This window comes from Loxodonta africana, chromosome 9 (genome assembly GCF_030014295.1).
Source record: "Loxodonta africana isolate mLoxAfr1 chromosome 9, mLoxAfr1.hap2, whole genome shotgun sequence".
NCBI lineage: Eukaryota > Metazoa > Chordata > Mammalia > Proboscidea > Elephantidae > Loxodonta > Loxodonta africana.
Genome location: NC_087350.1, coordinates 17242391 through 17314479, shown reverse-complemented (window position 1 = coordinate 17314479; position 72089 = coordinate 17242391). Strand labels below are relative to the sequence as shown.

Genomic DNA, 72089 nt, shown 5'->3' with positions numbered 1-72089 from the left:
TTGGCACAAAGAGCCAGTAAGCATATGAAAAAGTGCTCAACCTCATTAGTAATCACGGGAATAAAATTAAAATCACAATTAGACTAGATGCCATTTCGCATATGTTGGAAAATCTTAAACAAAAATCAGAAAAAGTGAAGTTTTGACAAGTATGACACATAATGGAAATACTCATTCAATATTAGTAGGAGGCCAACCAATTTAGAAAGAAGTTTGATATTACCTCATAAAGTTGATCACGCATGTACTCTATGACGCAGTAGTTCCAACACAACCTAATACAAAAAATATATATATATATATACCCCAGTAAAACTCTTGCATTTGTACACCAAGAGACATATAAGAATGTTCATAATACAAAAAACAGAAACAATTCAAATGCCCGTGGATATGTGGAATCAGTAGATAAATTACAATATATTCTGCCAATATGATACTTTAGAGCACCAAAAATGAGTGAACTACAGTGATACAAATTCTCAAAAATACAGGGCTCGTTATGAAAACAATAACTGGATCCATTTAATACAAAATTAAAGTATGTGCATGTAAAATTACACAACATTCAGTTGCAAAACTATAATGACAAGCAACTGAATAATTAACAGAAAATTAAGGATAGTGGTTACTTTTTATGGAAAAAGTGAATGGCATTGAAGAAAGGCATTGGGATTTTCTAAGGTATTGGAAATATTCTATTTCATAACCTGAATGCTGGGCACATATGCTCATTTTGTTAATCTTCCCAAGCTGTACACATATGATATAAATCCACTTTTGCTTTTATTATCTATTTCAGATGGGAGTATTATAAACAATTTTGTATGAATGCATTTGTAAATAAGTGGGATGGAAACATTTTTGAGAAAAACATCAAAGTTGACACATGAAGAATTAGAAAACGTGAATGAACTCTATAGCATTTAAGTTATTGAGCTGACAATTAATAATAATTCTACAAGGAAAAACATGAGGCCCAGATGATATTACAGATGGAGACCACTCCTTAACTCATATGATGAGGCTACTATAATCTTGATATTGAATATCTCACTCTTGTACACAGAGACTAATATTGTAAATAAAATACTAGGAAAGTGAATCCAGCAATGTATAAAAACCATGATCAAGCTGGGTTAGTCAAAGAATTCAAGTTTATTTCATGTTAGAAAATCTATTGCTGAAATTGTCTGTGTGTAAGGGAATTTTAAAAAATTGAGGTACCTGATAAGGCCTGAAAAGGCTGGCTTGAGATTTGGGTATGAGTCCTTGGTTACTAGTTCCATTTTCACCCTAACAACAGCTGTCTTCCATGCTGTTTCTAAGAGAGGAATGTCCAGTAATGATGAGGTAACTATCCTTGGCTCCCCTCCCCCTTGTCACATACCCTTGTAATTACCATACTATAAACAAACTATGGAAACCCTAGTGGCATAGTGGCTAAGTCCTACAGCTGCTAACCAAAAGGTCGGCAGTTTGAATCCACCAGGTGCTCCTTGGAAGCTTTATGGGACAGTTCTACCCCATCTTATAGAGTCACTAGGAGTCCGAAATGACTCTCAGCTACGGATTTGGAACCAATCTAAGAAAGACACATATATCCTTTTAAGCCATAAGGAAGTCCTGCCTTATGAGTTCTCACCACAGGACGTTGTGCCTTATGAGTTCCTGCCACAGGAAGTCCCGCCTTATAATGATCTGTTACCAATTAAGTAATGTCTTTTGATGATCTAAGTTTGTAAATAGCAATCAAGTAATGTGCTTCATGTTCTTTGTCCTTCCCCCTTATAAAACGTCACTGCTGAGTCACCATATTGGATTACTGGGGTCCATTGCATCTAATTCAGTCTGTCTCTGGATTGAGCTGTCCCTTTACTTTCAATAACTCTCTCAATTTTACTTTAATCAGAGTACAAGTGATTACTCTTAGACATCTTCATGCTAACAAAGCAAAAAGAAAAATTATACAACGGTCTCAAAAGGCCTATAAAATTATTTGACAAAGTTCAATAATCATTCATGATAATTTTTTTTTAAAACGAGGAATAAAAACAACTTCCTTAACCTGATAAAGAGAATCGACAGATAACCTACAGCAAGCATCATTATTGTGTGATGAAACACTGAAATCATTCCTTTTAAGATCAGGAAAAAGACAAGCATACTACTGTCACATCATTCAGGGGACCAACGAAGAATTGACGCATTCAAATTGTGGTGTTCGGGAAGAATGCTGAATATACCACGGACTGCTAGAAGACCAAACAAAGCAGTCATGGAGAAAGCACAGCCAGAATGCTCATTAGAAACGAGGATTGTGAGACGTTGTCTTGCTTACTTTGGACAAGAGGGACCAATCTCTGAAGAAGGACATCATGCTTGGTAAAGTGGAGGGTCAGTGAAAAAGAGAGAGATCCTCAATGAGGGTGGCTGCAACAATGAGCTCAAACATAGCAATGATTGTGAGGATGATGCAAGGTCAGGCATTTTGTTCTGTTCTACATAAGGTCACTATGAGTTGGAGCTGACTCGACAGCACCTAACAACAACCACCACTGTCACTAAACTCTTTCCTAATATTATATAGAAGAGAAGCAGCCCAAATACATCCAAGACAATCCCATAGAAGGATAAAGTGTGCTTTTGAGGGTGGGAGGTGGGACTCACCCTATCAGATATAAAGACTTACTGTAAAACTATAGTAACAAAGACCATGTGAATTGCTATTGCAGTGGGCAAATAGGCATTACAACAGAGGAGAGCCTGCCAAAGATCTATGCATAAATTTATATAAACTCAATATATGCCAGAGGTGACATGACAGAACAGTGGGGAAACAGTCTGTAAAATAAGTGGTATGAGCAACTGGTATCTATACGGAAAAAAATTAGAACAGATCACTGCTCCGGGACTCACACAAAGGTCAGATCTAGACGGACAAAGTATTTAAATATGAAAAGCAAAACTTAAAATCTTTTAGAAGTCAATATGGAACAGGCTGCTCAGCCATATCTTGAACAGAACCTGTGCCATTTTTCCCTTCCCTAGCCTGTCTCTGTCTTCAAGTATGATTTTGCTGTTAGCTCCTCTAAAAGTTAAATGTTGACCAATGTTTCCCCTAGGACCGTGGAAAAACAAGTGATATTGATCTAAGCCTGTCAAACAGGAAGATGCTCCTCCAGATGGCGCCAGTCACCTCCTGAGCTGATGAGATAATGGCAGGAAAAGATCAACATGTTTGATATGTGATCACCTAAACCACACAGAAAGAGAATGGACATTCCACAAATTCCTAAAACCCATGTCCCCTTTTCCCTATAAGACCCCAGCTAAACTCCAGTTTCTCGAGATAGACAGCTTTAGGAGAAGATCATTCCCCTCTGTCTCCATATACTGCTACCTACCTCACTCCTGTGTCAAGAATTGGCCGTTTGCATAAGGTGGCTCTAACTCGAAGGAATTGTGGTAACAGATACAGGAGAATAACTTACTATGTGCTACACATACTCTGTGTACTACGTACTATGTGTGTGTGTTTGTTATATATAAGTATAGTATGTAAGCTTCTATGCAGTGTATGAGTGTTTACTCTTGTAGAATGTCAAAATAGTTTCTTCTCAACTCCCCACATGTTCTTTACACTGTTCCGTCATGTTTCCCTCCTCATCCCGACAGGGTCCTGGCTGTCCTGCCTGAGTTACTGGGCTGTGCACAGGGATATTCTGGATGCTTCTGCTCCCTCCCATCATCACCCCACTTTGCTGGAGTTGTTCCTTCTCCTTCTCCCCCTTTCTGCCTCTGTATGTCTCATTCATGATGCAAAGTCGAGAGGAAATCGTAGCTCGTTTAAGAGACCTTCTGAAAGCCCTGAAAAGTGAATGTCCCCTCATTCATTATTCCCCACAACTGAAACACCAGAAGTTAGTGGCTTTAAAGAATGGAAATTTGTTTTCTCACAGCCCTGCAGGTTTAATGCCTGAATTCAGGATGTGACTCCAGGGGAGATCCTTCCCTGTGGATAGCCCCTTGGCACATCTTGGCACCTGTCTTCTCCCTGTGCATATTTGTATCCTGCCCTTTTTATAACATTAGTGATTAGGTTTAGGACTTACCCTACTTTGGGTTATGTTAATGACTCATTAACATAAGAAAACCCTATGGTTTGGTCAATCTATAACAAAAGAAAACTCATGTCAACATCCTGAATAATCAGAAACTTTCATCTGCAAGTCAAATTCATTAAAAATCAGAGAAACCTCAGGAAAAACCCAAGGACTGCTATAAATATAAAAAAGCCTTTACCAAGAAATTAATCCCATTAAACATCAAATAATTAATATTAGGCTGAAATCATAAACAGTTTGAATGAATGAATGTTTTCAACAAATATAGTTATGGATTGAATTGTGTCCCCCCAATATACATGTTATAAATCCCAAACTCTATGCCTGTAGTTGGAACCCTGGTGGTGTAGAAGTAAAGAACCACAGCTGCTAACCAAAAGGTTGGCAGTCTGTATCCATCAGCTGCTCCTTGGAAACCCTATCGGGCAGTTCTACTTTCTCCTATAGGGTTGCTATGAGTTGGAATCGACTCCAGGGTCATGGTTTGGTATGCCTGTAGTTATAATATCATCTCAGAATAGGCTGTCTTTGTTATGTTAATGAGGCAGAATTAGTGTAGTAAGTATCTTGAGTCAATCTTTTTTCGATATAGAAGAAGAGATTAAATGCGAGCTAGCAAAAATAACCAAAGTTGGTGGCTTTAAAGCAGAGATGGGGGAAGATAGATGCCAAGCCACATGGAGATCTCCAAGGAACCAGAAAATAAGCTAAAGAGCTAAGAACCTTCCTCAAGATCTTACAGAAAAAGCCTTCTCCTAGAGTTGGCACCCTCAATTTTGACTTCTAGCCTTCTAAACTGTGAGAAAATGAATTTCTCCTTGTTAAAGCCATCCGTTTGTGGAATTTCTGTCATAGCAGCACTAGATAACTAAGACAAACACTGAACATTTATTTTGTAGTACATTATTTTTTCTGGGAGGAAACGCATCTGTTTCAGAATTCTGGATAAAATCTTGATCTAGAACTGATGTACCACAATTCATGTTTGGTATATGATACTGAAGGTTTTATAAAAAATGTGTAACAAAATATTTACCTATGAAAAGTGTAGGTTTAAACATGGAGATACTTCGGGCCACAGTAGCAAACATATTTCTGAACAGTCTCTGAGAAATGTGGTGCTTCTGTACCTGGGGAGGCTATATAACAGATGTTTGATGTTTTTCTTTATCTTAACATGACATCGTAGTAGGAAATACTGATCTTTAGTTTAACAAATATCATGAAATAAACTTTCATTTGCTTAACTAAATTATTGTCTATTTATATCATTAAAATTATTGATGCATTAAAAGAAATGTTTGAAGTTTAAAATATTGTACCACATAGCCTTTCTTAGACTGTTTACCAGCCTGCATAAATGGCCATGATAATTGTTACTGAATTGAGTTGTCAGTGAAAAGCTATACAATATTTTTGTGACTTTTCAACTTTCAGAGCAAGCCATGAGTATAATAAATATTTTCAAAAAATGTCAAAAGTTACAAACACAGATATGTAAAGTACCAGCCTGTTTTAATTTAAGAAAGCAGCAGTGATAAAAGGTACTCACTATATTGTACATAGGAAAATGTTATATACCATAAAGAAAATATTCTTATATTCTATATGTTGGATATGTCTCAGTGAGGCTCCTATATAGGCTGGGGTATAAGAATCCTAAGTTTTAGGAAATTAACTTTGTGCAATTATATATATTATATATATATAATAATAGAGTGTCATATAGTGTATTCTGCTCTTTTCTTCCTAATTTTAGCAAGAGTGGTTAAGAACATAGGCTTGGAGCCAGGTTACTTGACCTCAAATACTAGATCAGCTGGTGACCCTGAGTAATATGGATAATATTACTTTCTCCATGGTTATTATGAGGATAAAAAATGTACATACATACTTACATATGCATATGGCAGTGGTGAAGAGGATATTACCACTTGTCTGTCAGTTTGAGATACTGTGGTAGCTGGCATGTTGCTGTGATACTGGAGGCTATGCCACTGGCATTTCACATACAAGCAGGGTCACACATGGGGGACAGGTTTCAGCAGAACCTCCAGACTAAGATAGATTAGGAAGAAGGACCTGGTGGTTTACTTCTGAAATAACTATCTATCCAAGATGCTCATCGAATTCCACATAAGGTAGATCTTAAAAGAAAGTCACCAAGACATATTATAATCCAGTTTGCCAAAGATAAAGAGAGAATTATAAGAGCAGCGAGGGATAATTGAAAAGTCACCTACAAAGGATAGCCAATAAGAATAAGCTGAGACTACTCGGCAGAAACCATGAAGGCAAGAAGGCAATGGGATGACATATTTAAAAAATTGAAGGAAAAAAATTGTGAGCCAAGAATCATATATCCAACAAAACTGTCTCTTAAAAATGAAGGTGAAATTAAGACATTTCCAGATAAACACAACTTGAGGGAATTCATAAAAGCCAAACCAAAACTACAAGAAATATTAAAGGGAGTTCTTTGGTTACAAAATCAATCTCAGGTATCAACCCAAGACTAGAACACTGGGCAGATCAACCAGAAGTCAATGCATACAGGGAAATCCAACAAAAGAAAGCTAGATAAAAAAAAAAAAAAAATGCCCAACACAGGGTAATGACAATGTTATTATATATAAGAAGACAGGAGGCGGGGCCAAGATGGCGGACTAGGTAGACGCTACCTCGGATCCCTCTTGCAACAAAGACTCGGAAAAAAAAGTGAATCGATCACATACATAACAATCTACGAACCCTGAACAACAAACACAGATTTAGAGACGGAAAATGAATAAACACGGGGAAGCAGCGACTGTTTTCAGATCCTGGAGGCAGCATCCCAGTCAGCGGATTTTCTGGAAAAACCCCAGTGATGGCTCGGAGACAGCAGTCGATATCAAACCACATAAAGAAGCAGACCATGACAGCTTCTACAACCCCCCAAACAAAAGAATCAAAATCTTTCCCAAATGAAGATACAATCCTGGAATTATCAGATACAGAATATAAAAAACTAACTTCCAGAATGCTTCAAGACATCAGAAACGAAATAAGGCAAACTGCAGAAAAAGCCAAGGAACACACTGATAAAACTGTTGAAGAACTCAAAAAGATTATTCAAGAACATAGTGGAAAAATTAATAGGTTGCAAGAATCCATAGAGAGACAGCATTCAGAAATCCAAAAGATTAACAATAAAATTACAGAATTAGACAACGCAATAGGAAGTCAGAGGAGCAGACTCGAGCAATTAGAATGCAGACTGGGAAATCTGGAGGACCAGGGAATTAACACCAACATAGCTGAAAAAAAATCAGATAAAAGAATTAAAAAAAAATGAAGAAACCCTAAGAATCATGTGGGACTCTATCAAGAAGGATAACTAGCATGTGATTGGAGTCCCAGAACAGGGAGGGATAACAGAAAACACAGAGAAAATAGTTGAAGATCTGCTGACAGAAAACTTCCCTGACATCATGAAAGACAAAAGGATATCTATCCAAGATGCTCATCGAACCCCATTTAAGATTTATCCAAAAAGAAAAACACCAAGACATATTATCATCAAACTTGCCAAAACCAAAGATAAAGAGAAAATTTTAAAAGCAGCCAGGGAGAAAAGAAAGGTCTCCTTCAAGGGAGAATCAATAACAATAAGTTCAGACTACTCAGCAGAAACCATGCAGGCAAGAAGGCAATGCGATGACATATACAGAGCACTGAAGGAGAAAAACTGCCAGCCAAGGACCATATATCCAGCAAAACTCTCTCTGAAATATGAAGGCGAAATTAAGATATTTACAGATAAACACAAGCTGAGAGAATTTGCAAAAACCAAACCAAAGCTACAAGAAACACTAAAGGAAATTGTTTGGTCAGAAAACCAATAATATCCGACACCAGCACAACACAAGGTCACAAAACAGAACATCCTGATATCAACTCAAATACGGAAATCACAAAAACAAATTAAGATTAATTAAAAAAAAATGCTCATAACAGGGAATCATTGAAGTCAATACGTAAAAGATCACAATAATCAAAAAGAGGGACTAAATATAGGTGGCATAGAACTGCCATATGGAGAGTGATACAAGGTGATATAGGACAATACAAGTTAGGTTTTTACTTAGAAAAATAGGGGTAAATATTAAGGTAACCACAAAGAGGTATAACAACTCCATAACCCAAGATAAAAGCCAAGAAAAATGTAACGACTCAACAAACATAAAGTCAAACACTATGAAAATGAGGATCTCACAATTTACTAAAAAAAAGTCTCAGCACAAAAAAGTAGGTGAAAAAATGAAATTGTCAACGACACATAAAAAGGCATCAAAATGACAACACTAAACACTTATTGATCTATAATTACGCTGAATGTAAATGGACTAAATGCACCAATAAAGAGACAGAGAGTCTCGGACTGGATAAAGAAACACGATCCGTCTATATGCTGCCTACAAGAGACCCACCTTAGACTTAGAGACACAAACAAACTAAAACTCAAAGGATGGAAAAAATATATAAAGCAAACAATAAGCAAAAAAGAAGAGGAGCAGCAATATTAATTTCTGACAAAATAGACTTTAGACTTCAATCCACCACAAAGTATAAAGAAGGACACTACATAATGATAAAAGGGACAATTGATCAGGAAGACATAACCATATTAAATATTTATGCACCCAATGACAGGGCTGCAAGATACATAAATCAAATTTTAACAGAATTGAAAAGTTAGATAGACACCTCCACAATTATAGTAGGAGACTTTTTTTGCAGAAGGACAGGACATCCAGTAAGAAGCTCAATAGAGACACGGAAGACCTAATTGCTACAATCAACCAACTTGACCTCATTGACTTCTACAGAACTCTCCACCCAACTGCTGCAAAGTATACTTTTTTTTCTAGCGCACATGGAACATTCTCTAGAATAGACCACATATTAGGTCATAAAACAAACCTTTCCAGAATCCAAAACATCAAAATATTACAAAGCATCTTCTCAGCCCACAAGGCAATAAAACTAGAAATCAATAACAGAAAAACTGGGGATAAGAAATCAAATACTTGGAAAATGAACAATACCCTGCTGAAAAAAGACTGGGTTATAGAAAACATTAAGGAGGGAATAAGGAAATTCATAGAATGCAACGAGAATGAAAACGCTTCCTATCAAAACCTCTGGGACACAGCAAAAGCAGTGCTCAGAGGTCAATTTATATCGATAAATGCACACATACAAAAAGAAGAAAGAGCCAAAATCAGAGAACTGTCCCTACAACTTGAACAAATAGAAAGTGAGCAACAAAAGAATCCATCAGGCACCAGAAGAAAACAAATAATAAAAATTAGAGCTGAACTAAATGAATTAGAGAACAGAAAAACAATTGAAAGAATTAACAAAGCCAAAAGCTGGTTCTTTGAAAAAAATTAACAAAATTGATAAACCATTGGCCAGACTGACTAAAGAAATACAGGAAAGGAAACCAATAACCCGAATAAGAAACGAGAAGGGCCACATCACAACAGACCCAACTGAAATTAAAAGAATCATATCAGATTATTGCGAAAAATTGTACTCTAACAAATTTGTAAAACTAGAAGAAATGGATGAATTCCTAGAAAAACACTACCTACCTAAACTAACACAATCAGAAGTAGAAAAACTAAATAGACCCATAACAAAAAAAGAGATTGAAATGGTAATCAAAAAACTCCCAACAAAAAAAAAGCCCTGGCCCGGACGGCTTCACTGCAGAGTTCTACCAAACTTTCAGAGAAGAGTTAACACCACTACCACTAAAGGTATTTCAAAGCATAGAAAATGATGGAATACTTCCAAACTCATTCTATGAACACCCATGGAAGCAGCAGTCACGAAATCAAATGACGTATTGCATTGCGCAAATCTGCTGCAAAAGACCTCCTTGAAGTGTTGAAAAGCAATGATGTCACTTTGATGACCTAGATGAGCCTGACCCAAGCCAAGCCATGGTGTTTTTCAATCGCCTTCTATGCGTGCAAAAGCAGGACAATGAATAAGGAAGACCAAGGAATGGATGCCCTTCAATTATGGTGTTGGAGAAGAATACTGAATGTACCATGGACTGCCAGAAGAACAAGCAAATCTGTCCAGAAGAAGTACAAGCTACAATGCTTCTTTGAAGCGAGGATGGTGAGACTTTATCTCACGTTTTTTGACATGTTATCCGGAGGGACCAGTTCCTAGAGAAAGACATCATGTTTCGTCAGATAGAGGGTCAGTGAAAAAGAGGAAGACCCTCGATGGGATGGATTGGCACAGTGGCTGCAACGATGTGGTCAAACATAGCAACAATTGTGAGTATGGCACTGGACAGGGCAGTGTTTCATTCTGTTGTATATAGGGTTGCTATGAGTTGGAACCAACTGGATAGGACCTAACGACAAGAGAATACACCATGTAGACCTCCAGATATGGGGAAGAATAGTTGACCAAAGACCCTAGCTGCTGTCCTGTGAAATTCATCCCTTTTGCATAGTATCTTACGCTGGGTTCTCTAGGTAGGCAAAAATAATTAAGCATATAATATATAAAGACACACAGAAGGAAAGATTTATTTCAAGGAAATGGCTCACACAGTTGTGGAGACTGGCAAGTTCCAAAGTGCACTGGTTATGTGTCCGTGGAGGCTTCTCCTGATTCATACGGTTGCAGGGGCTGACGAACTCAGAATCGACAGGTCAGACTACAGGCTGCTGGCTCACAGGGCTGTGGAAGCTGGTAAATCCCAAAGTTGGCAAATCAGGTGACAGGCTGCTGGCTCACAGGACTGCAGAGGTGGCCAATCCCAACCTTGGCAGGTCAGGCAACAGGCTGCCGGTTTACAAGGTTGCAGAGCTGGAAAATCCCAAAATCAGCAAGTCAGATGAGAAGCTGCTGGCTCCATTCACAAGAACCAGAGTTCAGATGATGACTAGCCAGAAACAGGATCCAGAGCAAGCAAGCAACCTTTGCCAGAATGTCCATATATGTCTTGGGTGTAGGCCATGCCCCCATGAAAACTTCCCTTACAACTAATTGGCTGATCACATCATGGAGATGATTTCATTATATCACAAAATGGAGGATAGTTACATCAGATCAGAAAAGGGAGTATAATTACATAATACTGGAGAATCAGGGCCTACCCAATTTGACACATAAGGTCCATGCCTCCCACCAACTGTTCCCTGCAAGTACCTCAGCACGGCAGAACTGAAACAGGCCTATAACTGCAGATATAGGATTTCTCTGAGAACCTACTTTTGATCAAGAATCCCCTGATTGCCTTGTAAAGCTACTTTGAAATGTTTAGCATTCTGGCACAATTTTCCCTAACCTTCCTTTCTTCTTCACTCAGTATCAGACTAGCATCATGATCTCTGATATCTGGGTGGGTAAGAACCTCTTATGAAAAATCCAAAGTCCTTAACATTAAAAAATAATAATTATGAATTTTTATTAAATCAAAATCACTGATTTCTGTTCAATTAAGGATACTACGGATAGCATTAACAAATGAAAAACAAATTGCAAGAAGATTTTGTATAATAAACTGATAAGGAAATGATGTCTAAATATAGAAGCAATCCTTGGAAATCAAATTTTAAGTTCAGGAGCAGGTGAGTGACATCACCCAGACGGTGCCTTAAGCAGCTCCATTCTCCATCCCCAGGAACAATAAAAAGTAAGCAGGAAGTGGTACAATCCACTTTATCAGTCCTCTGGAAACCAGACGAAGGTTTAAATCAAACAAGTGAATTCTAAATCAAGAAAAAGGTAACTACAAACTGTTAGAAATATTTTGTGGTGTTTTTTACTTGCCCATGTCCCACCACACCCCAGTTCAGCAGCAATCTTAAAGCAGCAGCAACCTGCATTTCCAGACAGCAACCTTTGTTCCTGGGTCAGGAGAACAGAGGAGACTTTATTTGCAAATTATTGTGTGTGTTCAGCCTAACCCGTGTGGGGCTATCTAAAGAGCCCAGTAAGGCATTCGTATCAGTTTTGCGTAACACAGAAGTCAAGCTGCAAAATCAGTGGACACTGCTCAGAAAAACTGCAAACAAAACTAAGAAGTCACAGATGCCTGGGGTAAAAGACATTCAAAACATAATAGCCCACCTAAAACCCAGTGCAATAGACTGCCTAAGACATGAGAGTAAAAATTGAGGAAAGCTTCTTTGTGAAGTTAGAACATTCAAAAGCACCCAGGTATGTAGGGGGATGTAGAAAGCAACATGCATATATCCATGGAATGATAAACACCGTCATAATATATGGTGAAAGGTTCAGGTTCTTCAGTGATTTCATTCTACTTGGATCAACAATCAGTGGCCGTGGAAACAACAGTCAAAAAATCAAACAACCTATTACACTGGGCAAATATGCTGCAAAAGACCTCTTTAAAGTGTTAAAAAGTAAAAATGTCACTTTGATGACTAAGGTGCACCTCATATGCATGCAAAAACTGGATAACGAAAAAAGAAAACAAGAGAAGAATTTATACATTTGAACTGTGGTGTTGATGAAGAATATTTAATACACCACAGACTGCCAAATGAACAAATCAGTTTTAGAGAAAATACAACCAGAATGCTCCTTAGAAGTGAGAACAAGACTTTGTCTTGCTTACCTTGGACATGTCATCAGGAAAGACCGATCATTAGAAAAGGACAAAAAGAGGATCAGCAAAAACAATGGAGACTTTCTCAGAAAGATAGGTTGACACAATAGCTGCAACAAGGGGCTGAAATACATCAACTATTGTGTGACTGTTGTAGAACTGGACAACTTTTGGTTCTGTTATACATAAGGTCACTGTTATGGATTAAATTGTGTCCCCCCAAAATAAGTATTGTAATTCCTAACCCCTGTACCTATGGTTATAATCCCATTTGGGAATGGGTTTTCTTTGTTATATTAATAAGGCAGTATTAGTAAACGGTGTGTCTTAAGTCACTCTCTTTTGATATATAAAAGAAATTAAACAAGCCAGTGAGGAAGCAGAGATGGTGGAAGATAGGTGCCATGCCACATAAAGATTGCCAAGGAGCCAAGGAATAGAAGTTGAAGAGACAAGGACCTTCCCCCAGAGACAACAGAGAGAGAAAGTTTTTCCCTAGAGTTGGCACCCTGGTTTTGAATTTCTAGCCTCCTAAACTGTGAGAAAATAAATTTCTGTTTGTTAAGGCCACCCACCTGTGATATCTCTTTCATAGCAGTACTGGATAACCAATACAGTCACCATGAACCAGAGCAGACTCAATGGCAACTAACAACAGCAACAAACAAGATGTACGCCTAGGGCAAGATGAACGCTCAGAGAATACCTGAGAAGAACCTGTGCCTTCACCCGGGGCTGATCACTAGGCTCAGTGCAAACCTGTGTAAGTATTGAGGAAGAGGTCTGGCACAGAGTCAATCTGCAAAGACTGGGAGTAGTGTGTTTGTTGTTTGTTTTTGGCCCCGGCATTCAGAGAAATCTCTGCCAAAACCGTAGCTGAATACAGTCTGATGAACAGAGATTTCAGTGATGCACACGACTTGGAAAGAGTATTTGCAAAAATCATTGAGAAAGGCACTAAACAAACTAGAACAGCCTTCAACAGTCAAAAAAAAAAAAAAAAAAAAAAACAGCAAACCCTGAAGAAAGGGGAGAATCTGACTTCCAGAGATACCACATTATAATATTCAAATGTCTAGTTTTCAACAAAAAAATTACAAGTCATACAGAAAAACAGGAAAAGATGGCCCATTCCAAAGAACAAACTAAAGGAACAAAATTTCCTGAGGAAGCCCAGACAATGAATTTACTAGACACAAACTTTAACATATCTGACTTCAGTATACTCAAAAGAAAAAGAAAACGCTTACAAAGGAAATCAGGAAAATGACGTATGAACAAAATGAGAAGATCCATAATTAGATAAAAAGTTATAAAAGGAACCAAATAGAAATACTGGAGATGAAAAATACAACAACTTAAATGAAAAAAAAATCATTGAATGGGTAATTTCAGCAGCAGAAGAAAGAAGCAGTGAATCTGAAGATAGGACTACTGAAATTGTCGAGTTTAAGGAGCTGAAAGAAAAAAGAATGAAAAAAGGTGAGCAGAGTCTAAGAGGCTGGTGAGACACCATTAAGCAGACCAACATACACGTTATGGGTGTTCCAGAAGGAGAACAGAGAAAGGGGTGGAAATATTATTTGAAGAAATAATAGCTGAAAACTCAAATTTGATGAAAGATATGAACTGACACATTCAAGAAGCTCAATGGAATCCACACCTGACACATTGTAACTGTAAAAACAGAGAGAATTTGGAAAGCAGCAGGAGAGAAGTGACTTCATACATACAAAAAATCCCCAACCAAATTCCAATGGCATTGTTTAATAAGATGGAGAAACAAATCACCAACTTCATATGGAAAGAGTAGATGCCCCAGATAAGTAAAGCATTACTGAAAAAGAAGAACAAAGTGTGAGGCCTCATACTGCCTGATTTTAGAATCCATTATACCACCACAGTAGTCAAAACAGCCTAGTACTGGTACAACAACAGATACATAGACCAATGGAACAGAATTGAGAATCCAGAAATAAATTCATCCACCTATGAACAGTTGATATTTCACAAAGGCCCAAAATCTGTTTATTGGGGAAAAGATAATCTCTTTAACAAATGGTGCTGGCAAAATTGGATACCTATCTGCAAAAAAAAGAAATAAGACCCATAACTCATACCACACACAAAAACTAACTCAAAATGATCAAAGACCTAAATATAAAATCAAAAATGGTAAAGACCATGGAAGAAAAAATAGGGACAACACTAGGAGCCCTAATATCTGACATAAACAGAGTACAAAACATTACTAACAATGCACAAACACCAGAAGAGAAACTAGATAGCTGGGAGCTTCTAAAAATCAAACACTTACCTTCATAAAAAGGCTTTACCAAAAGAGTAGAAAGACAACCTACAGGCTGGAAAAAAAAAATTTGGCTACAACAAATTTGATCAGCGTCTAACCTGTAAAATCTACAAGATACAGCAAAACCTCAACAACAAAAAGACAACCCAGTTAAAAACTCGGCCAAGGATATAAACAGGCACTTCACCAAAGAAGACATTCAAGCAGCTAACAGATACACGAGGAAATGCTCACAATCATTAACCATTAGAGAAATGCAAGTCAAAACTACAATGAGATACCATCTCACCCCAACAAAGCTAGCGTTGATCCAAAAAACACAAAATAATTAATGTTGGAGAGGTTGTGGAGAGATTTATACACTGCTGGTGGGAATGTAAAATGATACAACCACTTAGGAAATCAATTTGGCACTTCCTTAAAAAGCTAGAAGTAGAAGTACTAGGCGATCCAGCAATCCTACTCCTTGGAATACATCCTAGGGAAATAAGAGCCGTCACACGAATGTATATATGCACACCCATGTTCATTGCAGCACTGTTCACAATAAGCAAAAAGATGGAAACAACCTAGGTGCCCACCAATGCACGAAAGGATAAACAAATTATCGTATATTCTCACAATGGAATACTAGCGATGGTAAAGAAAAACAACGAATCTGTGAAACATCTCATAACATGGATGAATCTGGATGACATTATATAGAGTGAAATTAGTCCCAACACAACAAATATTGTATGAGACCGCTATTATAGGAACTCAAGAAAAGGTTTAAACACAGAAGAAAACATTTTTTGATGGTAACGGGAGTGGGTAGGGAGGGAGAGGGGTATTCACCAACTAGACAATAGATAAGAATTATCTTAGGTGAAGGGAAGGACAACACACAATACAAGGTAAGTCAGCACAACTGGACTAGACCAAAAGCTAAGAAGTTTCCTGAATAAAACCAAACACTTTGAGGGACAGAGTAGCAGGGGCAGGGGTCTGGGGACCTTAGTTTCAAGGGACATCTAGGTCAATTGGCATAAGAAAGTTTATTAAGAAAATGTTCTGCATCCCATTTTGGTGAGTGGCATCTGGGGTCTTAAAAGCTAGGAAGCAGCCATCTAAGATACATCAATTGGTCCCAACCCAGCTGGAGCAAAGGAAAATGAAGAAAATCAAAGGCACAAGGAAGATATTAGCCCAAGAGACAGAAAGGGCCACATAAACCAGAGACTCCATCATCCTGAGACCAGAAGAACTAGATGGTGCCCAGCTACTACTGACTGCCCTCACAGAGAGCACAACAGAGAGTCCCTGATGGAGCAGGAGAAAAGTGGGGTGCAGAACTCAAATTATAGTAAAAAAGGCCAGACTTAGTGGTCTGACTGAGACTGGAGGGACTCCGGAAGATATGGCTCCCGGACTCTCCGTTAGCCCAGAACTGAAATCATTCCCGAAGCCAACTCTTCAGATAAAGATTAGACTGGACTATAAGACATAAAACGGCACTCATGAAGAGAGTGCTTCTTAGCTCAAGTAGATACATGAGACAAAATGGGCAGCTCCTGTCTGGAGGCGAGATGAGAAGGCAAAAAGGGACAGGAACTGGTTGAACGCACACAGGAAATCTGGGTGGAAAGGAGGAGTGTGCTGTCACATTATAGGGAGACTGTGTATAAATTTTTCTATGAGAAACAAATTTGAACTGTAACCTTTCACTTACAGCACAATTAAAAAAAAAGATCCTCGATAAGAATTTCTCATAAAAAGACAACAAAAGAACAAAAATAACATGGAGGCCAGAAGACAGTAAGAGAAAATATTTAAAGTGCTAAAAGGAAAAAAAAAATCAACCAAAAATTACATATCCTGCAAAACCACCCTTTAAAAATGAGGATAAAGACATTCCCAGAAAAACAAAACCTGAGGGGTTTGTCACCACAAAACGAGTTCTACAAGAAAGCAGACAGAAACTCTAAGTTGTCTGAAGAAATAATAGTAATTTTTTTTTAAATCTCTGGTAAAGGTAATTACATGGGCAAATATAAAAGCTAGTACTATTGTGTTTTTTGTTCTTCACCAAATATCTACTTTTATGTCTCACATGATTTTAAAAACAATGCATAAAAATTATAAATTTATGCTATTGGGCACACTATGCAGAAAGATGTAACTTCTGACAAAAACAACATAAAAGGGGGGAGACGGAACTGTAGAGGAACAGAGGTTTTGTATGCTATTGAACTTAAATTGGTGTGAGATGTGGACCATCCTTGAAGTAAATAATCTGGCCTTTGGTCTGATTGAGAGCAGGAGCACACCTCATGTGCATCAGAGTGGCTGAAAAGACCAAGGGGGACCACCTGGGGTCTAGTGCTGATTGAAGCTCAGAAGGCATGATGTAACCTATCACGGCCATGTCATGAGGCCAATAAAGACCTTGGAAGACAGAGCCTCAGTGGAGCTTCCTAGGGGGTGAAAGCAAACATTTGCTCTCAGGAGAGTTGGTACATCCTCTGCGAACATGGAAGCACCGTGCCGAGACTCTGCTTAGGCCTCGTCCTACATGTTTGTATCCTTTTTTCTGCTAGATTAAATATAGCCTTTTTCCTGGAGTTCGTGAGTCCCTCCAACGGATTATCAGATGTAAGAAACAGAAACAGAATTGTATCCACCAACTGAGCCCAGGTGAATGGGTATTAGAAAGAGAAAGGGCTCGAACTACAGACCTAGTGCTGGGTGAATAGCCATGAAAGAAAGAGCTGTGCTAGCAGGTGGGGTGTGAACTGACCAGGGAAGGAAAGCTGGTATTTCCATAGGATGCAGCTGTGTCTATGAAGTGGGGTTTATTTATTCACCACACATTTGAAGTCAGAAGTGGATGAGCTCAGCCCCCTGGACTGGTTTGATACAACTGGCAATGAAGAGGGAATTTGGTTGAGTTGTCTTGACTTTGCAGATGGCATTAATTCAAACTAGACTGTCATACGTTTAAGATGTTAGATGTAATCCCATGGTAACCACAAAGAAAATATCTTTAAAACTATACACAAAAGGAAATGAGAAGGGAATAAAAATGGTCACTATGGGTTGAATTGTGTTCCCAAAAAAAGATCTTTTTTTTAATTTTAATTTTCTTGTGCTTTAAGTGAAAGTTTACAAGTCAGTCTCTCATACAAAATTTATATATACCTTGTTATGTACTTCTAGTTGCTCTCCCCCTAATGAGATAGCACACCCCTCTCCACCCTGTATTCCCCATGTCTATTCAGCCAGCTTCTGTCCCCCTCTGCCTTCTCATCTCCCCTCCTGACAGGAGCTGCCCACATAGTCTTACGTGTCTACTTGAGTCAAGAAGTTCACTCCTCACCAGGATCATTTTCTATCCTATAGTCCAGTCCAAACCCTGTCTGAAGAGTTGGCTTTGGAAATGGTTCCAGTCTTGGCCTAACAGAAGGTCTGAGGACCATGACCTCTGGGGTCCTTCTAGTCTCAGTCAGACCATTAAGTCTGGTCTTCTTACAAGAATTTGAGGTCTGCATCCCACTGCTCTCCTGCTCCCTCAGGGATACTCTGTTGTGTTCCCTGTCAGGGCAGTCATAGGTTGTAGCCAGGCACCATGTAGTTCTTCTGGTCTCAGGGCCCTTTCTGTCTCTTGGGCTCATAATTACCTTGTGTGTTTGAGACCAATTGATGCATCTTAGACGGCCACTTGCTAGCGTTTAAGACTCCAGACGCCACTCACCAAAGCGGGATGCAGAATGTTTTCCTAATAGATTTTATTATGCCAATTGACTTAGATGTCCCTGAAACCATGGTCCCCAGACCTCTGCCCCTGCTACGCTGGCCTTTAAAGCATTCGGTTTATTCAGGGAACTTCTTTGCTTTTGGTTTAGTCCAGTTGTGCTGACCTCTCCACTGTTTTGTGTTGTCTTTCCCTTCACCTAAAATAGTTCTTGCCTACTATATGATTAGGGAATACCCCTCTCCCTCCTCCCCCTCACCCTCATAACCATCAAAGAATATTTTCTTTCCTGTTTAAGCTATTTCTTGAGTTATTATAAGCCGTCTCATCAATATTTGTCCTTTTGGAACTGACTAATTTCACTCAGCATAATGCCTTCCAGATTCTTCCATGTTATGAAATGTTTCACAGATTCGTCATTGTTCTTTATCGATGCATAGTAATCCATTGTATGAATATACCATAATTTATCCATTCATCTGATGATGGGCACCTTGGTCGCTTCCATCTTTTTGCTATTGTAAACAGTGCTCCAGTGAACATGGGTGTGCATATATCTGTTCGTATAAAAGGCTCTTATTTCTCTAGGATATATTCCAAGGAATGGGATTGCTGGATCGTGTGGTAGTTCTATTTCTAGCTTTTTAAGGAAGGACCAAATCGATTTCCAAAGTGGTTGTACCATTTTACATTCCCACTAGCAATGTAGAAGTGTTCCAGTCTCTCCACAACATCTCCAACATTTAGTATTTTGTGTTTTTTGGATTCATGCCAGCCTTGCTGGAGTGAGATGGAATCTCATTGTAGCTTTGATTTGCATTTCTCCAATGGCTAATGACTGTGAGCATTTCCCCATGTATCTGTTGGCTGCCTGAATATCTTCTTTGCAGAATGCCTGTTTATAACCTCTGCCCATTTTTAATTGGGTTATTTGTCTTTTTGTTGTTGAGTTTTTGCAGTATCATGTAGATATTAGAGATCAGGCACTGGTCAGAAATGTCATAGCTAAAAACTTTTTCCCAGTCTGTAGGTAATCTTTTTACTCTCTTGGTGAAGTCATTGAATGAGCTCCCAGTTATCTAGTTTCTCTTCTGGTGTTTGTACATTGTTAGTAACGTTTTGTACTCCGTTTATGCTATGTATTAGGGCTCCTAGCGTTATCCCTATTTTTTCTTCCATGATCTTTATCGTTTTTGATTTTATATTTAGGTCTTTGGTCCATTTCGAGTTAGTTTTTGTGCATGGTGTGAGGTATGGGTCTTGTTTCATTTTTTTGCAGATGGATAGCCAGTCATGCCAGCACCATTTCTTAAAGAGACTGTCTTTTCCCTATTTAACAGACTTTGGGACTTTGTCAAATATTAGCTGCTCATATGTGGATGGATTTATGTCTGGATCCTCAATTCTGTTCCATTGGTCTATGTATCTGTTGTACCAGTACCAGGCTGTTTTGACTACTGTGGCAGTATAATATATTCTATAATCAGGTACTGTGAGGCCTCCTACTTTCTTCTTCTTTTTCAGTAATGCTTTATTTATCTGGGGCCTTCTTCTTTTTCAGTAATGCTTTATTTATCTGGGGCCTCTTCTCTTTCCATATGAAGTTGGTGATTTGTTTCTCCATCTCATTAAAAAATGTTCTTGGAATTTAGTTCATAATTAGATTGTATCTATAGATCGCTTTCCATAGAATAGACATTTTTAGAATGTTGAGTCTTCCTATCCATGAGCAAGGTACGTTTTTCCATTTCTGTAGGTCTCTTTTGGTTTCTTGCAGTAGTGTCTTCTACTTTTCTTTGTATAGGACTTTTACGTCTCTGGTAAGGTTTATTCTTAAGTATTTTATCTTCTTTGGAGCTACTGTAAATGGCAATTGATTTGGTGATTTCCTCCTCAATGTTCTCTTTTTTGGTGTAGAGGATCAAACTGATTTTTGTATGTTTATCTTGTATCCTGACTCTCTGCTGAACTCTTCTATTAGTTTCAGCAGTTTTCTTGAGGATTCATTAGGATTTTATGTGTATAAGATCATGTCATCTGCAAACAGAGATAAGTTTACTTCTTCCTTACCAATCTGGATACACTTTTTTTTTTTTTTTCCTAGCCTAACTGCTCTGGCTAGGACCTCCAGTACAATGTTGAATAAGAGTGGTGATAAAGGGCATCCTTGTCTGGTTCCCAATCTCAAGTGGAATGATTTCAGACTCTCTCCATTTAGGATGATGTTGGCTGTTGGCTTTGTAAAAATGCCCTTTATTGAGGAATTTCCCTTCTATTCCTATTTTACTGAGAGTTTTTATCATGAATTGGTGTTGAACTTTGTCAAATGCCTTTTCTGCATCAGTTGATAAAATCATGAGATTCTTGTCTTTTGTTTTATTTGTATGATGGATTACATTAATTGTTTTTCTAATGTTGAACCATCCCTGCATACGTGGTATGAATCTCACTTGGTCATGGTGAATTCTTTTTTTGATATGTTGTTGAATTTTATTGGCTAGAATTTTGTTGAGGAGTTTTGCATCTAAGTTCATGAAGGATATAGGTCTGTAATTTTCTTTTTTGTGGTGTCTTTACCTCATTTTGGTATCAGGGATATGCTGGCTTCATAGAATGAGTTCGGTAGTATTCCGTATTTTTCTATGCTCTGAAATATGTTTAGTAGTAGTGGCGTTAACCCTTCTCTGAAAGTTTGGTAGAGCTATCGAGTGAAGCCGTCCAGGAAGGCCTTTTTTGTTGTTGGGAGGTTTTTAATTACCTTTTCAAGCTCTTCTCTTGTTATGGGTCTATTTAGTTGTTCTACCTCTGTTTGTGTTAGTTTAGGTAGGTAGTGTGTTTCTAGAAATTCCTCCATTTCTTCTTGGTTTTCAAATTTGTTAGAGTATAATTTTTCATAGTAATCTGATATGATTCTTTTAATTTCAGTTGGGTCTGTTGTGATATTGCCCATCTCATTTCTTGTTCGGGTTATTTGCTTCCTCTCCTGTTTTTCTTTTGTCAGTTTCACCAGCAGTTCCTCAATTTTGTTGATTTTTTTCAAAGAACCAGCGTCTGGTCTTGTTAACTCCACTTGTTTTTCTATTCTCTATTTCATTTAATTATGCTCTAATTTTTATTATTTGCTTTCTTCTTGTACCTGAGGGTTTCTTTTGTTGCTCTCTATTTGTTCAAGTTGTAGGGATAATTCTTTCATTTTGGCCCTTCTTTTTCTATGTGTGCATTTATTGCTAGAAATTGACCTCTGGCCACTGCTTTTGCTGTTTCCCAAAGATTCTGATAGGAAGTGTTTTCATTCTTATTGGAGTCTATGAATTTCTTTATTCCATCCTTAATGTCTTCTATAACCCAGTCATTTTTGAGCAGGGTGTTGTTCATTTTCCAAGTGCTTGAATTCTTTTCCCTGCTTTTTCTGTTATTGATTTCTACTGTTATGGCTTGATGGTCAGAGAAGATGCTTTGTAATATTTTGATGTTTTGGATTTTGTTAAGGCTTGCTTTATGACCTAATATATGGTCTATTCTAGAGAACGTTCCATGTGCATTGGCAAAGAAAGTATACTTCGCTGCTGTTGGGTGGAGTGTTCTGTATATGTCTATGAGATCAAGATGGTTGATTGTCGCATTTAGATCTTCTGTATCTTTATAGAGCTTCTTTCTGGATGTTCTGTCCCTCACTGAAAGTAGTCTGTTGAAGTCTCCTACTATTATTGTGGAGCTGTCTATCTCACTTTTCAATGCTGTTAGAGTTTGTTTTATATATCTTGCTGCCCTGTCATTGGGTGCATAAATGTTTAATATGCTTATATCCTCCTGGTATATTGTCCCTTTAATCATTATATAGTGTCCTTCCTTATCCTTTGTTGTGGATTTAACTTTAAAGTCTATTTGGTCAGAAATTAATATTGCCACTCCTGCTCTTTTTTGATTGTTGTTTGCTTAATTTTCTTTTATCCTTTTGTGTCTTTAAGTCTAAGGTGTCTTTTGTAGGGAGCATATAGATGGATTGTGGTTTTTTTTTTTTTTTAATCCATTCTGCCACTGTCTGTCTCTTTATTGGTGCATTTAGTCCATTTACAGTCAGCATAATTATGGATAGGTATGAGTTTACTGCTGTTGTTCTGATGTCTTTTTTGTGTGTGTTGTTGACAGTTCTTTATTCCACTTACTTTTTTGTGCTGAATAGTTTATGTATTGTCTTTTCCTCTTATTCGTTTTTGTTGATTCTGTTTCTGCTGAGCCCTTATGTTTTTCTTGTATTTTATTTTGATGTGTAGGATTGTTAGTGTCCTTTGTGGTTACCTTAATATTTACCCCTATTTTTCTAAGTTGAAACCTAACTTTTATTTCTTTCTATTGCCTTGACTTCCTCTCCCTATGAAAGACCTATGACAACAGTTTTTAGTCCCTCTCTATTGTTTTAATGTTGTCATCTTTTACATAATGACATCGCTACTTCCCTATTTTGAGCATTTTCTTTTATCTTGATTTATTGTTGTGGTTTTCATATCTGGGTTGACATCTGGTTGCTTTGTCCTGTGTTCTAGTCTTGGGTTGATATCTGATGTTATGGATTTTCCAACCAGAGAACTCCCTTGTAGTTTTGGTTTTGTTTTTGCAAATTCCCTAAACTTCTGTTTACCTGGAAATGTCCTCATTTCGCCTTCATATTTGAGAGACAATTTTGGTGAATATATGATTCTTGGCTAGCAACTTTATTCAATGCTTTACATATGTCATCCCATTGACTTCTTGCCTGCATGGTTTCTGCTGAGTAGTCTGAGCTTGTTCTTACTGACTTTTCTTTGTAGGTGACTTTTCATTTATCTCTTGCAGCTCTTAAAATTCTCTCTTCATCTTTAGTGTTGGCAAATTTGATTATAATATACCTTGGTGACTTCCTTTTGGAATCTACCTTATGTGGAGTTCGATGAGCATCTTGGATGGGTATCTTTTCATCTTTCACAATATCAGGAAATTTTCTGCCAACAAATCTTCAACAACTCTCTCTGTATTTTCCGCTACCCCTCCCTGTTCTGGTACTCCAATAACTCATAGGTTATTTCTCTTGATAGTGTCCCACATGATTCTTAGGGTTTCTTCACTTTTTAAAATTCTTTTATTTGATTTCTCTTCGAATATATTGGTGCCAAGTGTTTTATCTTCTGCCTCACTAATTCTGACTTCCAGTTCCTCAATTCTGCTCCTCTTTCTACTGAGTTGTCTAATTCTGCAATTTTATTGTTAATCTTCTGAATTTCTGATTGCTGTCTCTCTATGGATTCTTGCAGCCTATTAAACTTTTCATTATGCTTTTGAATAACCTTTTAATTTCCTCGACTTCTTTATCTCTGTGTTCCTTGGCTTGTTCTGTGCTTTGTCTTATCTCCTTGATGTCTTGAAGAGTTTTGTATATTAATCTTTTGTATTCTACCTCTGGTAATTCCAGGAATACATCTTCATCTGGAATATTCCTTGATTCTTTGTTTTGAGAGCTTGTTGAAGTGATCATGGTCTACTTCTTCATGTGATTTGATATTGACTGTTGTCTTCAAGCCATCTATAAATTATTGTATTAATTTATTTTACATTTGCTTAGTGTATCCTACCTTCTTGTTTCATTTTGTTTTAATATACCCAAATAGGCTGCTTGAGTGAGCTAGCTTTATTATTTGCACCTTTGAAGCTGTAACATCCTGTCACTAGATGCCTATAGCTCTTACCAGGTATACAAGCCTAGGAGTCCATGAGTCCATTTACTTTTCTTGTATGGATTCAGCTCAGGTATCCAGGTAGATGGTCACCACGTGTGTGGTGCAGGCTCTGTCCTGCAGTCTTAGAGGGACAGGGGTGACTGGTGTAGGCACAGGTATCTGGTTACAGCAGGGGTCATGGTCTGAGCAAGGCAGGGGACTGACAACCATTCCCAGAGTGTCTGTGAGGAAAGCGCATCCCTGTTCCCTAGAGTTCACAGGTGGGTGGGTTCTGCAGCTGGACCATGGGAACCCAGTGCTTTTTGTTGTAAGGACTGGGAGGCACCACTTATCCTTGGACCCCTGCCACAGGTGGCTAGGTGCCGTGGGTAGAGCCACCAGGCCCCTGATGTGGGTAGGTGAGGACCCTGTTTAATAGGCAAAGTGGTGTCATATATCAGAAACCTGCTTCTCCATCACACAGCTGAAACAGTTGAGGTCAGATCTCCAGCACATACCACGTTACAGTCTGCCAAAAATTGCCTAAGCTCCTGAAATGGGCCCATACAGGTCCATGCAGGAATGAAAGGTATTCAAAGTCCATGGGCCATCTATGCCTGGACAGGAACCGCTTCTACCTTGAGTTCCCAGCTTAGGGGAGCCGACAGATTATCTTTTCCCCCAATTGTTAATTTATTCCTTCTCCAAAGCCAGGAGAATGGCTCAGGATGCACAGCAGGAGGACCTATCTCAAGCCCAGGGAAATCAACAGCTACTGAAGCTGGCTTGGGGGCTGGGGACGTGGTAAATTAGATGCAATACTTAGGTTTCGCCGAGAGCACTGTTTTCTGATTCCGGAGGTATGAGTAGACTGTGTGGCTCCCTGTCTCTCCCTGAGGAACCCACATCCCGAAAGCCACCAGTTCTGCCACAGTTGTGCCAGGAGATCGTGCCTGAGAGGCGCCACTTCCCACTGAGTGAGGTCTGACAACTTCTTGCCGCTTCTGAACTGTCTCTCCCTCCATCTACTGCTCAGTCCGATTTCCTAACTTTGCCTTTGCTGTTCAGTGCTCCTACCTTGTCATATAAATAATTGCTTCACTTGTTTTTGGGTCTTTGTTGTAAGAGGGATCACTGGAAGTGTCTGACTACTCTGCCAGATTGGTCCCACCCCACCCACTTTTGCTAAAGGCTTTTTTGTTATGGGACTTCATGAAGAGTGTCATTTTTTCTAAGGGTGCTTTTGTTAAAGGCAATAATGCTGAGGGTGCTGCTGCTAACGGCTTTGTTGGTAAGGGCCATTGTTGATATTGGTCTTTGTTGCGAAGGGCATTTTTATTGGTGTTTTTGGCTAAGAGATTTGTGTTAAGGGCCACTGTTGCTAAGTGCTTTGTTGTGAAGATTGTTGATGTTAACAGCATTGTTAATAAGGACATTGTTGCTAAAGATGTTGTTGCCAAAAGGATGGTTACTGAGGGCCTTCAACTTTAAAGGCATTGTGGATTAGGGCAGTTGTTGCTTAAGGTTATTTTTGCTAAGGGCATTGATGCCGAGTGCTTTTTCTAGTGGGACTGTTGCTAATGGAGTTGTTCTTAAGACCATTTTTGGTAAGGGGTTATTACTAAGGGGATGGTTGATAAGAGACTCTTGTTTAGGCCATTGTTGCTAGGGGAACTGTTCCTAAGGGCCATTATGGCTACACTTCATTTTGGCTCAGGGTATAAAGGAAATTGTTGCTAATGGTATTGATGCTAAGAGTATTGTTGCTAATGGCACTGTTGTTAGGGTGATGTTGGTATAGCCATTGTTTCTAAAGGCCACTTTGAAAAGAGCATCTTTCTAAGGGTGTTGTTGCAAAGAGCAATGTTGTTATGGCTGCTTTTACTGAAGGCACTGTTTCTAAGGATGATGTTTATAAGAGTGCTTTTGTTAAGGGCATTGATGTTTGGTGTTTTAAGGGCTATTTTTGTTAGGGATGTTGTTGCTGAAGGTATTGATGTTAAGGTCACTGTTGATAAGTGCATTGATGCCAAGGCATTATTTCTAAGGGCATTGTGGCTAAGGGCTCCATCACTAAAGGATGCTGTTGGTTGTTACTAAGGATACTGGTGCTAAGAGCTGTTGTTGCTAAGTGCATTGATATTAAGGATGTCATGCTATGAATGATGTTGCTAAGGATCATTGTTGCTAAGCTCATTGGTGCTAAAAATGTTAACTTTGTAAAAATGTTAAATTTGTTCTTGATAAAAGCATATTTGCCAACAACATGGTTTCAATGTGTGTTCTTGCTAAGCACAATTGTTTCTAGCAGTTTGTATAGTTGTTGAAGGAGCTGTTAGTACGTTGTTGCTGAAGGCCCTTGTCGCTTAGATCAATTTTAAGGAAGTTCTTGCTACAGAATTTATTAAGGGTACTCTTGTTAAAAGCATTGTTTCTAAGGGTATTGTTCATAATGAAATTTTTGCTAAGGGCCATTGTTACTAATGGCATTGCTGCTATGGGCACTTTTGCTAAAGGACTGTTGTCTAGAGTACTGTTTCTAAGGGAGCTGTTGCTGAGGGCACTGCTGGTAGGAGTGTAGTTGTTAGAGGCGTTGAGACTAATGGATTGTTGCAAAGGACCACAGTTACTAAGGTCATTGTTTCCAAGACTGTTGAAGTTTAGGGTCTTTGTTGCTAAGACCTTTGTTACTAGCAGGCTGTTGCTAAAGGTGTTGTTGCTATGGGTATTGTTTGTAAGTGTAATGTTGCTTACAACACTGTAAGAGCCATTACAGCTAAGTGCATTCATTGTTCCCACATGTGTTTTTGCCATAGGTGCTTTTTTGAAGGCTGCTATAGCTAAGTGCCCTGTTGCTAAGGATGTAGCTGCTAAGTGTGTTGTTGCTAAGCAGAATTGTTATTAAGGGTGTTCCTGGCAGTGATATTATGATAAGGTCATTGCTAATGGCAGTGATAAAAGGTTTGTTGTTAAAGGCTGTACTTACTACAAGTGTTGTTTACTGGAGTGTTTTTAAGGGCACTCTTGCTAAGGGCATTGTCCATTGTTGCTAAAGACGTTGGTCAGTGTAACACCAATATTTCAACTATGCCAGGCATCTAGTTCCGATAAAAAAAAAAAATACCGGTCATCTATTCTCTCCTCTCTCCCCCATTCATCTAGGGCTAGGTCAGCAGACCCTCTTCAGCTCAGCCAGCCCCCTTTTCACTTCTCCATTCAGCAGGCACAGCTGCAAGCTCCTTTTGGTTTGACAATTCATTGAAATGACTCATAGAATGTATACTGAAAGGGCTAGCTTTAATTCAGCAAGAAAAGTATACAAACACACACTGCAAGTTTTGGGAGGGGTCACAGTGTGACGCTTGTATGCCCCCAGGGGTTGTTTTAAACCTCCCAGGGGCAGGGGTTTGCTCTCACCAACCAGGAAGCTCCTTAGTCTCAGTCCTCTGAGCCTTTTTATTGTTCTCATCTTTTGTTCCTGCCTTATGCCTCATTGCTTATAAATGAAGTGTTACTGAGATTACATCATGCCTCCTGAGGTCAGACTCCGAGAGTGGTTCCTTTTGGTTTGTCTTGCCCATCCTAATCAGCCTCGCACATTGGTAAGGGTAGAAAGAACCAGGACGAAAGATCAAATTTTTTACTGCAAGAGGATTTATTCTCTCCCTCAGACTTGGGTTTTGTCGATAACTAAATTATTGCTGATAACGTTGATCTTAAAGATTTTCTTGCTAAGGGCATTGTTTTTGTTGGTTAAAAGCATTGATGTTAAACCCACTTGTGTTGTTGTTGTTAGGTGCTGTTGTTTCGGTTCACTGCCTGGTCCTGCATGGGCCATCCTCACAATGATTGTTATGCTTGAGCCCATTGTTGTAGCCACTGTGTCAATCCACCTCGTTGAGGGTCTTCCTCTTTTCCACTGACCCTGTACTCTGCCAAGCATGATGTCCTTCTCCAGGGACTGATCCCTCCTGACAACATGTCCAAGGTATGTAAGACTCAGTCTTGCCATCCTTGCCTCTAAGGAGAATTCTGGCCGCACTTCTTCCAAGACAGATTTGTTCGTTCTTTTGGCAGTCCATGGTATATTCAATATTCTTCACCAACACCACAATTCAAAGGCATCAGTTCTTTGGTCTTCCTTATTCATTGTCCAGCTTTCACATGCACATGATGCGATTGAAAACACCATGGCTTGGGTCAGGTGCACCTTAGTCTTCAAGGTGACATCTTTGCTCTTCAACACTTTAAAGAGGTCTTTTGCAGCAGATTTACCCAGTGCAATGGGTCTTTGGATTTCTTGACTGCTGCTTGCATGGTTGTTGATTGTGGATCCAAGTAAAATGAAATCCTTCACAACTTCAATCTTTTCTCTGTTTATCATGATGTTGCTCATTGGTCCAGTTGTGAGGATTTTTGTTTTCTTTATGTTGAGATGCAATCCATACGGAAGGCTGTGGTCTTTGATCTTCATTAGTAAGTGCTTCAAGTCCTCTTCACTTTCAGCAAGCAAGGTTGTGTCATGTTCATAACGCAGGTTGTTGATGGGTCTTCCTCCAATCCTGATGCCCCATTCTTCTTCATATAGTCCAGCTTCTTGGATTATTTGCTCAGCACACAGATTGAATAGGTATGGTGAAAGAATACAACCCTGGTGCACACCTTTCCTGACTTTAAACCAATCAGTATCCCCTTGTCCCGTCCGAGGAACTGCCTCTTGATCTATGTAAAGGTTCCTCACAAGCACAATTAAGTGTTCTGGAATTCCCATTCTTCACAATGTTATCCATAATTTGTTATGATCCACAGAGTTGAATGCCTTTGCATAGTCAATAAAACACAGGTAAACACCCTTCTGGTATTCTCTGCTTTCAGCCAGGATCCATCTGACATCAGCAGTGATATCCTGGTTCCACATCCTCTTCTGAAACCAGCCTGAATTTCTGGCAGTTCCCTGTCGATATACTGCTGCCCCTGTTTTTGAATGATCTTCAGCAAAATTTTGCTTGCGTGTGATATTAATGATATTGTTCTATAATTTCTACATTCGGTTGGATCACCATTCTTGGGAATAGGCATAAATATGGATCTCTTCCAGTCAGCTGGCCAGGAAGCTGTCTTCCATATTTCTTGGCATAGACAAGTGAGCACCTCCAGTGCTGCATCCGTTTGTTGAAACATCTGCATTGATATTCCATCAATTCCCCAGAGTATTGTTTTTCGCCAATGCCTTCAGAGCAGCTTGGACTTCTTCCTTCAGTACCATCGGTTCCTGATCATATGCCATCTCTTGAAATGGTTGAACATCGACTAATTCTTTTTGGTATAACGATTCTGCGTATTCCTTCCATCTTCGTTTGATGCTTCCTGCATCATTTAATATTTTCCCCATAGAATCCTTCATTATTGCGATTCGAGACTTGAATTTTTACATCAGTTCTTTCAGCTTGAGAAACACTGAGCGTGTTCTTCCCTTTTGGTTTTTCATTTCCAGCTCTTTGCACATGTCATTATAATACTTTACTTTGTCTTCTCAAGCAGCCCTTTGAACTCTTCTGATCAGTTCTTTTACTTCATCAATTCTTCCTTTTGCTTTAGCTGCTCGACGTTTGAGAGCAAGTTTCAGAGTCTCCTCTGACATCCATCTTGGTCTTTTTTTCTTTCATGTCTTTTCAATGACCTCTTGCTTTCTTCATGGATGATGTGCTGGATGTCATTCCACAACTCTTCCGGTCTTTAGTCACCAGTGTTCAATGCGTCAAATCTATACTTCAGACGGTCTCTAAATTCAGGTGGGATATACTCAAGGTCATATTTTGGCTCTCTTGGACTTGCTCTGATTTTCTTCAGTTTCAGCTTGAACTTGCATATGAGCAATTGATGGTCTGTTCCACAGTCGGACCCTGGCCTTGTTCTGACTGATGATATTGAGCTTTTCCATCATCTCTTTCCACAGATGTAGTCAATTTGATTTCTGCGTGCTCCATCTGGCGAGGTCCATGTGTATAGTCGTCGTTTATATTGGTGAAAGAAGGTATTTGCAATGAAGAAGTCGTTGGTCTTGCAAAATTCTATCATTCGATCTCCAGCATTGTTTCTATTACCAAGGCCATATTTTCCAACTACCGTTCCTTCCTCTTTGTTTCCAACTTTCGTATTCAAATCACCAGTAATTATCAATGCATCTTGATTGCATGTTTGATCAATTTCAGACTGCAGTAGCTGATAAAAATCTTCTATTTTTCATCTTTGGCCCTAGCGTTGGTGCGCATATTTGAATAATAGTCGTATTAACTGGTCTTCCTTGTAGGCATATGGATATTATCCTACCACTGACAGCATTGTACTTCAGAATAGATCTTGAAATGTTTTTGATAATGAACGCAACACCATTCCTCTTCAAGTTGTCATTCCCAGTATAGTAGACTATATGATTGACTGATTCAAAACGGTCAATACCAGTCCATTTCAGCTCACTAATGCCTAGGGTATCCACGTTTATGCGCTCCATTTCATTTCTGATGATTTCTAATTTTCCTAGATTCATAGTTTGTACATTCCAGGTTCCAATTATTAATGGATGTTTGCAGCTGTTTCTTCTCATTTTGAGTCGTGCCACATCAGCAAGTGATGGTCCCGAAAGCTTTACTCCATCTACATCATTAAGGTCGACTTTACTTTGAGGAGGTAGCTCTTCCCCAGTCATTTTTTTGAATGCCTTCCAACCTGGGGGGGCTCATCTTCCAGCACCATATCAGACAACGTTCTGCTGCTATCCATAAGGTTTCACTTGCTAATACTTTTCAGAAGTAGACTGCCGGATCCTTCTTCCTAGTCTGTCTTAGTCTGGAAGCTCAGCTGAAACTTGTCCCCCATGGGTGACCCTGCTGGTATCTGAATACTGGAAGCATAGCTTCCAGGGTCACAGCAACACGCAAGCCCCCACAGTATGACAAACTGACAAACACATGGGGGAAGTTATTTGTGGTAAATATATTTCTAAGAATAAAGTTGCTAAGGGTAATGTTATTGGTTATTGGTTTTGCTAAGGGCACCTTCTCTAGGATGCTTTTTACTGTGAAGAGCATTGTTGATAGGGGGCGTGTTTGCTAAGGGTTCTGTAAATAAGTGTGTTGTTGTTAAGGTTATAGATGTTAAGAGCATTGTTGGAAAGGGTGTTTGCTGAGCACCATTGTTGCTAGGGGCAATTTTTTAAAGGGCTTTTTTGCTATGTGGATGTTGCTAATAGCTCTGTTTGTAAGTATGCTGACACTTGGTGTCCTCTTGTAAGGGAGTTCTTCTATGTTACTTGCTGCTAAGAGCTGTGGTTATACAGGACAGAATTACTAAGGGCATTGTTGCTAAGGCCATAGCTGCTAACAACATTATTGCGAAGGATATTGTTGCAAAGGGAATTCTCGCAAAGGGCACTGAAGTTAAAAGCATTGTTCTTAAGGACATTTTTGCTAAGGGGGTTGTTGCCAATTAACATTGTTGCTAATGGCATTGTCATAAAAGGTTTTGTTAAGGGTGCAATTTATAAGGACTCTGTTGCTAAAGATGTTGTTCATGATGTTGTTACTATGTGCCTTGTTGCCAAGGGCAATGGTAGTTAGCGCCTTGTGGCTAAGGGTGTTTTTGTAAGGGCCATGGTTGCTACATGGTATTGCTACTAAAGGAATTGATACTAATTGTTGCTGTCGTTGCTGTTAAGGACACGATTTCGAAGTACCATTGTTACTAAGGCTATTGTTGCTGGTGGTGCTCTCCAGGGGCATTGTTGCAATGGACTTTGTTGCTGAGGGCATTGTTCTTGAAAATATTGTAGATAAAGATGCAGTTTGCTAAGTGGAGGATGCTAATGGCATTTATTCTAATTGTGCTATTAAAGGCCGTGATTGTTTAGAGCATTGTTGATGCAAGACACTCACAGTTTGTATCCAATTTCTAGATAGCCAGAAGACCGTTAGAAAAAGGGTATCAGTTGCTAATAATGATTAGTCCATGGGTATCACATCCAATCAGAGCGTGAACACATCAGACACTCCCAGAGCATTAGCACATGGAAAGGAGCTTTTATTACTTACAACAGAAGCAGACAGAACACCAGAACAAATGCAGATCCATTTTTGAGCACTGCCCCAACTCAGGAAGGATGTACAGGTAGAGATAACACTTCCATGTGTACCGCACTTTGTGGCATGGGTGAGGGATTCAAAAAGGGGGGAGGGTCTACCTTCTGTTGGTACCTCAGGAACAGGTGGACCTAGTTAGGTGGGCTGGACACTATGCTACATGTACTTCAACATAGCACCAGCCATTTTTATACCTCAAATCCAAGCTGGCCATCTACACAGGCAAATCAGCCTCAGAGGGTGGGGGTCAGTGGAGGCCGCATCATGCTCCTTTCCTGAGGCTTGTTGCCAAGGTGATGGGTTGGGACCTCCCAACTTACTTGCAAGTGTTGCCTGGCTGTTTTAGAAAGAAAAAAATGTGCCTTAATTGCTTAGGTTATTTTCAAAAACCAGAGACAACAGGCCAAACAGACATGTTTGTCCCACAGCTGCCATTGGCATTGTTGCTAAGGGTGTTGTTGCTAAAGTTCTTTTTGCACAGAGCCACTATTACTAAGGGTATCATTGCTAAGAGCATTGTTGATAAGGCCATTATTTCAAAGGGCCAATTTTGTTAAGGACATCTCTGAAAAGAGCATTGCAGTTACAGGTTTTGCTGTTAAGGGCGTTCTTGCTAATGGGATTCTTCCTAAGATAGTCTTACTAACAACATTGTTGCTAAGGGTGTTTTGCTATGGGCCACTGTTAGTAAGGTCATTACTGAGAAGTTAAGCGTGTTGTGGACAGGGTTGCTAAAGGAAATGATACTAAGGGTGTCACTACAAATGTTGTTACTATAGCCGTTGTTTCTAAAGGCCAATTTTCCTAAGTTCATTGTTACCAAGGGCACTGATGCTAAGAAAGTTTTTCTTAAGTTCCGTTGTTCTTAAGGGCATTGTTGCTAGGGTGTTTTTGTGAGTGTGTTGTTGCTAATGACGTGGATGATAAGGATGTTATTACTAAGGGTGTTTTTAGGGACATTGTTGCTGAAGATCTTTTGGTTAAAGGCAATTTTTGGTGAGTTTTGTTGCTATGACATTGTTGTTAAAGTTGCTGTTGCTCACAGCTCTGTTTCTAAAGTCTTTTATTCTGAGTTAAATTTTGCAAAGGGTCACGGTTATGTGGTGCGTTGTCACTAAAGTCACTGTTGCTAAGGACATTTTTTCTTAGTTTTTTTAGTTTTTAAGGGTGGTCTTGTATAGGGTCATTGTGAATAAGAGTATTGTTGCCAAGGGTATTGAAGTTAAGCATGTTGTTGCTAGGACCTTTTTTTCTAAGTGCCAGTTTTACTAAGGACATTCGTTGTTCCTAAGTCACGGTTGCTAAGGATATTGTTCCCAAGGCCATTGTTGATAGGATGTCATTGTTACAACAGTCCTTGTTGTCCTTTTAACATGTGTAAAATCTGTAATTGCTTCACCTCCCTCATTCCTGATATTGGCTTTTTATTTTTTTTCCTAGTCTTTAATTTCTGATTAATCTTGCTAGAGGTTTATCAATGTTACTAATTTTTCTGGAAGAACCATAATTTGGTTCCAATGATTTTTCCGTACTGTTTTCAAATGCTCTATTTCCTTAATTTCTGCCCTTATACTTTTTGTATGTTTACCTTGGGTTTCATTTGTTCTTCTTTCTCTAGTATAAGTTTCTCATGAATTTGAGACCTTTTTTCTTTCTTTACTATATGTGTAAATTGCTTCAATTTTCCCAGTAAGTACTGTTTTGGCAGCATTGCACACATTTTGATATACTGTGTTTCCATTTTTATTTATTTTCAACTAATTTCTAATTTCCTGGTTAATTTCTTCTTTAGTCCATGAGTTATTTAGTAGTATATAATTTCATATCCAAATTTTTGTGGATATTCTTGAGCTCTTTGTGTTATTGCTTTCTAAAGTAATTCAGTTGTTGTCAGAGGACAAATCTTGTATCACTTGAACAGTTTTAATTAACTAAATTAAGCAAATTAATTATCTAAGTTATTTAATTCATTTTAATTAGATAATTCATTTCTTCTGACTTATTTCATGGTCCAGAGTATGATACGATGATCTTTTTCCCTAGTTACATTCTTTGGTCTGAAATCCACTTTGATGTTAATACATATATCCATGGCAATTTTTTTTTTAAAATTTTTTTGTTAGCATGGAATATCTTTTTCCATTTTTTTCCTTTTAACCTATTTGTTTCTTTATATATAAAGTGTACGTCTTGTAAGCAGCATACCTTTAGTCTTGCTTTTTTACCATCTGACAATCTGTGACTTTTAATTGTGGTATATAAACCATCTAAATTTAATGTGATTATTGATGTGGTTAGATTTGAGTCTAATTTTACTTTTTTGTTATTTCTTATCTTCTTTTGGATAAAGTACAGATCGAATAAGTATGGTGAAAGAATATAACCCTGATGCACACCTTCTCTGATTTAAAACCCTGCAGTAACCCCTTGTTCTGTTCAAACAACTGCCTTTTAGTCTATGCATAGGTTCCGCATGACAACAATTAAGTGTTCGAGGATTCCCATTATTCGCAATGTTATCCATAATTTGTTATGATCCATACAGTCGAATGTCTTTGCACAGTCAACAAAACACAGGTAAACATCTTTCTGGTATTCTCTGCATTCAACCAAGCAAGATCCATCTGACATCAGCAACAATATCCTTGTTCAACATCCTCTTCTGAATCCAGCTTGAATTTCTGGTGGTTTCCTGTGGACGTACTGCTGTAATCGTTTTTAAATTATCTTCCGCAAAATTTTACTTGCGTGTGATACTAATGATATTGTTTGGTAATTTCTGCATTCCTTTGGATCACTTTTATTTGGAATGGGCACAAATATGGACCTCTTCCAGTTTGTTGGCCAGGTTGCTGTCTTCCAAAGCCCTTGGCACAGACGAGAGAGTGTTTCCAGCTTTGCATTTGTTTTTTGAAACATCCCATTTGGTATCCTGTCAATTCCTGCAGCCTTGTTTTTCACCAATGTGCATATATGTGCACATATAGATACATCTATATGTGCACACATATGTACACACACATACATACCCATACTCATATATGCATATATACATACATACGTAAATACACAAAAATTTTGTTGTTGTTGTTCATGTTGTTGCAACATTACATAAGTCATATCCTTTATCAAAAACATCCTTTTCTCTTGTGTACTTTTTAGTAACATCATTCATCTTGGACAAGCTGTGTTCTCTTCACCCACATTTGGTGCTACCTTTCCCATCAGCAAAATATACATGATGTCACTTTGAGGACTACAGTGTGCCTGACTCAAGCCATGGCATTTTCAGTCACCTCACAGGCATGCAAAAGCTGGACAGTGAATAAGAAAGACCTAACAAGAATTGATGCCTTTGAATTATGGTATTGGCAAAGAATATTGAATATACCAAGAACTGCCAGAAGAACAGACATATCTGTCTTGGAAAAACTACAGCCAGAGTGCTCCTTAGAAGCAAGGATGGTAAGACTTCATCTCACACACTTTGGTCATGTTATTAGGAAGGACCATTCCTGGAGAAGGACAACATACTTGGTAAAGTAGAGGGTCAACAAGAAAGAGGAAAACCCTCAATGAGATGGATTGACACTGACTGCAAGAATGGGCTCAAACATAGCAATGATTGTGAGTATGGCACAGGACTGGGCAGTGTTTTGTACTAAGGGTCGCTTTGAGTCCTGCCACATTAATATAACTGCCTCTAATCCTGCCTCATTAACATCAAAGAGGTAGGGTTTACAACCCATAGAAAAATCACATCAGATGACAAAGTGGTAGGCAATCACACAATACTAGGGATCATGGCCTAGCCAAGTTGACACACATTTTGAGGGTACACAATTAAATCCATAACACTTCCACACTGTTTTCCACATTAGTTATAGCATTTTACAGTCCTACTAGCAGTGGATAAGGGTGTCAATCTCCCCACATCTTCTCCAGCATTTGTTGTGTTCTTTTTGATCAGTGCCATTTTGGCAAGGGTGAGATGATACCTCATTGTCATTTCGATTTGCATCTCTCTCTAATGGTTAAAGTGAGCCCTGGTGGCACGGTGGTTAAGAGCTCTGCTGCTAACCAAAAGGTTGGCAGTTCAAATCCACCAGCCATTCCTTAGAAACCCTATGGGGAAGTTCCACTCTGTCCTATATGGTTGCTATGAGTTGGAATCAACTAGACAACAACAGGTTGGTTTGCGTTTCAATGGTTACAGAGGATGCCTGGTGGCGCAGTGGTTAAGTGCTCGGATGCTAACTGAAATGCTGGCAGTTCAAACTTACCAGCCACTTTGCAGAAAAAAGATGTGGGTCTGCTTCCATAAAGATTAATGCCTTGGAAATCCTATGGGGCAGTTCTACTCTGTCCTCTAGGGTCACTGTTAGTCAGAATTGACTCAATGACAGTGGGTTTGAGTTTTTGGTTAATGGCTGAAGATCATGAATATCTTTTCATGTGTTTCTTGGCTGCTTAAATGTCTTCTTTGGTGAAGTGTCTATTCATGTTTCTGCCCATTTTTTAACTGGGTTGTTTCTCTTTTTGTTGTTGAGTTGAACTTTTCTATATACTTTACAGATTAGACCCTTAAAAGATATATCATTCCCAAAGATTTTTTTTACCAGTCTGTACGTTGTCTTTTAGTTTTTTTGATAAAATCTTTTGATGAGCATAAGTATTTAATTTTTATGAGGTCCCAGTTATCTATTTTGTCTCCTGCTGTTCTTTCATTTGTAGTTTTATTTGATAATCTTTCATTTAAAAAAAAAACAAAGTCCAATAGTTTTGACCCTATATTTTCTTCCAAGAACTTCATGATTTTGGCTTTAACATTTAGGTCCTTGATATATTTCGAGTTAGTTTTTGTACATGATGTTAGGTATGGGTCCTGTTTCATTTTCCTGCATAGGATATTCAATTTTGTCAGCACTGTTTGTTAAAGAGATCGTCCTTCCCCATTGAATAGCCTTTGACCCCTTGTCAAAAATCAGTTGTCTAGAGATGGATGGATTTATTTCTTGGTTCTCAATTCTACTCCCTCGTCTATATGTTTATCATTGAACTAGTTCCAGGCAGTTTTGATTACTGTAGCTGTAGAGTATGTTTTGAGGTTGGAGAGTGTGAGGCCTCATACTCTGTTCTTTTTTGATTTTGCTTTGGCTATTCAGGTACTCTTTCTTTTCCAATAAAGTTGGTGTTTTCTTTAGCGGTGTTTTATCTGCTGTTACTCTCATTCAGTATGTTTTTCACATCATATACTGTATTTTCAACTCTAGGAGTTTCATTTTGGTATTTTAATATTTTATAGCTTCCATGTCTCTCTTTCAGGAGCCCTGGTAGTGCAGTAGTTAAGTCCTCAGCTGCTAACCAAAAGGTCAGTGGTTTGAAACCCCCAGGTGTGGCAGTCTGCTTCCATACAGATTGACAGCCTTGAAAACCATTCGTGCAGTTTTACTTTCTCCTATGGGGTTGCTATGAGTCGGAATCAACTCAATGGCAATAGTTTTTTTTTTTTTTAAGATGTCTATCGTACTTATGCTTTCCTTTACCTTCTTGAATATACAGCATATATTTGTAAGGAGGCAGTTCTTCAGACAAAGCTGGTGGCCATGTCTTTCTTGTTCTTCCCCCTGCTAGCCTCTTTAGAGCTAGGAACTAATCACCGCCCCTCCCCCCTAGACTGATGTTTTTCAGCTGAGTTAAAGAGATACTGCTCTAGGCTGGTGCCAAGGTGTCTGACTATACCGCCTCCTTGGGTGGTAAAGTTGGAAAACCTACATTGCGCTCCATGTAGCAAATTAAGTAGACATAAAATGGCTGAAGGGGGACTTCACAGTCCCTCATCTACAGAGGCAGGTGGGAGTGTAAGGGGGAGGGGGAGAGCTTGCTCTCGAGAGTAGGAAGAGACAAGGGGTGGTGACTGACATTTCTCAATAAGATAGTCCCTATAGAGGAAGAGACAGGTGGTGGTTACATTCCTTAATAAGATGACCCCTACGTAGTTAAACGTTAAGCCAAGGAAATGGTCCATATAGGGGTCTCTAACTTGATAAATCCCTAACTTGATAAGGTCCCTAGCTTGGTAATTAAACGTTAAGCCAAGGAAATACTCTCTATAGGGGTCCCTGACTTGGCTCTTAAACGTTAACAGGGAGGGATAAGAGAAAAAGGGTATAAAACCCTAAGAAAATGACTATCAGGGCACTCAGATTCTTTCTTTACCTGAGTAGCCCGCTTGACACTCCCTAGTCAAGTGTACTTTCTCTACTAACCCTCTGCTTGCTACTAAACCTCTGCTTGCTTGTCACCATTTGTTTCAGTGTTTGAATTCTTTCCTACATCGAAGAGAAGAACCGAGACTATTCTCCAGTAACAGGTGCATGGGTAGCAGAGCTTTCCATCCCACCTAACTGGCCTACCTAGCCAGGTAAGATTAGTTTAAGGAAGGCCCTTTGAGATGATCACCTACAGTACAAAATGTGGAACTTGTAGAAGCATCATCATCTCCACCCAGACAGCCTTTTCAAGCTAAGGGGGACCAGCTCAAAAATGGATCCGCATTTGTTCTGGTATACTGTCTGGCTCTTTTTGTAAATACTAAAAACTACTTTCTATATGCTATATTCCGTATTCATGTCTTGATGGAATGGATACGGTATTCATGAAGGGGTCACTATTAGTGATTGGTGTCCTCTTCCTATTTAGGATCCTGGGATCTTCAGGGAGACAACCTATGAGTGTTTCACAGATGTGATATAGTTGACAGGATTCTGACACAGCCAAAACATAGCACATTGGAAAAGTAAGGGAGGATACCCCTCAATTTTTGTCCCAGGGTGGAAATGTGAGCCTGGGGGATAAAAGGTCAGAATTTTTGGAGGAGTTGTGTGGAAGATATGGGAATAATTGGAATGAGGGCATTAACTAACCTGTCCAAGTCAGCTGTGTGGGTCGGGGCTGAGCACCAGGAATGTGGAGATTCAATTGCCTGTCAGATTACTGAAGCAGCATTGAGCTTCTGGATATGTGGGGCCGCAAAAGTATGCCTGCAGGAGTCCACTGAGGGGACTTGTGGGCACTGCCTGCCTGGCACCTGTCAACTAGTGTTGGGGATGTTCGAAAGGATTTTAGTGGGATGGCCACTGTGCGTTGCCAGTGGGCCCCGTTGTGAACCTTCAGGCTGCTACTCTCTCCTGAAAGGCTATGTAGCTGTAGATTTGGGGGAGAGATAGGGTGAGCTCACAAAGGGCCTCTGTAAGAAAAAAACCCTCAGATTTAGACTGTAAGGGGAAAGAGAGGTTTGGATGAAAATTAAAAGGTTTAAACAGGCTTTGTGTGAAATGTTTAGAAAGAAAAGTTTTCCAAATGAATTTTGGAAGGAGCAAAAACACTGTACAATGAAGACAATGCTGCTACAAACTTTACTTTAAAAGGGGTGAGGTAGGCAAACCCTACTTTTATCACTAATGCTTGGCAAGGAGCAGTATGATTCCAATTCCCAGCTGGAAAGTGGATCCAGGCCTCACCTTCCTACATTTCCATTCCTCATTGCCAGCCACTTGGCTTGGCAATAACTCTCTCTATTCCCCTGGGACTAGGTCACAAGCTGGAAGGACTCTATCCTTCTTCATCAACTATCCACACAGCCTTTCCCTATCCTCCAGCCACCCAGAGCTGGGTCTACACAAACCAACTCTGTACTGCCAGCCCCTGCTGGCTTATTGCCCATGTGGGTTCATTAATTCTCTATAACAGCTCACAAAATTCATGGAGACTGTTAGTTATACTTACAGTTACCCATTTCTTATAACCAGAAAGGATATAAACATAGAGACGCATCAGGCAAGGTCAGGGAGACTTCCCAGCATGTGGCCTCCATTGTCCCTGGGGATATGCCACTCCCTGTCCTGGGGACAGATGTGTCTTACAGATCCAGGAGACCTCAAAGAGATGGCTCCAAGATCCCTGGGAACCTCAATGAATATGCATGACTTGGGCCTTATGATCAATCCAATCGATGAATATGCACGACTTCATTAGCTCCCCCCCCCCCCCCCCCGGCTTCCTGAAGTTACTTCACCTTGTGTGGGGCCTGTGTAGCCTCTCAAACCAAGTTCTTTGTCCCACAGTATATAACGGGGATACTTTTGCTTGCTTGGATTGTATGTAAATGTCCAGAAGACTTGCAAGCCCATCCTTAGGCCAGATTTGACTGGACATGCTAAGGATTTCAGGAACTAAAATTTGCTGGAAAAGCTAAAGGCTGCTCATTTCAATACAATAGTCCTGTGTGAAGAACAGAATGGGGCTTGGGTCAAAGTGAACATCACCCAGACAAGACCGTTAAACTTGAGAGTAAGAAATTTGAATATTATTACTTGCAGATGAAAAGACTCCATTTGCCTTTGCGAATTCAGTGCAAATGGTTTGCCAGCCTGTGTTGAGGTCCCCCCGCCTCCCTTCTCATGAGCAGCGACCACTGGCCTGGCTGTAGAGTCAGGAAAAAAAGGCGATGAAAACCTGGCCTATTAAGGGAATGCCTACGTGGGACACAGCCCTGTGAAAATCAGAGGGTCCACTGTGGCATGGCATGGCAGTGCCCATGAGAAGAACCCCTTTTCCAGGACTGGAAGCTGGCTGTGGCTGCAAGCAAATGTATACTTGCTTGTGGAGACCAGGTGGGTCCATGAGATGAACAGAGGAGGGACAGGAGCAGTAGTGCGGAGATGGGCTAAACCTTGGCATAGTCCTCTTGCCTCATCTGAGGCATAAAAGGCCAGTAAAAACTGTGCTGCATGCCAAGAGGAGACAGATTCCAGAGACTACGCAGGCACGTTCCCCAGGGAGAAGGCCTTGATGCTGGTAGACATGGAGGCTACACTTACTTTGAACTGAACTTTGCTTAAGGATGCGGATGCTGAGAGTTTTGCAAAGAAGCCAAAACATAAGATCCTGCATAATTCTTCAGACTAGAGGCCATGGCTTTATTCCCAGAGAAAATGGGCAACTAAAATACTGGCTGTCTAAAACAGGGGGAAATATAGGCATTAAGGGCCGGCTTGCACATCTTCCAGGAGCCCTGGTGACGTAGTGGTTAAAGCGCTCGGCTGCAAACCAAAAGGTCAGTGATTTGAACCCACCAGATGTTGCAGTCTGCTTCCATAAAGATTATAGCTGTGGAAACCCTATGGGGCAGTTCTACTCCCTCCTAGCAAATCAGTTCTACGGCCACGGGGTTGCACATCTTCATGATGTGTGCTCATATCCAAAAAGAGGGGGGACAAGGGAGGATCCCCACTAGATTCCTTCGTTTTTACATTGGCCTAGGTGAGTCAACTGCCTACAGAAACAAGGGGCTGTATTGCCAACCAGCTCCAGATAACCTGCCAGCCCCCAGTGCACAATGAGGACTGCAGCTTAAAGACGTGCCACGTGGCACTCGTTGGTTCACAGACAGTTCAGCTGTGCTAAAACCAGGGCATGTGAGAAGATCAGCAGCTGTCATCAGCCTTGGCAATGGAGTTGTGGTAACTGATGGTGGATGTGGGCACGACGCCCAATGGACTGAGCTCTGTGTGGTATGGCTTGCAGTGGTCCAGACCTCCGATGGGCCGGCGTGCATTTATACTGAGTAAGAGCAAGTAAACTGAAGCGCTTGACTCAAGTAAAATGGCTGCTTTAGAGTTTGGGGCCCTACTCCATCTTGCCTTCCTTTGATTATGTATAGTTTTGCAGGAGCTATCAAGTCCCTTCCTGAAACAATGTCTCAGGAAGAAGACCTTGATGTTGACGCTTATCTAGGTCTCCTAGGCAACTGCTGACAAAAAATTTCACTTGAGCAAGCTGTTTCTAAGACAGAAATGTCCTCTAACCTTCCACCTCCTAGCGCTACTTCCACTAACCTGCCTTGTATTAATCTAAGTTGGTAATGTCCACTCCAAATAGCACAGCTCAAGTCCATTGTTCTCATCCCTTAAAAGGCCTCTGCAGCTTCACCATTTTGGAAGCATTTCTTCTTTAAAATTAGACGTTTTCACCAGTCCACACTGTGAATGAACCTGCAGTACATCTCCTTGCTTTACTTTAACAGAGTAAGTGTTTATTACACTTAATTGGTACTGACTCATGGGCAGCCACCAATGGACTGGCTCTGAGGTCTGGAGCCTGGAGAAGACTCTCGGACAATTAAACACTCCCAGGTGTAGGATGTCGACACCTGGGTCAAGCTGATGAGCGGTCTGACTTGTTTGTCACCTATGTCGATGCCCATAGCAAAGGGCCTTGCAGGACTGAGCACCCATGGAATAAGGTGGTAAATGATGCTTGACTGAAGGCCCTGGGACGTGATGAAGATGACATCAATAAGACATCAAAGTCTTGACTTCTTTTGAGTACCTAGTCTAGTGTGCAGGGCCTTCTGGGCCAAGAGACTCCACTGAGGAGTTTTCAAGATGCCTGTTTATGGGCCCCCTGTTTATATGGGCCATATCTTAGGGTACCTGAGAGGTGTTTCAGTTGTTTCCACTGAACTCTCTATGGAGGAAAATGGCAAAAAGGTGTGGGTACACACCACAGACAGGAGAGAAAAGGGGGAGGCAGCGGTAATGAGAAAACGTCAGACTGGGTGGCCATAGACCAAAAACAAAAAACATTTCTCCCTAGATAGTGAGGGAGCTGCTCCTTCCCCATGACAACTGAGGGGTAGGGGTTGAGGAGGGCCATTCATGATTCTATGAGTTTGACAAAGGCGGGACAGTAGCCTGGCAAGACAAGGCCCAGCAGGAAATCTCACAAACTGTTGGATCTGCCATCCAGAACCCCACTCCACCTCTGAATCAAGTGATCCTTTGGCACTTCTGGTCCTAAAAGTCACAGTTCACAACTTCACCGCTGTCAAGAGGCAGAACCCAGTATCGTAATGGTGATTCGACTGTGGGAAGTGCCTGGACCAAATGGAGCCACCTATGTTGTTAACTGTTGCCAAGATTTATACAATTATATCCAGCCTGAACTCTGGCTAGACTGGGCCCTTAAATGTTTGGCTTACATGTTTAGATACAAAAGCAAGTTCACTGGCTATAGACAGGGAACCCACTTGGCTCTTCTGTGTTTGACCTGTTAAATACTTGGTTACCCGCTGAAAGGAGATCCTGGCTGAAGTCAATAATACAGGAATGTCTGATAACCCAGCTTGTGGTAGTTACAAATACAGTGTCCAGGTGTTGTACACACACCCTTTTCATTTGGGTTGTTATCCACCCTCTGCCGCAATATCCAAGGAGGGTAGTGGGCTTATAAAATTAACCATGCTTAATGAGAACAGGTAAGAGCTGAGAGGTGGACTCATCCAGTGTATTTTTCTTATCCCACCATCCACTGCCATCGAGTTCATTCCGACTCGTAGTGACCCTATAGGACAGAGAACTGCCCCATAGAGTTTCCAAATAGCTGCTGGTGAATTTGAACTGCCGACTTTTTGGTTAGCAGCCGTAGCTCTTGACCACTATACCACCAGGGTTTCCATTTTTCTTATCAGATACTGTATTTTCATGTCTATAAGTCTGATTTTGGTATTTTAGTATTTTACAGCTTCCATGTCTCTCTTTATCCTACCTAGGCTTTCTCTACCTTCCCGAATATATGGAATAGTTTGTAAGGAGGCAGTCCTTCTGACAAGCCTGGCAGCCATGGCTGGTGGGTATGTCTTCCCTGTTTCTCACCCAGTTAGCATCTTTAGGGCTCGGGACAAACCACTGCACCCCCATTCTGAGCCTGCTCTTTTTCAGCAGAGTCAGAGATACCATTCCAGGCTGGTGCCAAAGTGTCTGACCATACCCCCCACCTCGGGTGCTCAGCCTGGAAAATCTATATTGCATTCCGTTTAACGAGTTGACACTGATGTTGACGTATAAAAATAGCTGGGGGGAGGGACTTCAGAGTACCTCTGGCACCAGGTTGGTGCACACATAGCAGACCTCTCCATCTCACAGAGCTAGCCTACCCAGCCAGGGCAGATTGGATTAAGGAAGGCCCTTAGAGTTCCTCACCTACAATGCAAAGTGGAGGCACGTCTCTACAGGGGCAGTTTCCAGAAGACAAGGGGACCAATTCATTGTAAAACTCTTCCTTGGGTCTCCTGACTACAGTGTTTAGTGTGGGGGCATGCGTAGAGAAGTTTTCCCTCCCCACCAGTACAGCTTTGAGCCAGGGGACCACTCATCGTGGAACTATTGCTGTCATATGCTAATGGCTGTCTGTGGGTAATTAAAAAGGCTTTCAATTTGCCAACATAGTGACTGTCTCCTAAGTACTGCTTGATCAGATTAGATGGACACAGCACCCTTACAGTGGCCATTGCCACTGGGTGGAATCCTCATTCTAGCATCTTGTTGTTGCTTAGAACTTTGAGGCATTCTGTGTGTGCAACACAGTTACAGTATCATTTTTTAGACCGTTCACATATAAAGTGATGATTTATACAGAGAGATGTCTGCCATGTTTGTAGCTCTTTTCTACTCATTGCATTTGTTCTTCATTTCCCATTCATTTTCTGCCTTCTTTGGTTTTAATTGATCTTTTTATGATTCATTTTTATTTGTTTAAGCACATTAATTATATTCATGGAAATTTTAAATCATTACCCCATATTTCACAATATACATTTCTAACAAATGTAAATCCGCCTTCAAATAACACTGTATCACCTTACGTGTAGTGCTGGTACCTTACAACAGAGGATGTCTAAGTCTTCCATCCCATTCCTTGTGACGCTGCTGTAATTCACTTCACTTCTATGCTACAATTACCCAATACATTGTTACTATTATTGGTTTAATCAGTTATCTCTTAGATTAAGAAAAGTAAAGCATTTTATTTTACCTTCATTTATTCCTTCCCTTACACTTTCTTTACTTAGATACATGTTTCTGACCTTTACCATGTTCTTTTTGCCTAAAGAACTTCTTTTAACATTTACTCAAAACAAGTCTATACATAATGAATTCTTTCAGGTTTATTTGTCAAATAAAGTCTTTATTTCTCCTTTACTTTAAAAGATTTTTTTCTGGGGGGGGGGATAGAGAATTTAAGGTTTCGTGGTTTTTGTCTTTCAACACCTAATTTCACTCCGCTCTCTTCTTGCTTGCATGATTCCTGACAAGAAGTTGGCAGTAATTCTTATCCTTTTTCCTCTATAGGGAAGGTGTGTTTTTCCTTTAGCTTCTTTGAAGATTTTCTGTCATTGGGTTTCTGCAGTTCGAATATATGCCTAGATTTGGTTTTATTTGGCATTTATCCTGCTTCATGTCCCCGAGACTCTTGTATCATTGATTTGGTGTCTGTCATTAATTTAAAAATGTCCTCAGCCATTACTTCAAATCTTTCTTCCGTTTTATTCTTGTTCTCTTCCTAGTATTGCAATTATGTGTATATTACACCTTTTGATACTGTTCGTTTTAGTACATAGAGTTTGTTTTCTTTTTTTCTGTTGTCATTTTAGTTTCAGAAACTTTTACAGTATTTTAAAGCAAATGATACGTGCCTTCTACGTTTGTTTGCCAAGCGCTCCCTTCCCCTGTGAGATATTTCCACAAGTGCCTGTAATAGATTGAATCGTGTCCCCCCAAAGTATGTGTCAACTTGGCTAGGCCATGTGTGGCTGTCTTCCGTTTTGTGATTTTCCTATGTGTTACAGATCATACTCTCTGGTTACAGAGGATTAGGGTGCATCTGTGACCCCCTTACCCAGGTCATATTCCTGACCCAATGTAAAGGGGGTTTCCCTGGGGTGTGGTCTGCACCAACTTTTCTCTCTCAAGGATCAAACAGAAAGGGAAACAAGCATAGAGTGGGGATCTTATACCACCACAAAAGAAGCACTGGGAGCAGAGCATGTCCTTTAGACTCAGGGTTCCTGCACAGAGAAGCTCCTACTCCAGGGGAAGACTGACGAGAAGGATCTTCCCTCCAGAGCCAACAGAGAAAGCCTTCCCCTGGAGCTGATGCCCTGAAATTTGGACTTGTAGCCTAGCAGACTGTGAGAGAATAAATTTCACTTTCTTAAAGCCATTCACCTGTGGTATTTCTGTTATAGCAGCATTAGACAACTAAGACAGTGCTGCTATGCTAATTTTTTACATGCTGCTGTAAAAAAATTAGCATAGCACACTTACAAAAATACCTCGTGGTGGGTAGTAGTCGGCAAACAAATGTAGAAGGCGCACATTATCTTCATAAAAACATGGTATTGGCCTGTATTCAACTTCACTGATTCTTCCTTTGGCAGTCTCAAGTGTACTGATAGGCTCATTAAAGGTGTTCATTTCTATTGCTGTATTTTTTATTTGCAGTATTTCCTTTCTTTCTTAGTTTCCATCTTTCTGTTTATATTACCCACCTGGTCTTGCATGCCATCTATTTTTTCCAGTAGCATCCTTAACATATTAACCATAGTTACTTTTAATTCTCTGATAATTCCAACATTTGTGTCATACCTGTGTCTGCTTCTAATGATTGCTTTGTCTCTTCAAACTATTTTTCTTGCCTTTGGCATGTTTTGTAATGTTTTGCTGAAGGCCAGACAAGTTGTATCAGGTAACAGGAACTGAGGTACATAGGCCTGTAGTGTGAAGATTTATGGCTATGAGCTGGGAGGTATAAGTTTTGTTGTAACTATAGATATCAGGGGCTTCAAATTCTTCTAGTGCCCCTATCTTTGTCTCTTCTTGACATTGGGCTTCCCTAATTACTACTAATCAGAGACAGTCTGTTATCTTACGGGTAAAATTCACAGGCATTATATAGAATTCCTGTTGGTATAGTGGTTAAGGTGTGGGAGAAGAAGAGTGCTCCCTAATCTACCAATTAAATCTCAGTCTAATAGTTTACCTGTGTCTCAGACTGACTTTCCAAGTGTCCCTGACCCTTCTACAGGGAAACACCTTTTCCCCCTTTTTCCATTATTAACTTCACGGGCTGTAGCATTCACTATCTCTTTCTATGAAACCTTCACCCTGTTAACTATATTTTTCTTCCCCTTAGGTGATATAGGAAGGCTGAAGGGGGGCTGGAGTGGGAAGAATCCCCTTCTCCTAGCTAGCGAAAGGCTTTGGCAATCTTTTTCCTCAACAGTAGGCCTTTGCTAAGGAGAAAACTCTGGGTGTATTTCACAATGATTACTCTTTGCCTCTTCCTATCAGAGCCAAAAGGAGATCCGTGTCAGCTCTCCACAGTCAAGCCCTCGTGGGGTTCCTGGAAATAAAGCATATTAAAGTGTGGGGGCCTCGCTATAGATATACTCCCCCGAAGTTCCTCTCTCTTAAACTAGTTCACATTCAGCTTCCAGTAATTAATCAAAATTACCATTGAAGTGTTTCTACCAGCTTATGGCTCAAGTAATCTCTCTTCTAGCTAAGAAGACCTTGGTGATATGTCTGTAATGTGCCTTTCCTTCCAGAGTTCAGGGTAGATGTTTGCCCTGTAAGCACAGGGCAGATAAAGCATGCAGAAATCAACAAGCTCAGAGTTGAAAAAAAATTATTATTAATAGTTCAGGGGTTTAAATAAGGATTTTGCTTACTTTGTTCTCTGAGCTGACTGCATCTAGTACCCTGAAATGAGAACAAAGTGGCCAAATGTTTTCTTGGCTAAGGCTATACTGCACTATACTGTTTTCCCAAAAGTATAGTCTGCTTTCAGTATCAGTGCTCTGTTTCTGGCATGAAGTAACTCTTTTCCTTGCCATTCCAAAACCAGCTGTCCTAACAGGGTAAAAATACCACGCTGCACAGTGTGAGCTGGCATCATGATGCTGGAGATCCTAGATGGGATGCTGAGGCCATATGCCCACTAGGGGGCTGGGGAGATGCCTCGTTTTACAGTGACTCAGTTCAACATGAACCAGCAGACTGGGATAAAATGAAGGTCAAAAAATACGTGAGAATGAACATCCACTACACAGATAAACATGTATAAGGTTACTGAGAAATATATGGATCTCTATCTCTGTACAAAAACAGAGGCAGATTAATATTCACACATAGCAGGCTGGCCAAAATCTAACAGCATCAAGGTAAGAAAAGCCAAAAGAAGTTACATAAAGAGTCATTCAGGAGAGAGAAGTGGGCAGATCCAGAGCAGGACTAACTGCTGCTTCTTACTAGAACTCACCAGTAGTAATGAATCAGCTGCATATGGACTCAGAGAGAGGCACAACACAGCTCAGATACAGTTCAGAAACACAGAACTCAAGCTATTCCTCCATTTAAAAACTGCACATTCCTCAGTGAGCTTGCCCATAAACTTTTCATTATACATTTTCTATAAAACTTTATAATATTACAAACCAAACATGAGTTTCGGTATACCAGTTTCAAGTGAACATTTTATCTACAATTCTGAAACTGATACACTTCCTCAGAAAAACTTATCTGACGTAAAACAAACTTCCGATATTTAAAATGACATGTATTCAAAATATTTATAAGATTTTAGAATAATCTTAGTTATGTGATGTTCAATGGGATTCACTTTATGGTAAATAACGCTTTCTTGTTTTCCCCTAAGATTTCCGATTTTCAACAAAGGCTTCTTATCTTTCAGGATGTTGACTTCCCTGTGTGGAGTTTCTGATATACTATGACTGGTTCAGTTCTCACAAATCTTCACACGTTCATTATACTCAGAGAGTTTCATCCTACTTTATCAGAGAGTTGACTAAGCTTTGAACATCTGACAAAGAGACTAAAACTTGTAAGATCTTGACAGAATACAAGCTTAAATCTTCCTGGGGGTGGGGGGAATGGGGGAGCCACCTGGTGAAGGTCTAGAAGTAGAGAATTCTGTTCTACCCAGCTAAGAGGCTTTAGCTTCTTTTGCCTTTTGCCCCATCATGTTAAATACACACACCCATGTTTGTGGTAGAAATCATCCCCATTACAGTTTAATAGAGGCCAGTATGAATGTGAGGTAATTTTTTAAGGGCCAGTGTGGAGCGTAATATACACAAGTAGTATTCACATTTCATGACCAGCCTGACTTCAGTGAACAACGAATTGGGAAATTAAGACAAGTTATTTGTCTAATGGAAAGAAAAATGGTTAAAGGGACTATTTCCCAGTCTATGTAACATGGATTTCTCCACTGTGTGAGTTATCTAATAAGGAAGAACTTCCTTCATAAGACCTTCCCCAAGTTCATGACATGTAAGCGTTTTCTCTCTGGTGTGAATTCTGGTGTGATGTATTCTAAGAGCCGCCTTCTGGACAAAAGTTTTCCCACATTCACTACATTCATACGGTTTTTCTCCTGTGTGAATTTTCTGGTGTACTCTGAGAGTTGAATTTTGGGCAAAAGCTTTCCCACATTCATTACATTCATAGGGTTTCTCCCCTGTGTGAATTCTCAGGTGCGCACCAAGGTTTGACTTCTGGGAAAAAGTTTTCCCACACTGATTACATGCATAGGATTTCACTCCTGTGTGAATTCTCTGATGTACTCTGAGGGCTGAATTATGGCCAAAAGGTTTTCCACATATATTACATTCATACGGTTTTTCCCCTGTATGAATTCTCTGATGTGCACTAATGTATGACTTCTGGGAGAAAGTTTTCCCACATTCATTACATTTATAGGGTTTCTCCCCTGTGCGAATTCTCAGATGTGCTGTAAGGTGTGATGTCTTTGAGAAAGTTTTCCCACATTCACTGCATTCATAAGGTTTCTCCCCTGTGTGAGTTCTCTGATGTGCTCTGAGGGCTGAATTGTCAGCGAAGGTTTTCCCACATTCACTACATCCATAAGGTTTTTCTCCTGTGTGAATTCTCTGATGTGCACAGAGGTGTGTCCTTTGAGAGAAAGTTCTCCCACACTCATTACATCCATAGGGTTTCTCACCTGTGTGAATCCTTTGATGCACTATGAGGGTTGCTTTATAGACAAAAGTTTTCCCACATTCACTACATTCATAGTGTTTTTCCCCTGTATGAATTCTCTCATGTCCACTGAGGTATGATTTCTGAGAGAAAGTTTTCCCACATTCATTACATTCGTAGGGTTTCTCCCCTGTGTGAATTCTATAATGGGTATTGAGGTGTGTCTTCTGGGAAAAAGTTTTCCCACATTTATTACACTGATAGAGTTTCTCCCCGGTGTGCATTTTCTGATGTGCTCTGAGGGCTGAATTATGGGAAAAAGTTTTCTCACAGTCATTACATTCATATGGTTTCTCACCTGTGTGAATCCTCTTATGTACTCTGAGGGCTGAACTATGGGCAAAATATCTCCCACAGACATTACAATTATAGGGTTTCTCTCCTGTGTGAATTCTCTGGTGTACCCTGAGAGTTGAATTTTGGGCAAAAGCTTTCCCACATTCGTTACATTCATAGGGTCTCTCCCCTGTGTGAATTCTATGATGTGCTCTGAGTGCTGAATAATCAGCAAATGTTTTTGCACATTCATTACATTGATAGGGTTTCTTTCCTGTATGAACTCTGTGATGTGCAATGAGCTGTGTCTTGTGAGAGAAGGTTTTGCCACATTCATTACATTCATAAGGTTTTTCTCCTGTGTGAATTTTCTGATGTGCTCTGAGGGTTGAATTATCAGCGAATGTTTTCCCACATTCATTACATTCATAGGGTTTCTCCCCTGTATGAACTCTCTGATGTACAATGAGGTGTGTCTTTTGAGAGAAAGTTTTCCCACATTTATCACATTCATAGGGTTTTTCCCCTGTGTGAACTCTCTGATATTCTCTGAAATGTGATGTCTTGGCAAATATTTTCCCACATTCTCTACCTTGATAGAGTTTCATCTCTGTGTGCGTTCTATGGTGTATCTTGAGAGCTGACTTCTTATAAGATTTCCCACATTCACTGTATAAATCATGTTTTTCCTTTGTGTGCATTCTCAGATGTTCACTGAGGTCTGACTTCCGACAGAAATTTCTCCCGCCTTCACTCCATTTATTGAGCTTCACCACATGAATTCCAGGATGTTGAACAGGGTGTGACTCTGACCAAAGGGATTTCTCACATTCATAAGGTTTCTCCCCTGAGTGGGTTCTCTGCTCCTGAATGAGGTGTACTTCCTGGTAGAAGGATTTCCTGCTTTCATTACATTTAAATGACTTCTCTCCTGTGTCACTTTGCTGATATACATCGAGGGCTGTGTTCTGACAAAATGATTTCCCATATTCACCACATTTGCAGGAGTTCTCTTCTGTATGATTTCCCTGATGTAGTGGTGGGTCTAGTTTCTGGTAGACAGCACTTGTACATTCATTATATTTACAGCATTTATCCTCAATTTGTGATTTCTGAGGTATTATAAGTCCTTATTAAAAAAAAAAAAAAATTTTTTTATAAGGGCTGATCTCTGCCTAAAATTTTCTTCACATTTATTTTTTTCAAAGGCACTCTGTCCTGTGACAGTTCTCTGAGTCTGAGTGAGGTGTGACTTCCTGCTGAAATCATTTCTACTTTCATTACATTCAGAGGGTGTCACAGCCATGTGAACTTTATTATATTCCACAATGGTTGTTTTCTCAAAGGATTTTCTACATTCATTAAGATCAGAGAATTTCTCCCTTGTGCCAGTTCTCATGTGGTTAAATAGAGGTGGCTTATCATAGTTTTTCTGAAATTCATCATATCTACAGGATTTCTCTCCTGTGTGAGAACACACAGGTGAACAAACAATCTTACCGTGGAAACCTTTTCCAAACTGATTACACTGAAAAGATCGTTCAGAAGTTTGAAATTCCTGACGCTGGTCTGTCTTATAATTGAGGGCTATCATATTTTCTTTCTACTCGGAAGATTTTTCTCGATTATTGGTTCTCTTATGCTTAATATCAAACTGCCAGTTTTCACATATATTCACATAATCGGTCTTGTTTCTGGAATAGTTTCTATCACTAATAATTAATTCAGAAACAACTGGCAAACTCATTCTACATGACTCACCTTTACAGGGTATTTTTCCTGAAAAAAGTGGAGCTATGTTGAAATTAAATGGTTTTTGTAAAACTTTCTGTCCTTCTTTATTCAATGTTTTGTCACTGATGAAGATTAATTGCCCCTGATGTTTCTTTTTTTTTTGATGATTCTCCTTAATGTGGACATTAACCTTGCAATACCCTAAAATAAGAAAAATCGAAAACATCTTGTGAATCTTAACATTTCTTATGGAGCGAGGTTTACAGACATATTAATTATGTGTTTTATTCTATGGTTTCTGGTCATGTTTCCAAAGGTTAAATAATTCATATGTAAACACACACACACACACACACACACACTCTCTCTCTCTCTTTTCTTCATCCATGTTGTATAAAAACAGGTATTACTCTCAGTGCTGGCCAATATGAAGTAGCCCATTCCCCCCAAGTTCTCCCTCTTACAATTAAAAAAATGAAACATACAAAAACCTATTGCCTCGAGTTGATTCTGAATCATAGTGACCCTACGGGACAGAGTGGCCCCACAGGGTTTCCAAGGAGCAGTTGATCTCTTGGTCTTAACCACTATACCACCAGGGCTCCACAAAAATACACTAAAATATAAAAAAAGGATAGCCTTCAAGACTTGAGCAATGACAGTGCAGAAAATTCTTAGGCCTTTCATTCTCCTTCACATGGACCCTAGACTAGGCACTGGAAAAATCTGTAATTTTGGGCCAACAAGGGGCACAGATAGAACTCCATGAAGAGACTTGTCCTTCTAGCCAAAGGTCCAGGAAAGGGGCGTTGGGGTGGGGGGGGGCAGCTAATGCAACAAAAAACCTTTCTGACAACACCAACCAACCAACCAGTTGCCGTCGAGTCAGCTCCAACTCATGACAACCCATTACGTGTCAGAGTAAAGCTATGCTCATGTGGTTTTCAAAGGCTGAGTTTGCAGAACTACATTGCCAGGCCTTTCTTCCAAGGCACCTGTGAGTGGACTTGAACCTCCAACCTTTCTGTTAGCAGCCGAGCATGTTAACCTTTTGTACCACTGAGGGAATGTACCCAAATGTAATGGGATGAATTTTGTCCTGCACAAGGACATCTTCAAGTCCTATCCCCAGATAACTGTGAATGTGACCTTATTCGGAAATAGGGTCTTTGCAGAAGTAATACGTAAGTTGAGTCATACAGGATTACAATAGGCTGTACATCCAGTCACTGGTGTCTTTATAAGTAACACGGAGACACACAGGAGACAGCCGTGAGAAGGCAAAGGCAGAGACTGGAGTGACGTAGCTACAAGCCAGGGAGTGCTAAGGATGCCAGCAACCACCAGAAGCTAACAAGAAGCATGAAACAGATTTTTCCTCAGAGCCTCCCTAAGGAACCAATCTTGCCAACACCTTGATTTCAGACTTCCACATCTGAGGGAGAATACATTTCTGTTGTTTTAAGCCATCCAGTTTGTGGTACTTTGATACAGCAGCATTTGAGCCAAACAAAAATGGAATACCCCTCCTTGGGGTTCTAGTGGGGCTGTACAAGGAATTAAATCTTCGACCCCCATCCCCTTTTTCCCACTCTCCTCTGCCTAACAAAAGCAGGTAGTGGTGTTGATTCTTCTGCTCAGTGGTATTGGCAACACCAAGAATGGAGCTAATCTTCCATCCTCCACTTAGAAGAAGCAGGTGATGCTCCAATTACAACTAGGTATTGGAAGCAGCAGGGCCAGTCTGGAGCTGATCCTCCACCACACTTGGCAGCAACAAGACTGAACAAAATGGTGCAAGGCTGTCTAGTCAGCATTCCAGTTCTCCCACTCACACAACCAGTGTTAGTAAGACCCAGTGAGGGGCTGAGCCTCAAACCCCACCTAGCGTCAATGTAATGATGAGAGGTTAGGTTTGTCAGCATTTTGTTCCCCATCACACCTGGTATCAGGGGTGCCCAGGAGGGGATTAAGTGTCCATTCCCACTTGGCACCAAAAAGGTGGCACAAGGTAGACCTATTTAGTACTCGTCCATTCCTTGCATTTTATTCCTTTACTTACGTAGTCCGTTTATATATATTGCAATTAATATATTTAGGTTTATGTCCACCATCCTATTATTCATTTTCCAATTACACTGTTTCATGTTCTTTTTTCTTCCTTTCTTGCCACTTTGAAAATAGTCAAACTTCTTTTCCAATTTAAATTTTTCTGGCTGGTAATTTTTAGTTGGGTATTCTTTTATTAACCTTTCATTGGACATTCAAGAGAGTAAGTCATAAATCACTGAATTACAGTAAACTATTACTTTTATTACTTTCCCTTTTACTGATAGTGTCTTGGAGTCTTTTAACTCTACTTCTAAACTGCATTTTGTGTTCTCATGTACTTTGCTTATGCGTGTATTTTAAAGTTCTTAAGACTTTAAAATTATTGTTTTGCAGGATAAATATTAAGTTATTTTTACCCACAATTTTACCCTTTCCTTTGTGCTTCATTCCCTATTATCTTTATTCCTTCTGTATTTTTATATTGCTATCATGGATATTTTCCTTCTGCTTGAAGAACTCTCTTAAGTTTTCCTTTTAGTTCAGGACTGTTGCTAATGAACTCATTTCATTTTTTACCATCCAAAATAATTTAATTTCAGTTTTAGTTGTGAAGGATAATTTTGCTAGCAATTATTTTTCTTCAGTACTATAAAACTTTATCATTCCATTCTCTTCTGACTTTGAATGTTTCTACTGAGATGTCAGTTGTCAGATTTATTTTTGCAAGGTGTTCTAAGGTGTCTTTTCTCATGGGCTGCTTTCAACATTTTACCTCTGATGTTGGTTTCAGCAGTTTTACTTTTAATGTGCTGATGTGTGTTTTCTTTGTCCCTTATGGGTTTTGCAGAACTTCTGGAATCTCCAGTTTGATGTCTTTTCTAAATTTTGTAAAATCCTTGGGGATTATCTCTTTGAATATTGTTTCCGACCTTTCTTTTTTCTTTCCACTGGGGATTTCAATGATATATAACAGAAATTTTTTGTACCATGACCCACTAAAAATTATGTAATTATTTTTCCTTGCCTTCTTCTTGCTATGTTTCTGGTAGTCCACTATTCCAGCTTAATATTTTTGTGTTCCACTATGTTCAATCAATTCTTAAACCCATTCAATAAATTGTTCATTTCAGATATTTTTTTAGTTCTAAAATGACCACTTCCCTTTTGGTTTAAGCTCAGGTATGTAAAGAGCTAGAAATAACATTTCTTTTAACCTTACAAGAACAAAGCTGGAAAACTGCATTATCAAAAACTTTTCATGAACTCAATAGAAAACTGAGGTTGCAGGGTAACCAAGTAACCAAAAATATGGAGACAGATGCCTGCCAGGCAAGATAGGGCCTGAGTATTTGTTTACATAGGACAGATGCTACAAATGCAATATAAGCTGGAAAGAAGAGACAACTAAACATATTAATGAATTGTTAACAGCCAAGGGTGGAACTGTATGAGAGTACAAAGCCCCTACAGGCAGCAGATAAGAGGTCTGCACACTACTACAAAATTTCCCTCCGTGAGTCAAACCAGGAGCTCACATAAAAGACCATGAAGAATTCTGAGGATATTTCATTCATAGGACATGCTGGGGATGGTAACAGCAGCACTTACAAAATTTCGCCGGGAACCATATCTCTCTATATTTGGGAACAAAAGTCTTTATCTGCAAGGGCAAGAACAAAATCTGTTACTATAGGGCAATAATGGCAACTCACAGCAGTTAGTGGAAGGAAAGTAAGAAGAAAAAAAACAGCACAGACCTCTGAGGAGAGGCAAGAATACATGGTAGGCCTAATATTACAGCTAGCACTGGTGATTATCAAAATTCCCAAACTCAAGGACTCAATTCATTCAACAACAGTAGATTTCACATTCTTCCCAAGTGCACATGAAACATCCATCTAGACAGGCCACATTCTGGGCTCTAAGACAAACCTTCACAAATACAAAAGGACAGAAATCATACCAAGTATGAGCTTAAGCCACAGCCAAATTATACTAGAAAACTGTAACACAGGGTTATCTGGAGAATTAAAAAATATTTGGAAGTCAACAAACTTCCATGGGTCAAAGAGGAAGTGCCACAGAAAATGAAAGATATTTTGAAGTGAAAATGAAGAAAAAATAGATACATAGAAATTTGAGGGAAGACACTAAAGCAGTGCTTAGAGATAAATGTATAACCTAAAACATTTATATCAGAAAACAAGAAAGGAATCCAATCAGTTATCTAAGCATCTACTTTAAGAACCCTGACATATAGCCACTATGGAAAATTATACGGTGCTTCCTCATAGGGTTGCTATGAGTCGGAATCGACTTGACGGCACTGGGTTTCCTCAAAAAGCTAGAAATGGGAATACCTTATGATCCAGCAATCCCATTCCTAGGTATACCCTAGTGGTCTAATTGCAGTGACATGAATAGACATATGCATACCTATGCTCATCACAGCACTACTCACAACAGAAAAAGATGGAAACAACCTAAGTGCCCATTCACGATGAAGGGATAAACACAATGTATATGTAACACAATCAAACACTACATGACCATATAAAGAATAAACATAATGTGGATGAATCTGTAGGACACTATGCTGAGTGAAATAAGTCAATCACAAAAGGACAAGTATTATATGATCTCACTTTTATAAGACAAGAATAGATATATACACAGAGATCAAAGCTCTTTAGTGGTTACCGGGAATGGTGGGGGGAGGCAAGGGAGAAGCACTATTGAGACAGTAGGCACTTGTTATTTTTGGTGATGGGAAAGGTAGTATCAAACATGGGTAAAGTGTACATGCTTGATCAAAGTAAACAATGTCACTAAGAAATGCACAAGAGAAAAATGTCTTTGGTAAAGGATATCATAAATATAATTTTGCAACAATGCCAACGACAAAATGTGTGTGTGGTTACACAAATATGTATACAGGCATACAAGTATATGAATATGTGGGTACCTATGTATGTATGCACAGACAGAAGTACCTAAAGGCATTTGTACATATAGGTATGTGTGTACATGCATGTATGTACATATACATAATAAACCACCCAGGGGACACAGGTAAAGATACTTTTTAGATATAACCAAATACCTTACAAGATTGCTTTTCCAGGTTTGAAGGTTTAAGACCATAGTCTTATGGAACAATTCACGAATTTGGCATAATATTGTTCGTAAAGTATAAGTTCTACATCTCAACGTACTGAGTAGTGTCTGGGATCTTAAAAGCTTGCGAGCAGCCTTCTAAGATGCAACTATTTGTCTCTACTCATCTGGAACAAGAGAAAGATGGAAGCCAAAGACTCAGAGAAGAAAGTAGTCTTCAAGACTCATAGTCTACACTAACCATGGCCTCATCTACCCTGAGACCAAAAAAATTAGATGGCGCTTGGCTACCATTACTGACAGTTCTGATCAGGGCCACAACAGATGGATCCTACAGAACGGGAAAGAAATGTGGAACAGAATTCAAATTCTTAGTAAGTCCACTCTTATGGAACTGTTTGAGACTAGAGGACTCCCTGAGACTATCACCCTGAGGTAATGCTTTAAACCTTAAACTGAAATTACCCCTTGAGGTCCCCTTTTAGCTAAAAAACAGATTGGCTCATAAAATAAAGAATATCACCTGTGAGTAATGGTCAAAGTTACTCTAAAATGAAGACGAGAAGGTAAGGTGGCAGGAAACTAGAATACTGAAAATGGTACAACCAGAATGGAATGAATGAGAATAATGACATAGTGTGAAAAATGTAACCAATATCACTGAATAACTGTTTAGAAATTGTTAAATGGGAACTGAATTTGCTGTGTAAACTTTCACCTTAACCACCATGAAATGTATATATTAAAAAAAAAGAACCTTGACAAACAGAGGATATTAAATCCAAAGCAGGCAGAAAGGAGGAGATAATAAAATTATAGCAGAAAACAATGCAACTGAAAACAGGAAACTACAGAGAGAAAAAACAATCAAACCAAAGCTGAGTTCTCTGAAAATAAAAATTTTAAATGATTAAAACCAACGGAGGAAAGAAAAAGAAAACACAAATTACCAGTATTAGCAATGCAAGCTGGAACATAACTACCGGCACAATAGACTTCAAAAAAATAATAAAACTACTCAAGACAAAATAGATAACCTGAATACACAGCTATATTAAAACACTAAATATGTAGTCAAAACATTCTGAAAAAACAGCTCCACACCCAGATGGTTTCATTAGTGAATTCCACTGAAGATATAAAGAAAAAATAACACCTATTCTACATAATCCCTTCCAGAAACCGCAAGATGAGGGAACATGTCCCAAATAATTTTATGAGACCTGCATTACCTTCAAAACAAAATGAGACAAAGAAAATTCTAGAAAAGAAAACTACAGACCAGTATCCCCTATGATACACACAAAAGTCCTAAAAAAAAAAAAAGCAAAAAGAATACAGCAATATGTACATATTAAAAAAATACATTATGAGCAAGTGAGGTTCATGTGAGGACTGCAAAAGTCTTGCAACACTAAAAAATCAATGTAACATATCATATTAACAGTATAAAGAATTAAAACCACATAATCACATCAATTGATGCATAAAATATTTGACAAAATTTTTCAAAATCCTTTAACTTAATAAAGGGCCTCTACAAAAAAACCTACAGCTAGCATTGTACTTAAGGGTTTGAGACTGAATACTCTTCTCCTAAGATCTGGAAAAAGAGAAGGGCCTCCTCTCTCATCACTTCTACTCAAGATCATACTAGAAGTTGCAGTCATTGAAATAAGGCAAGGATAAAAATGAAAGATGTGAAGTCTATACAGAAAGTCTCCAAAAATATCTACAATAAACCTCTCTGGATTAGTGCTTCCAGCAAAGGTAGAATGCAAGGTCAACCTACAAAAGCAAATCATATAGCTACGTACCAAAAAAAACCAAATCAAACCAGTTGCCATTAAGTCGATTCCAACTCAGAGCTACCCTATGGAACCGAGTAGAACTGCCCCATAAGGTTTTCAAGGAGCGACTGGCTGGTGGATTTGAACTGCGGACCTTTGGGTTAGCAGCCAAATGCTTTAACCACTGAGCCACCCCGGCCGCAGCTATGCGCCAACAGTGATCAAATAAAATTTGAAATTAGACAAACAAAACAAACAAGAAAAAGCAGACAAAAACTTAGCATTCAGATGCTGAAAACTACAAAACACTGGTGAAAAAAGTCAAAGAAATCCTAAATAAATGGAGAGGCATATTGTTTTTATGGAGTGGATGATTCTATTCTGCTGAGATGTCAATTCTTCCAATTTAAGTTATAGATTCAAGGTAATCCCAAATGAAATGACTGCATGTTTTTTCGTAAATATCACGAAGCTCATACAGAAGGAGAAAACTGAAGGATTCATGCTACCTGATTTCATGATTTAATATAAATCTACAGTAATTGAGACAATGTAGTATTTGAAGAAGAAGGGACATGTAGACCAAAAAAAAGAACAGAAAGGCCAGAAATAAACTCACACAAATACAGTCAACCACTTTTGGACAAAGGTGTAAATGCTATTCAACGGGGAAAATACAGTCTTTTAAATAAATGATGCTGGAATTATTGGACTTTCTTTTACAAAAAAAAAGAACTTGAATACACCTCATAGTTTCTATGAAAATTACCAAAAAAACTAAGTTTAAGACATGAAACTATAAAACTTCTAAAAGAAAATAAATGAATCAATCTGTGTTACCTTGTGTTTGGAAGTTTCTAGACAGGACACCAAAAGCATAATCTATAACAGAAAATCAATAAATTGGACTTTATCATAATTCATGTTCAGGTTTAGCACGATTTCCCTGAAATCGTTATCAACAGACGCGTCACTACCGTCAAGTGGAGAAGGAAGTCCTGGTTCTCCACATAACTTCTGCTGACTCCCCAGGACCTGGAGACAAAGGCTGCTGCATTAATACTAGATGGGGCTGGGAGCTCTGGTGGTGCAGTGCTCAACAGCTCAGCTGCCGACCAAACCCCACAGGGCAGCTCTACTCTGTCCTATAGGGTCGCTCTAAGTTGGAATCGACTTCACGGCAGCAGGTAGGGGTGGGAAATCAAGTTCTACCTTGACACAGGCCACTCTGTACTTCCTCAGGTCCCAAGTCCCTAACTCATCTGCCTTCTTTTTCTACCTTTCAGAATCCTAAGTTTGTTATACACATGTATGTAAGTTGTTTTTTAAGTTAGGAGCCCTGGTGGTACAGTGGTTAAGAGCTTGGATTCAAGTCAGTAGTTTGAACCCACCGGCCACTCCATGGGAGAAAGATGTGGCGGTCTGCTTCCGTAAAGATTACAGCCTTAGAAAGCCTACGGGGCAGTTCTGCTTTGTCCAGTGGGGTTCCTATGAGTAAGAATCAACTCGACAGCAATGGGTTTTGGTTTGGTACATATATACATACATATGCACATACATATACATACATGTATGTGAAAATACATATTTATCTGTAGCCTGGAAAGAAGAGAGAGAAGCGCACTTACTTCATCTTGTCCTGGTGGTGTAATGGTTAAGAACTATGGCTGCTAACCAAAATGGCAGTTCGAATCCAACAGGCACTCCCTGGAAAATGTATGGGGCAGTTCTATGCTGTCCTATAGGGTCACTATGAGCCAGAATCAACTTGATGGCAACGAATTTGTTTTTTTTTTTGTCCCTGTTTAGTGCTTTTTAAATCTTATTAAAAACTTCCCTAAGCAGAGTCATGAACCTACTTTCCTGTATCATCTTCTAGAATATTTCCAACGTAGCTTTAATAATTAGTTCTTTAAGCCACTGAAAAAGATTTTTTGTTTTGGCCCATATGGATAGGTCAGGTTCCTTTGCCCACGGTTCTGCAGTACTCTGTCAATCAAAAGCCAATTGTCTATAAAGAGAACATTCTTCCTCAAACACTTTATTCTGTTTCATTGATCTATTTTTCCCACCCTCAGCACCATATTATTTGATTACTAAGAGTTTTACATGAAGCCTTGATATCCAGTAGAACAAGTCTTCCCAAATTGTTGTCTATGAATGAGAGATTTTTTTGGTATTACATTAAATCTATACTAATATATCCCCATCTTCTTTTAAATAGATGCTTCCTCTCTTTTGTCTTCATTAGGGTTGGTTAAAGTTTCATCCATTTTATTGCTTTTTATTCTAAGAAATAGTCTACCATTTCTATTTTCTAGTACGTTAATTTCTAATTTTTATTAAATGTTCCTGTTTTACTGACTATATTTTTGGTCTTGCTCTTGCTTAGTTCATCAATATAAACAAGAGACTACAAATTTACCTGTGTCCATTAATCTAGCTATATCCTAAGATTTCTAATACACAGTTACATTATGTTCTAAATATTGTGCAATTCTGGATTTGATTTTGTTTCTCATACATTGTCTAAAAGACAATTTTTTTCACATTTCCATGGGGACTTTCTTGTTTATCACTGATTGCTAGATTTATCAAACTAAGTTTGGAATATTTTTTATGATAATTGATTTCCAAGATTTATTAGAGTTTTCTTCTGAGACTAGTATGCTTTCATGATCTCACAGTTATTTCATGGGAACCTGAAACGCTTGTTCTTTGCTTTAAACATATACATGCACAAATGTATGGTTCAAGTTAATATAAATGTCATTTATATTATCAATAGGCCTTATTTAATGTCAAATGTACCTATTATTTCAGGAAAAGATGTGGCAATCTGCTTCCGTAAACATTTACAGCCCTGCTGGAAACCCTGTGGGGCAGTTCTACTCTGTCTTATAGGGTTGCTATAAGTCAGAATCAACTCGAAGGCAATGAGTTTTTGGTACTATTTATTACTATTTAATCAGATGAGATGTAGTACAACTTTTTAATTCTAATATATTTTAACTTCTTAGAGTTGAGGTATTCTTTGTTTAAGGAACACTGACATCAGGTTATTTGATGAGGTCATTCAAAAGGCTTATATACTTACTTTAAATAGTGCTCTTTAACTACAGTGTCGTCATTTAGCATATTCATTGCCTAAATTCAAACCTGATTAATAAAACAGGAAACCCTAAACTGTTTTATTTTTGACATAACTTTACCATTCTTTTACTACAATTTTTCTAGGTTATTTAGTTAGGTCTATCTTTTTTAACAATCAATGCAATTATTTACAGTTAGTGATTGGCAGACGTTTGATCAAAATTATGTCAATCTTTATATTACTGCTATGGGTTGAACTATGTCCCCCAAAAACATATGTTGAAGTCCTAACTGTCCATACCTAAGAATGTGACCTTGCTTGAAAACAGGGTCTTTGCAGATGTAATTAGTGAAATTCACATGAGGTCACACTGGAGTAGGTGGGCCCTAACCTAATCTGACTGGCGTGGAGAAGAGACACAGAGAAACACATAGGGAAGAACACATGAGCCAGTGGAGACAGAGGCTGGAGTGACGCATGTGTGAGCCAAGGACCACCTGGAGCCACCTAAGGCTGAATGAGGGAAGGAAGGATTCCTCCCCTAGGGCACTCAGAGAGAGTATGGCCCGCCCACACCTCAACTTCAGACTTCTAGCTTCCAGAATTGTGGCAGAATCAATTTCTGTTGTTTTAAGGCACCTAGTTTGTGGCTCTGTTACGGCAGTCCTAGGAAACTAATACAGTTATGCTGTCTGTTTATAGGGCTCCACAAAAAAAAAAAAAAATTTCAGTAAGTATGTTTTAACTTCCAATAACTAAAATGACTTCACTATTTTGTTCTAGGAATTATACTGAAAATTATTAACTTTTTAAAATTCCCGGAAATGTCTATTAGTTTAGGCAAAGGCCAAAAGGTACATGAGATGATGTTCAGTGTTGTCATCAGGGAAATCAAAACTACAACGATGAGTCGAAGAGTCAGACAATAACAAGTACTGGCAAGGACATGGAGAAATCAGAACACTGATACGCTGCTAGTAAGAATGCACAGTCAAGCCTGAGAAAGCCAGAATCTGTGTAAGGCACTAACCTGTCAGAGAAAGAAAACGCAAATATTTTCCACTAAACCAAGTGATACAAAAGTGGTAAGACTGCACCCTGTCACAGGCAGAAAACTTGAAAAACAAGGCAGTTCCACTGATAACCGGCTCTCACAGGTTCAACCGTAAAATGGTACAGTTAGCTTGAAAAATGGTCTGGCAGTTCCTCAAATGGATAAACAGAGTTACGTGACCCAGCAATTTCACTTGTAGGTATACACTCAACAGAAACAAAAACACATATCCATACAAAAACTTGCACATGAATGTATTAAAAAAAAAACAAAAACCAAACCTGTCGCCGTCAAGTCAATTCCAACAGCGTTATTCACAATAGCCAAAAGGTGGAATGCCACATGTCTATCAACTGATGAATGGATAAATAATAAACAAATGTATATATCCATGTAATAGAATATTATTTGGCCATAAAAAGGAATGAAGAACATGCTACAAGATGAACCTTGTGAACAGTATGCTACGTAAAAGAAGCCAGTCATAAAAGATCACATATCATATGATTCCATTTATATTTCATATTTTTACGTATTTCCAGAATAGGTAAATCTACAGAGTTAAGGCTGGGGGTAATGGGGGACTAAGGTGGGTGGGCGGTAATAGCTAAAGGATATAGGGTTTCTTTTTGAGGTAATGAAAATATTCTAAAATTGACTGTGCTGATGGTTGCACACATCTGTGAATATACTAAAAACCACTGAATTATACACTTCAAATGGATGAATTGTACAGTATGAGAATTCTATTAATAAAGCTCTTAAAAAAAAAATAAGAACTTTTCAATGTTGTTCCCCCCTAAGGTCTAACCACCCCATGTTTCCTTCTGCTACGCCCAGAAACTCACCTGGGTGGCTCTGGTTTGGAAATTTTTCCTCTGAGGACCAGGGGTCTTCTCCCTGCTCCAACTGAAAGATCACCTCGGGTTTGGTAAGGCAATACCCTGTAAACAAGGAACAACTGAGAATATATACATATATATATATATATATTTATATATATATATATATATACACACACACATATAGACCAGATCCATGGAGATTTTGGGTTTTGCAGGTGGAGAAAGATATAGCAGCAGAAGCAGCACAATAAAGGTACTGGCTTGAAGTTTTCAATGGGAAGGTAACAACAGAATCATTGCTTCTGTTGCTCTAAAGATTTCAATGACCTTAGACCTCTTAATCAAAAGCCCGAACAACATTAACCTCTATAAAGTGGTTCAAGTGTTTTAACAACTTAAAAAAAAGGAAATGCATTCTAGATGGAGTCACATGGTGAGGTCTGCTCACCCACTGAGACGAGGTGGCTGTAGTTCTCCAGCATCACGTCTCTGTACAGGGTCCTCTGAGCGGGGCCCATGTGCTGCCACTCCTCCTGGGTCAGCTCCACAGCCACGTCCTTGAATGACACTGAAGCCTGTAACAGCACATCTCTGATCAATCTGAGGAGTCCAGAATCAGGTGACATGGAAAATGCTTTTGGAAACTTGTATCATGTTTACTGCTGAAGTTTAAAACAAAATGTTATAAAGGATGCCTACTATGGCCCTGGAGTCCTGGTGGCACACTGGTTAAGAGCTTGGCTGCTAACCAAAAGGTCAACAGCCTGAATCCACTAGCTGCTCCTTGGAAACCCTATAGGACAGTTCTACTCTTTCCTGCAGGATTGCTATGAGTCAGAATCAACTCGACGGCAATGGGTCTTTTTTTTTTTTCTTATTATACCCCTAATTTTTTCTTAAACTTTGGAGTTACTCAATTATTTAAAGATGCTTTTAACATACCATAATTTATTTATTTATATTTATGAATTATAGATTTCCTTAAGATGAAAAATTAAATGTAAATAGTCTTCCTACGATCTTTCCCACATCCCAATATATTTCTTGGCATTCCCTACGATGCTCACATCCTTCTTGGAGATTACTTCTATAATGGAAGCCAAGAAAGACATACAGATAAACACCCGAAGTATTACACCTGATCAGATTTATAGATAAATAAACATATAAAGATGTACAGATCTTCTCGATCTCTAGAAGAGTTAGCTGAACAGGCAGTTGGAATCAAAAAGACCGGTGTAAGAGAACATCACCTACACTGAAATAAGAGCAACATATATAAGAGTAGGGACCAATTCACACGGCAGAAGCAGGGACAGATTTGATAACTACTTTCCTGGGCAGCTACACTGGTTAAATGCAGGTGCCCTAAAATGATAACTGGGAAACAAAAGACAAAACTGTGCTAGAAGTTTTAGTGAGACAGATCTCCTTGTGTTGCTACCTTTGCAACACAAAGCTGAAACTGTCCCTGAACTAGTAAACGCATGATTTCAAGAGTACAGATGGGAAAGACAGGATGAAGACAATCATTTAAGGGTCATCAGTAACTCAGGTGGTAACTGAAGACATCGGAGGCAATTAGACAGCTCCTTGGGCACATACAGGAGGAAGTAAACGTACGAAAGATCATTTGAGAGACCATACATATTAAAATATCAAAAAACAATCTCGAAAGTAAATCTGCAGCTCCAGTTTGGTAAATCTGTTAATATCAGAGGAACTGCATCTGCCCACGTGCCAACTTTGCCTTCCCATTGATCTGTATTTCTGTATTTTCTCTGAGCGGTTCTGAGCCATTTCTAGTTCCACTTTTCCATATTAATGGTAGACCCACCCATAATCCCTTATAATCGCCCTTGTAAAACAAGAGGTTTATTGAAAACTCACCTGAGATACACTCATTTTCTGCTCTCCTAGAAGAGGGTAGAAAACTGTGAAGCTTCAGCTAGGAAGGAAAGAGGAATGGGGTCAGGAGAGACCTGATCTGTCTTACAGCTGCTACACTGACAGCTTCAGGATCTCATCACAGCAGCGGGAGGAAAAGCCTTCCTATGGGAGGATTTCCCGTTAACCCTTGAGTAGAGGCTAAAAGTACCACACAGAAGTAGCACCACCAGAACACATGGATCTCAGACATGATCATGTGGACTTAACCTGGCATTTTCCATGGGCGAAGGTAAACTGTTTTCTACTGATGTATTAGCAACTTATATACCCTTCCAATTAAAGAAAAAAAAAAAAAACAGAGGGTAGGTTAAACAAATTTGGGTACACTGAAGATGAAACCCCCTACCTTCATTAAAACTAATGTTGAAAAACTACTCAGGCCGGACTGTTCATCAAGTTCCTATTAAGTTTGTCTTTACACCTTGAGTTACAGAAGCCACAAAACAGAAACTCTGAAATATAGATGAGGTACTTTATGTACTGACTGTATTTTTTACCTTTTTGTTCTAAATTGGTTGCAGTTTCCTCAAAACAACCTTTCGATAAGATACTTAGGAAATTCACCTGTGTCAGCGAAAAGCACTATGCTTTGTTCCTAACTCTGCCCTGGGGAACTCTATAGGTCATTCATCTGAAGCCCAATATTTCTCAGCTTCCAACATAGGAAACTCTTCCAGTGCTATCATTTTATCCTTCTATATACTCAGAAAAGAGGGAGCACCAGGATCTCTCCAAATGCCACATATGGTGATGGACGTGGTATGAGGGCAGCTCAGAAGCCAAAGAGAGAAGGAAGACAATGGGGGCTGCTTAGGATTTCATCATCTCTGGCGGATTCTGCCTTCCCTGGAGATCATGCCCTTACCACCTCTCCAGTGAAGTGGCTTTTCCTGTGTTGCCTGACAGTCACCCATCCCTCTTAACCTCAGGTCAACCTTCTGCAAGTTGGTCCAGTGTCCACTACCACACAATCTGTGCTGGTTTCTGAATGTAGTAACATCATCAAGTCAGACTCATACTATGCAAGGGGATCAAGAATGGCTTCTGCGTGGGGAAACTGGAACCCTTATCCATTGATGGCGGCAATGCAAAATGGTACAGCTGCTGTGGAAAACAAAGTGGCGGTTCCCCCAAAAAACTAAGAATAGAGCTACCATATGACCCAGCACTTCCACTCCTAGCTACATACCCAAAAGATCTGAAAGTAGAGACTCAAAAAGAGACTTGTACAGAATTGTTCACTACAGCACTATTCACAATAGCCAAAAGGTGGAAACAACCTAAATGCCCAGCAACAGATGAACCGATAAACGAAATGTGGTACATACGTACAATGGAACACTACTCAGTCAGTAGGGGTATTGAAGTCTTGATACATCTACGGTATGGATGGCAGTTTCAAGACATTATGCTGAGTGAAATAAACCAATCACAAAAGGACAAATATCGCATGACCTCGCTTACATACAAAGACAAGGAAAGGCAAATGTATAGGGACCAAAGTTTATTAGTGGTTTCCTGGGGTGGAAGGGAGGAGGAAAAGAGGGGTTAACGGTGATGGAAATACTGCATTGATTAAGAAGGGTAGGGCTGCACAGCTGATTATCACACTTGCTATCAACAAGTTGTATACCTGCAAAAAGTTGAATTGGCAAAAGTTGTGTGATAGCTATATTTACAACAATGACAAAAAAAGGGTAGCTGCTGAGGCTGCTTATGTACAACCAAATACATGAGAGTTGGTTCCTTGGTTTGGAGGTTTAGGGCTATGGGGTTTCATGGGACGTTCCAGTTAATTGGCCTAATGTTTCGTGCTTCTCTTTTACCTCCAAATTCACTGCATAGTGCCTGGGGTCTTAAAAGCTTGCAAGCAGCCATCCAAGGCACAACAACTGGTCTCTATTCACCTGCAGCAACACATGAAGCGGGGAGTCAGGACTAGGAGGAGCATATGGAAGGTGTGGCTAATTGCCTCCATGAACAACTGCCTCCTTTGCCATGAGACGAGAAGAACTGGATGGTGTCCAGCTACCATCACTCTACATTTTGATCAAAGATTCTGTAGAAGAACCTGATCAAAAGGGGGAAAGTGCTGCACAAAATTTCAAATTCTCATATATGCTAGACTTTCTGGAGCCACAGAGGGTAGATGAACCCAAGAAACTACTGCTCTGAGATAATCTTTAAACCTTAAACCAAAGTTATACCCTGAAGTCACCTTAAAGAGTGTAGCTTAAGGAGCAAAAAAGGTCTTCCTTCAACATTATGCTCTCTTAAGAACTATCTTTATGGGACCAAATCGAAAACAGCAACTCAAAAGATTAGATAGGAACCTTGAGGGGCAGTGAGTTTATGTTAACAAGGGAGGAACAACTCAGAAAAGGAGGGTGAGAATGGTTGTACAGCTCAGAGAATGTAATCAGTGTCACTGAATTGTACATGTAGAAATTGTTCAACTGATGTATGTTTTGCTGTGAATATTTTTAATAACAACAACACAATTAAATAAAATTTAGAGTAAAAACAGAATGTCTTCTGGTGAACCGAATCAGGACCTGCTCCTTCCTGGGTTCTTCTATCTCTGCTCTGTAGCTTTCATGAGGATTCTATGTCAAAAGGGTATTCTACCCGGTGGGAGCTCTGTCCCTGGGGCTCCCCATAAAAGAGCTGCTTTGTTCCACAGGGGCTGTGACTTGGACCCGGGAAACAAATTCATCTTATTTGAAACCTTCGTTTAAGACCCTGAACTCTTTTGGAATTCAGTCGAACTGTGCCATTCAGTAATGTAGCCCTCAGCCACATGAAACTACTGAGCCCCTAAAATGTAGCTAGGGCCACAAGCTGAAATAATATTTTAGATGTACTGACTTAAATAAAATACATCAGTAAAATTAACTTCACCCACTTTCCGGTGGTGAAAAATATTGACTATACTGTGACCGTGGACTGCCAGAAGAACAAACCTATCAGTCAGAAGAAGTACAATCAGACTGCTCCTTAGAAGCAAGGATGGCAAAACTTCCACTTGCTTACTTTGGTCATTAGGAAAGAAAAATCACTAGAAAGGGACGACATGTTTACTTAAAAAGAGGGTCAGCGAAGACAAGGGAAACCCTTCGTGAGAGTAACACAATAGCCACAAAAAAACGGACTCAAACATTCCAGCGGTCATAAACATGGCACAGGACAGGTCAACATTTCATTCTGTTATACATAAGGTCACCATGAGTCAGAGCTGACTCAACTGCAACTAACCACACGTCAAAAGCTGATAAATTACATTGGTGCTTTACATGACCTTTCAATCGGACAGCACTGCACTAGCGTATCAGAACGTGCCTTTGAGGACAGAGAGCCTGGACAGTGCAGGAAGATTCAAGAGCCTCAATCTGATCTCGCGGCTCTGGAGAAACCCCCAAAATCCCAGAATATATTTACCACATGGTGAGATTCTGTCCATATTCCCTTGACAATCATATCTCTGAGGATTTGGGCCAGGACACTCTGCTAGTGCTCTGAAAGTGGCAACTCTGGGGTTTAAACAGGTAGACTATTAAGAACAGCAGGAGACTGGAAGTGAAGCAAAACGGTATTTTCATTCTAGTTCCCTCACCCATTCTTTTGTGACCTGTGATATATAATTTTACCCTCTGGAACTTTTTTTTTTTTAATGGCAGGTTTATAACAAATAGGATTGCTGTGAGGATTAAATGAGATACCAACTGAAAGGAACAAAGTGTCTCTTAGTCGATAACGCTTACATTTACATGGTGATTACTGCAGGCACTTGACAAAATGTTTTATCATGTCAATTTATTTCTCAGAATAGCAGCAGTTACAATTAATATCCTCATTTGCAAACGAGTGGCCTCTTACCCAGGTTACTATCTAGCCCTTGCTTACAGGTGACAGAGCTGGAATTTACCTGGTCTCCAGAAAAAAAAAAAAAACATATTTCTTTTTTTTTTTCTGGCTCAGTTAACCACTTGGCTTATAACCAAAATATTGGAGGTTCAGCCCACCCAGAGGTACCTCGAAAGAAAGCCTTCGCAATCCACTTCTGAAAAGTTTGCCGCTGAAAACCCTGTGGAGCACGGTTCTACTCTGACACACATGGGGTTGCCATCAATTCGGAGTCCACTCCATCGCAACTGGTTTGTTTTTTGTTTACTTCTGGTCTCAAAACTCCCAGACCCCGCATATTCACTGCTCCCGGTTTAAGGCACATTCGCAGTCGGCCTTATAAATGCACAAGCCCCTCCCGACACCGGCATTGGCCTTTCTCCAATGCGGCTGCAGGCTGGGCAGGCACACCGTCCTGCACGCCCGGCCGCACCAAGCACCTTCTCCTGACGGCCTCGGTCCCACCAGCGCCTCCGGAGCCCAAAGGGCTCGGGAAGAGGGGTGAGCCGCCTGGGAGTTCCCGTGACCATCTCTCCCCGTCCCGCAGACACAGGTTTACCAGTACCAGCAGGTCACCAGCGCTCTCTCCCCAACCGTATAACCTGGGGTTCCGCGTAGACCGGAAGGCTTAGAGATCCCCTCCGGTTCAAGTCAGGCAACGTGGCCTGAGGCGGCGGATCCGGGTCTGCACATGCGCAGAAGAAACCCAGCAGTCCCGTTCCCAGAGTGCTGTGCGGCGAGCCAGGCGAGTTGAAGACTACATTTCCCGTGAGCCTCTGTTCCCGCGGGACAAGCTTTTTGAAGTGTTTGGCTTCCTTGTCCTTGTGTGCCCTCAATTAGTTTCTGGCTTCCTTAGGTTAGAAAAGGTAGGTGAGTGTAGGCCCTGACGCCTCTAGCCCAGTTTCTCCTTAAATGCCCAAGTTTTGGGCTAGACTTTAGGAGATAACAACGCACTGCAGTGTGTGGTTCTCAATGGCATCCTGGCTGGAGAAAACTGCAAAAAACAAGAGACATTAATTTTAGGGAAACGTGAACATGGACTGGAACTTAGAAACATTAAGGGAAATTACCATTACCGACTCAATGGCAATGGGTTGGGTTTTTTGTTAGTATGATAATATTTGGACAGTGTAGGAAATTTTTCTTCTATTTTAGAGCTACACACTAAAACATTTACAATTATGAAATTATGTACAGGTAGTCCCGAACTTACCAGGTATTAAGACAAACATGCACTTACCACCATGGGTTTGTTTCTTTTATTGGTACATATTATTTTTAGTAACATGCACTACATACAACGTTATCTGTACATTTATATGTCATGTTTCCAACCCTCAAAGACAAAGATCAGATTTTTAAAAATACTGATTAAAAAAAAAAAAAAAAGAGGCATTACACATGTCAGAACTGACTTATGGCAGAGTCACTGGAATGGAACCCTATCTTAAAGTCGGGAACTATGAGATGAATTCGAGATAGACAAACTGCACTTAGAACAGTCTGTTTTTTGTATCTTAGTGTTAGTAATGTACTACGTACATACAGTGTTGCAGTGTGTAGTTTGCTGATGTTATTCTCAGATGTTCAAAGATAGGATTTATAAAGATAATGATAGTAAAAGACAATAAAAATGAAAACTAGAAAAAGAGATATGTGACTTATGTCAGAACCAACAGTACAACAGAGACGTTGGAA

General features: G+C 39.6%; 1 protein-coding gene across 13 annotated transcripts; it reads right to left on the bottom strand.

Moving 5' to 3' along the window:
* Window positions 1-41066: 41066 nt before the first annotated feature.
* On the bottom strand, window positions 41067-71090 carry LOC135232423 (zinc finger protein 658B-like). 13 transcript variants are annotated; one of them, XM_064291097.1, is made up of 8 exons: window positions 70521-71090; window positions 69927-70018; window positions 66429-66486; window positions 64987-65200; window positions 64542-64637; window positions 60386-60427; window positions 52614-52787; window positions 41071-51981 (listed from the first exon to the last, which is right to left on the bottom strand). In XM_064291097.1, the coding sequence occupies exons 4-8, from the start codon at window positions 65162-65164 to the stop codon at window positions 49799-49801; spliced, it is 2673 nt and encodes an 890-aa protein (XP_064147167.1). In that variant the 5' UTR covers window positions 65165-65200; window positions 66429-66486; window positions 69927-70018; window positions 70521-71090; the 3' UTR covers window positions 41071-49798. The 13 variants fall into 13 exon arrangements, with proteins under 13 accessions (XP_064147178.1, XP_064147177.1, XP_064147167.1 ...); XM_064291098.1 differs by having other exon boundaries at window positions 70957-71087; XM_064291096.1 differs by having other exon boundaries at window positions 69927-71090.
* Between the last annotated feature and the right edge of the window lie 999 nt (window positions 71091-72089).

Bases quoted from the DNA above. Each gene is read 5' to 3' on its own strand.
- LOC135232423 (XM_064291096.1), bottom strand. From the start codon at position 65,164: ATGTCACCTGATTCTGGACTCCTCAGATTGATCAGAGATGTGCTGTTA. The intron at 52,788-60,385 runs GTAACACAGATT...TTCTTATTTTAG, and splicing joins TAGAAACTTCCAAACACAAG to GGTATTGCAAGGTTAATGTC. The intron at 51,982-52,613 runs GTGAGTCATGTA...TTTTTTAATAAG, and splicing joins AGGAAAAATACCCTGTAAAG to GACTTATAATACCTCAGAAA.